General features: G+C 37.0%; 1 protein-coding gene and 1 long non-coding RNA gene across 5 annotated transcripts; both read left to right on the top strand.

Annotated features, from left to right (window-relative positions):
• Nucleotides 1–547: 547 nt before the first annotated feature.
• Nucleotides 548–5,720, top strand: myca (MYC proto-oncogene, bHLH transcription factor a). 3 transcript variants are annotated; one of them, XM_048175017.1, is made up of 4 exons: nucleotides 661–677; nucleotides 1,627–1,709; nucleotides 3,679–4,304; nucleotides 4,705–5,720. In XM_048175017.1, exons 3-4 carry the CDS (start codon nucleotides 3,686–3,688, stop codon nucleotides 5,301–5,303), a joined length of 1,218 nt encoding a protein of 405 aa, XP_048030974.1. In that variant the 5' UTR covers nucleotides 661–677; nucleotides 1,627–1,709; nucleotides 3,679–3,685; the 3' UTR covers nucleotides 5,304–5,720. The 3 variants fall into 3 exon arrangements, with proteins under 3 accessions (XP_048030973.1, XP_048030974.1, XP_048030975.1); XM_048175016.1 differs by lacking the exon at nucleotides 1,627–1,709 and having other exon boundaries at nucleotides 548–677; XM_048175018.1 differs by lacking the exons at nucleotides 661–677; nucleotides 1,627–1,709 and adding an exon at nucleotides 3,084–3,329.
• A 4,597-nt stretch (nucleotides 5,721–10,317) lies between these two features.
• On the top strand, nucleotides 10,318–54,161 carry LOC125258181. 2 transcript variants are annotated; one of them, XR_007182545.1, is made up of 3 exons: nucleotides 10,318–10,617; nucleotides 51,349–51,580; nucleotides 52,251–54,161. It is a non-coding gene; the product is annotated as an uncharacterized LOC125258181 (long non-coding RNA). The 2 variants fall into 2 exon arrangements; XR_007182544.1 differs by having other exon boundaries at nucleotides 10,326–10,617; nucleotides 52,266–54,161.
• The last annotated feature ends 6,787 nt before the right edge of the window (nucleotides 54,162–60,948 follow it).

The raw sequence follows: 60,948 nt of genomic DNA, 5'->3' as shown, positions 1-60,948 counted from the left end.
CATTGTTTATGTAAAATATCTTATTCAGGACAGTACTAAATAAAAAATGACATGCATTTTGTATGATCTCTCTTATTTTGTTAAAATTATTCACATTTTCACAGATTCTGCAAGTGGTTCACAAACTTTCAAGTAGCAATGTACATTATATATATATATGGGTATTTCCCAGAATTCGGGCCTATTTCTGTCCACAGGGTGTAATTTTATTAAAAACTAATTAAATCTAATACATTTTAGCACCACTAATTAAAACAAGCCTAGACTTTTTTTATGGCTGCTCTTACTAATGATTTTAACACATTTTATTGGTGTTTTGTGGTACATTATCTGTGTTTTGGTGTTGTCCGCCACCAGAGTTTTCACATGTCATGCCATATGTCAAACATTATTTATCACAAATTAATAAATAAAAAATATGCATATGAATTAAATGTTACCTGAACTAATAAACTACATGCACAGATTAAGCATATATATGCATTTTGTACTTTATTTTGCTTTTGCTTTATTTCTACCTGTCCCATGGTTTAGCCGTCATTACCAACACGCTCTGCATAAAGGCACTTTCCTACTTTTTTTTCATCAAAAGTTTATTTGGTAGCCATGGTAACCTAATTTCTCAGTGGAGCACATGGATTTCAAGCTGCAAGACTGATGCCTTGATGTCCAGAAAAGTAAGTAAATCTACTCTTTATTCTTTGTGTTGGGCATGTACACTTATTATGCGTCATTACCATATGTGTTGTATTTCTGTATTTTTAAACATTTTTGGATTATTTTTAGCACTTTAATAGTTAAAATGGTGTACATTACATGTAGAAAGCTAGCTACACTTGCTAAGTCATCATCTTTGCTAGTAAGGCTAGTTTTTTTACAAAAGTGTCATTACCAGCACACTCATTACCAGCACATTACAGCTTGTGCTGTAATGTGAAAGTTAATCAACAAAGGAAGAGAGCTAAGGACAGAGAAAAAAGAGAAATAGAAAATTATCTTTCAATGAGTAGTCCTCCCGAATCTCTTGATATCCATACACAAGAGAATCAGAATAGGGATGTGCCAAATGCAAGGAATGAAAGAGTTGGTATGGCAGATTCCGTCCAAACCCCAGCAAAGAGGACGCAAAAAAGTCAGTAGAAACAGAAGAAAGGTCTACTATGTCTGTTTTGTGGAAGATTTGATATCAATGACATGTTTGTGGTGTTTCATTTTTTAAGCAATTGTTGAACAAAAAGTTTAAGACACAATTCGTCCGTGTGTCAGATTAGATTGTAGTTGTTTGGGGTACGTAATATGACTGTGTTATTTCAGCGTTTTACCTGTTCTTAACTGCCCTCCTGTTTCATGTTTTTTTTTTTTTTTTTTTATTCAACGTGGCTATGAAATGATTAAATAGTCTGTTTAGACTATAATTATACTGAACCAATCCTGTTCACAAGGAACACAGTTCATGTTTGGTCTTCCATAATCAGATTAAACTATGTTTTGATGTTTAAACAGATTACTAGTCTTTTTTGTTGTATATATATATGTATATATATATATATATATATATATATATATATATATATATATATATATATATATATATATTTTTTTTTTTTTTTTTTTTTCTCTCAATAGGAAGGCAGTTGATCACCGTCACTATAGTGGTTAACAGCAGAGGGCGCCACATACCAACGTATTATAAACAATCCTGTTGTGGGGTTAGTGAAATCTGTAAAGTACCTTCAGTAGTCTGATCATCACTTTGGAGTAATAGTCTTCTGTTAATTCTATTCAAAGATCCTTGAATATACAACACAGGAAAGCCAGGTGATATTTAGAATATGACATTAATTTTATTTAAAAACAAATCTGGGCACAATAAGCCTATACTTTTTTTCCACATTCCTCTCTCAGACCATGAAACATGTGTCTAACCTAATATATAACACCAAGGATAAACTAAGTAAGCATTTAAATAATCAATAAACACTGTAATGCTGAACTATAAGTTGGTATATTGTATTGGTTTCACTTGTGTTAGAAGTTGAACCATCTGTCATGACATTTTTTTGAAAAAGCACTATTAAAAAAACTCCTAGGCTACTTTATCATTTATGTAGGCTATACAATGCAATTTCACCATGCATATGTATGTCTTCAGTTGTTTAATTTATTCAAAACAAATTTTCATACACAAACTTGCTGTTTTTAGTGCAATAGTTTTGAACTTTTTGTCTCCAAGACCACACATTGACAAAGTCAATACTGGATTTTTATTATATCATTATAATATAACCTACTAATTTAAGGCATCCTGCAACATCCCTGGACATTTACTGAGACCCTACTATGGACCCCGGGCCCCTGGTTCAGAACCACTGCTCTAGATGATTTTATGCATTTTTCACCTGCTAATTGTATTAAAGTGTTTATTGAAAATGGTTACATTTCTTTATTATGTTGCAGCAACATAAACTATAATCCATATGCTTTGTCACAGTCATAGAAAAAAAAAACACGAAATAAAGAAGAAATAATAATAATAATAATAATAATAATAAAAACAGGAGTATAAGAAGATTTAGCCTATATATTCACATCAAGACACTAGATCTTTGCTTTTTTCAGACTGATAACAAAAAATAACATAAAATAATGGGTTTTCTTTCAACCCATTTAGCCTCTCTGTGTGGTATTCAAACATAATAAGACAGGAATCTATAAGAAAGATCTGATTTTGTTGTATCCTTGTCTACTAAAGTAAAAAAAAAAAAAATCAAATGAGCTCAAGTGAGCTGTCACTGCTTGACTATATAAACGCTCCGCGTTTCAATGACGTCAGACCCCATCCACCACCTTCTGCTAAGATGTCCTTCCGCAAAAAAATAGTCCCACATTTATCGAATTCAACGATAAATGCAATGTCGGCTAAGCCAATAAAGGCTAACTACGGTTTCAAATATATTTTACATTTGATGTGTGAGCCAAATGAGGCGATTTAATTCGCAAACAACCGTGTTTTCGTTTGGCGGGAAATTTTACTAGCGTAGTCATACGTCAGTGGGCGCTGCTTCAGCTCGCGGGAGCTACAGAACTTATTCATCTAGCCACTGTCACACAGGCGATCACTCTGTCCTGATTCTGAGAGGTACACAATCGCACAGCGTAGATTGCATTTTCCATCACTTTCCATTTGACTGCAGCTCTGATTCCACATATGCTGCAAGAGACCGGAGTAAACTGTTGGATTTTACTTTTTGCTCCTTATTTTTTGTTGTCTTTTCATTGCATTGCGTCTCGAAAGAAGCCATTCTGAAACTGCATTTGTTAAATACACGGTAAGGATTTGATGTTGCATGCATCTTTTAGACTTTAACGACAGCATGCGTTTGTGATGATGTGTCTGCAAATATATTTTCTGTTGTGCAAATATCTTTTCTTTTGGAAGTTTGCATGTTGCACGCTCAAAGAAAACACTAGAAGCAGGGATGCTTTTAAATGTTTTGGTAGTAACCCCGCTTTGGGATTCATTCGCTCCTTTTTTTTTTTTTACACATGCTGTCGTTTAGGTGCATTATTTAGCTTTTTTTCCCACCCCATGCATGTTATGCGTAGTCTAAATATGTGCACTTTAGGTAAACGTTGCATATGACCTATTATAATTTCAATTTTTATTTTTTCCACAAGTGTCAAAATGCCGGTGAGTGCGAGTTTGGTGTATAAAAACTACGATTACGACTACGACTCCATCCAGCCATATTTCTACTTCGACAACGACGATGAGGATTTCTATCACCATCAGCAAGGACAGACTCAACCTCCAGCTCCGAGCGAGGACATTTGGAAGAAATTTGAACTGCTGCCCACACCGCCCCTCTCGCCCAGCCGGAGACAGTCGCTCTCCACCGCCGAACAGCTGGAGATGGTCAGCGAGTTCCTGGGTGACGACGTGGTCAACCAGAGCTTCATCTGCGATGCGGACTACTCCCAGTCCTTCATCAAGTCAATCATCATCCAGGACTGCATGTGGAGCGGCTTTTCCGCCGCTGCCAAGTTGGAGAAAGTGGTTTCTGAGAGACTGGCGTCCCTGCATGCTGCGAGGAAGGAACTGATGTCTGACAGCAGCTCAAATCGACTCAATGCAAGTTATTTGCAGGATCTGAGCACCTCTGCATCAGAATGCATCGATCCCTCTGTGGTCTTCCCTTATCCCCTCACCGAGTCCTGCAAAACCAGCAAGGTTGCACCATCGCAGCCCATGCTGGTCCTGGACACTCCACCTAACAGCTCCAGCAGCAGTGGCAGCGATTCAGGTATGTTATGCGTTATGTCATTTAGACCTAATTTATGATCTTTATCTAGCTGGTTACCGTATGCGCAAGTGCTTGCATTTTTGAAGTGACCTTGTCACCGGTGAGGTGGTGTGCCGGTCACGGGACTTTATCCTCGTATCCTTGATATAAGTGGTAGTTGCATAAGATCTCTCCGCCTCCCCCATACTCAACTAGAGTCAGATCTGTAGGAAAGGCTCTGCAATGTTCAAATATCAGCTGACGAGAAAAGTGGGAAGGGACTGGAATGCAGAGCCCCCCCCCCCAGCCCCACCCTTTGTGGAAAGCCAAATTCCATTATATTCCCACTATGCTGTAGTATAGGGATTTAAATGAACTGATGTTTAAGGTTAATAATTCTCTTGTTTTTCTGCAATTGCAGAAGATGATGAAGAAGAAGAGGAGGAGGAAGAAGAAGAGGAAGAGGAGGAGGAGGAAGAAGAAGAGGAAGAAATTGATGTGGTGACAGTGGAGAAGCGACAGAAAAGAAGCGAGACGGAGGTGTCGGATTCGAGGCACCCCAGTCCCCTTGTGTTGAAGCGCTGTCACGTCTCCACCCACCAGCACAACTACGCCGCCCACCCGTCCACGCGGCATGACCAGCCGGCTGTCAAGAGGCTACGATTGGAAGCCAGCAGCAGCAACAACAACAGCAGCAGCAGCAACAGGCACGGGAAGCAACGCAAGTGCGCGAGTCCTCGGACGTCGGATTCTGAGGACAATGACAAACGCAGGACTCACAATGTGCTGGAGCGCCAGCGCAGAAACGAACTCAAACTCAGCTTTTTTGCACTACGGGATGAGATTCCTGAGGTTGCAAATAACGAGAAAGCCGCTAAAGTGGTTATCCTAAAGAAGGCGACAGAGTGCATCCACAGCATGCACTTGGATGAGCAGAGGCTGCTGTCCATCAAAGAACAGCTGAGGCGAAAGAGCGAACAGTTAAAACATAGGCTGCAACAGCTGCGGAGTTCAAATTAATGAATCTGTGTCACAAGAGTCAAAGCGAAAAGACTTTTTAAGAGCCCCTCCCCCACTGCTTTTTTTATGCAAGTTGAAGACTGTTGCTGTGTATAGTTGTGATGCTGCATGTTCAATGCATTCTTTTTCTTTTGGATATTGTCAATTCTTTCTTTGTTTGAAACTACCGCAGTTTAAAATTTAAGGTGGTCAAAATAATTTGTATTTAAGTCATTTATTTTTATTAAGAAAATACGAAAAAATAGGGTGGCTCGACCCTAAAATAAAATTCTTTTGTATGTTTTTGTATATAATGAATTATTTCCTAAGAAAAATATTTTTGAACTTGTATCAGTTAGATGTTCTCATAAACCATATTCTGTTTCACTATATGGTTTTTCCATGTTATCACTTAATCATAAATGATTTCTTTCCGAACTTGACTCTTTTGGTCTCTTTGCACTGATCTCCTCACTGTTGAAAGTGGTTGGGGAGAATTAATTTCAGAGAAATTTGATCTTTGATTGTTAGATCACCAAGTATGATACTGTAACTTTGTTTTACATCCCAAATTGTTAATCATTTTAGGGATTTTCCAAGTTATAAAGTTCAGTTTAGTTTTCACCTGTCTAAAATTAAGTGTTATTGCACTTGCATGAAATCAACATAGAAAAGCTTAGACAAAACAAAAATATTCAATTTCATCTCCACCCATCTAGATAAGGGTTGAGTTCTTTAATATTTGGCATTGAATTAAGCTCCAGTGCCCAAAAATGAAAGGCAATGTGAAGTTGTGAGGGCAGCTGCCTGGAAACCCAGCAAAAGGGAATTTTGCTACTTTCAGATGATTCACCATAGTTAAGATTTTAGAGGTGATGAGTCGCATGCCATGGTCCTCAATCTAGTCTAGAAGCAGGGCTCATGACATAGAGCATCTGTCATTGATGTGGCAAAGCTCTGCTAATGCAGTCTGAGCTGTTTACCAAGCTGCAGAAATCAGTGCAGCAACACTGCAGGTATAATTGTGCACAGTGTGAATTAAGCTTTTAGATTGACTGAGAAGTGAGTTTCAAAAGGACATTTTAAGGTCACAACATGTTGAAGTTTAATATTTGTAAAATTTAACCTTAATATTTTTGCCCACAATAACATTTTTGTAATATATAAATTAATAAAGTGTTAAATAATGACAATGTTTATGTTAATGTTCTGTATGATTCTGTATCAGGACCACTATCATCAAAGATGATTGACAATTAGCATACAGTTTGGATTGGCGGTATGGTTCTGTTCTGGGTAAGAACTCCCTGCCCATCCATGCAGCCTAGCATTGATAAGAGCAGGAGGAGCAGCGATAACCCCCCCTTAGGGAAAACAAAACAGAACCAACAAAAGGTATGCAGATATCATTCTTATATCATTCTTAATGGCAATAACTTAATGTAACAACATAAAGTTATGGAAAAATTTGTCTGATTCAAAGAGATATATCAGAGGACTGGACGAGAGGAGAAGCTGGGGATGGAGGAGGGTGATTAGCTCCTGAGCAATGCAATAAAGAGGCTGATAATACTGAATGGACCTGGGGATGCTGTGATAGGCCTCATATTACCATAGGTAGACGTGGATCAACTGAGAGTCAGCTAGATGATGTGAGCTTGACTAACGTGAGACTAACTGCCAGAGTAACTAACTCTACGCTTGATTTTTATTCGCAAACGTCTATTTTCAGTCACGTGACTGGTGCGGAGGCAAAACATGTATATAGCTGCAGCACATGCTTGTCAGTTTTCCATCTGTTTAAACCAATATTTAGATCACCACTCAAAAGAAAAAGAAAAAAAATATGTGAACAAAATGCAAGTTTTGGGCACTAGTGATTCATATGCAGCCCCTGCTGCAGTATTTCAATCAATAAAAACAGAGGGACATACTAAAAAGCTTAACGTGAAAAAAACAACTTCCATAGGAATTAAAGAAAACACTGACTCTGCTCCGTGCCAGTGCTAAAACAGCTATATTAAAGGTGCAGTGTTTAAACTTTAGTGGCATCTAGTGGTGAGGTTACGAATTGCAATATAGAGAAGCTACGGTGGCCAACAAAGGACAAATATGTCGTCTGAAACAGCAGAGAGTAGCTTGTCAAGCAAACATGCTCTGTAGAGCAGTTTGTCTGTTTAGGGCTACTATAGAAACATACAGAAATGGTGACAACATGTAAGGGGACCCGCGGTGTATCTAGATAGAAATGGCCCATTCTAAGGTAATAAAAACATAATGGTTCATTATGTAAGATCTTTATACACTACTGAAAACATAGTTATTTATATTATATTGCATTTCTATCAATAAATCCTCCTAAAATTTACTCATTGCACCTTTTAAAAGATCAATTTCAGTAAACACCTTACTGATGCTGCAAACTTTATATATGCGAGCAAATGAGCCCAGAATATGAATGCAACATACTGAATTGGTTGTTGTGTTTATACTGGCCCTGTCCCAAGTGGTACCCTAAACTCACAGTCTTCCTACCAGTAACCAACGTAACACCGCTTTGACTGTCGGGAAAAAAAGACGGCTGCGGAGCTCACTTCAGTGCGGGCTTGTCAAAAGTGTGCATTGAGGGCGCATATCGACCACGAAGGGGGCACTCTGGTCTCATCTGCTTGCCTGTACATAGTAGCCTATGCACCATCAATGTGTATAGACCTTACGTGGCCCCGCCCCTTTTCAACGCTGTGCTCATTGTGTTCTGTCTTCGGGTTTATATTCCCACAACAAATTTAAGGTAAGATCTTATGGATTTATGAATGAACTGCTCATTTTAAAAACTTCCCAGTCTCCTGACATTTGTTATAACATCCGCTTCAAATACTATTACAGTGCTCATGATAGTTAACTCTACAATAAGTAAATCCACTTCACCAGCTATATAGAAATATACATAGCTTGGCTACTGTAAAAATGGAAGTTCATACACAAAATTCTAAAGATGGCAGCGCGTTTGTTTCTCTGACATATAAGGTCTATACTGAATTTATCTTACCACATCGTTCAACCCTGGTAAAAAAAACAAAAACTGGCAGACAAGCCTTGCTGAGACGTTTGCCCTCCAAGGTGGGCTTCCTAAGGGTGTGACGTCATGCAAAAACTATGAATAGCTTTTCGTAAAACTCAATTTCATTCATAATCTCTAACCGTTTCTCCTCCATATTTCTTTTAAAGGAACACTCCACTTTTTTTGAAAATAGGCTCATTTTCCAACTCCCCTAGAGTTAAACAGTTGAGTTTTACCATTTTCTAATCCATTCAGCCGATCTCCGGGTCTGGTGGTAGCACTTTTAGCATAGCTTAGCATAGTTCATTGAATCTGATTAGACCAATAGCATCTCGCTCAAAAAAATGACCAAAGAGTTTCAATATTTTTCCTATTTAAAACTTGACTCTTCTGTAGTTACATTGTGTACTAAGACTGACGAAAAAAGAAAAGTTGCGATTTTCTAGGCCGATATGGCTAGGAACTATACTTTCATTCCGGCGTAATAATCAAAGATCTTTGCTGCCATGCCATGGGTGCAGCAGGCGTTCATATTCATATTCACAAATGTCTCCATGGTTGCATGGCACGCTTCCTGTGCAAACAGGGTGTCACAGCCGGTGTGTAATATCATTGCACCTGCTGCACCCATAATACGGCAGCAAAGTTCCTTGATTATTATACCAGAATGAGAGTATAGTTCCTAGCCATATCGGCCTAGAAATAGGAAAAATATCGAAACATTTTGGTCATTTTTTTGAGCGAGATGCTATTGGTCTCATCAGATTCAATGAACTATGCTAAGCTATGCTAAAAGTGGTACCGCCAGACCCGGAGATCAGCTGAATGGATTCAAAAATGGTAAAACTCATCTGTTTAACTCTAGGGGAGTTGGAAAATGAGCCTATTTTCAAAAAAAGTGGACTGTTCCTTTAAATATAGCATTGTTTGTAGAATTCAAAATGACTCCCACATATGATCAGCTTTGTGTTTCGGGACCCGAGCAGACTGTGCTCACACTGCAGCGGTTCACATGATACTAACACTGCATTCACAAGGGTGTTGGCATTAACGTTTCTCATTTACTTTGAATGGGTGACGTCATGCGTTGCCAAACTGAATTTTGTTTTCTGTCGCTTCACTTGTTTTGCTCGCTGCAGAAGTTGAAGATTTCTCAACTTTTAAAGCATCAACGCAGGCGTCAGCCAATCAGATCATCTTATGCAAATTCCCTAGTGTAGACGCTAGCCAATTGCGTTCATGCAACACTGGAAAGTAATGTGATTGGCTGTTTTCACTATAATGGTCGCATCAGCACAAGCTTCAGACACGCCCTGCCAAGCGTTGATGCTGACGCCCAGTGTGAATGCAGCATAACTCGAAAACAGACTTCATTCACGTCAATTTAAAGCATATTTACGCTGTCTGAATTGTTCACTCTCCTCTATATAGTGCAATATGTGCCACTCACCATATAAAAACTAGAAAATGTGTTAACAAATGACCGATTTCAGATGTAGCTTCAGCATCTGTTTAATGAAGGAGGGGGCAGGACTTCAGATTCTAGAGAGCATTTGATTGGACAGAAGATTTGATGAGAAGCTGAAATCCGAAAATCCGTAATCCATTTTAGCGAACGTGAGAGACTGTAAGTTTTGAATGCTTATATCTCCTAAATGCAAATTTTGTCACTGTTTTTGTACACACCAGCTTATTCATAACCTTAAGGCTAACATTCATACTAAAAGCTAAAACACTTCAATTTTGATTTCAGGGGGACTTTAAAGGAGTTTCAAAAGGATTTATCCAAAAACACATTAAGGTGGCACCCTATTTGGAAACATTTAATGTGTAGACATTAGATGGATATACTACAAAGCGTTTCTCATAGCAAATTCCTGCCCTATGTTGAAATAAACGCCTATAATTATTAAGCATTATATATGGTGATGATGATATGATTAGCCAGACAATTCCAAGGAGCATGCTTGTCACAGCAATTCTTTGCACGCTTTCTCCGTTGTCAAAATGCTCAGTCCAGAGCTCTAATTAAATGCAATAATTGTCTTTTGCACGAATCAATGTCCTGCCGATTAAACAAAGCTGTGATTTTTCCCGACGCCTCTGTATTAGGGCAATGTGACGTCATGGACTGTATGTGACTGTACGCAGCGCGTGCTGCGGAGCGCGTGCTCTGAGCACATGGAAAAGGGCTCGAGACAAAGTGCCCAAAGAATAACTCAGCACCTGAAATGGAATATCAGTAACAACTTAATCAATTCTGGAGCAAAAAGGGTAGGTGTTGCATTATTTTCCATTGCACTGCGATATCATTTTTTTTAGAAGGACACACGTGTTCATCTTATTATTGATGCATAAAATTGATTCTTTGACAATAGGCTATATGTGCACGGGATTAGAAATATTCTGGTTTAACGGTTTTATAATACCTATTCACATCATGCAACTAGGAATACATCGTTTATGAGCTAATTAGTCTAATGTATGACAGTCTCCTTGTATAGAAATAAAGAGCAATTTTATATTCCCACCTGCCAAATGTAAAAGAAAGGCTATTATTCTTGTATCAAAATGTTTTTTTTTTTCAATCCAGTGTTCATATTCTTTTACATTTTAAGTTATCTTATACCCTGTGTTTATCTGAGATTTTATCTATTCTATTTGATTTATCAGTTTGATCATGAGTTAAATTTATAGTCCATTACCTGTCATCTTCTCTGTATTATAGATAGCTAAAACTTAAAAGATATTAGAGTACTTCTGACTACTACAATTCACACATGCACCCATTGTCTAATACGTGATGAATCAATCTGAGCATTTGTTCTTAAGAAAACATCTGCAATTTGTTTGATCAGTTCCCTTTGTCTATATCTCATTTGATGAAGAGGATGTGTGCAGACACACATTGCACTGCTATGCCTTCATTGTTTTATATAAAAGAATTCACCTTGCATTAAAATAATCTTCTGCTGATTAACCTATTTTAATCATCCTAACATAAACCTTATTTTACCATATAAAATATTCAGAGAAATGCTTGAAAGCATTCTGCATTGATAAACAGATTTCAGGTTTCATATAAGGTATGACCAAATCATGTTTCATCTCTAGCACAATGCATAATAGTTTTGTAGATCATATAGAATGCAATTATCATTTACATTTGAGTTTTAGCATGCACAGTCTGTGCATTTGAGGTGCTTCAAATCTTTGCATAGACCAGAATAGTCAATCTTTTTTCGGTATCTGTATTGTCAGCTGACACATGTAGACATTGCAGAGTTGACTAACAGGTGTATGTTGTTAAGGTGTACAGCAAAGGTTGGCACAGATTTGTATGAACAGCTTAGACTAGTTCTGTACATTTTAGTCTGCAATATTAAACACCCAGTGTGTACATAAAAACAGTTGCATGCTAAGAGAAACACCATGTCTACTTTAGGATCCTTTATATAAGTATTCTATTACAGCAAAAGTCTGCAGTTGCTTGTAAGCAGAAAAGAAATGGGTTCTCCTGGCCCATCCCTCTCCAGGCTCACATGGTTCCTCTTGGCAATGGCAGCACACGTCTGACTGAGGGAGGTAGACCACACACTAACACAGTCAAGGTCTGTCCCGGCCTCAGGGTTAGTCTGAGACAGAGGAATATCACACTGGAGTGAAGACTACATTTAACAGTGTCAATTGTTTTTGTCTAGGAATATAAATGTAAATATAGGGAGCCTCAGATAGGGTAATAAGCTATTGATCGCGACCCACACATGCAACCAATAAGTGCTAATAGACATTTTAAGCAGATAATGCACTTTGTCCTCTTGACAGACACTTTTTTATCAGTGTTAGTTCACCCAAAAATGAAAACAATGTAATTTATTACTCACCCTATGTCGTTCTACACCCGTAACCCGACATGAGGGTGAGTGATAAATTACATCATTTTCATTTTTGGGTGAACTAACCCTTCAAGTGACCTGCTGCACATGGCACATTAAGAACACATTGTCATTTGAATACCTTCTTGTCTTGTTGGACTCCCTTAGTTTAAGCATGCAGATTAAATGACGAAGAGTGGTGCGTACACTATTACTATTGCCCTAGCTCTGAACATCCCCTAACTTGAAGTATTAAACTTTGGTGCATTGTGCTATGTGTGTGAATGATGACGTGAATCCTGCAGCTTGTTGAGGAAAGGTGTACTATTACTATTCTATTTGACCAGACTTATGGTTTTCATTCAGTGGACCATAAAATGGGTGAAAGACTTAAGGCCCAGATACATTTCAGGCAAAGTCAAAGAATGAACTAGTGTGGCGTTATTCCGAACAAAATCAGACCTAAACAAAGTTTGTTTGGAGTGAACAGCTTGCAGAAGCGAACTTTCTGCAAAAGTAAAGTAGGCTACCTTTGGTTTGTGGCAATTACGTAATAGGTAGGTATGCTCTGGGGCTCCACCTTCTTTGATGTGAAAATCTTACAACACTCTATCATTGTGGCCATTTAGTTTACATGGGGAACTGGTCACATTTAACTTTGTACTGCACCCTTTTTAAAAACCTTCATCTGATCTTTATTAGTGCATCTGTTTTAGGGAACAAAGTCTATTAAACGTAAAACTTTTGCTATGTGACTTCTGAAAGTAGACTACAAGAACTCTGTTGAACTGCAGTGTAGATAAATTGGACCCATCAGCTGTGTTATAGGCTGTGAGAGAGGGTGGAACAGGCTCAACACAGAGGCTGGCCTGTTTTCGTTCTTTGGATGATTTTCCATGTGTTATGTAATCCCCCCCCCACCCCCCACCCCGTGGACGTCTCCACTGCGGCAAGATCTGAGCACACTGCAGGACTGTGTCTTTGTCTTAGCTGTCTCTTTCTTTAACCTCTTCCCCCCTAACTGTGGCCCCTGTAAACAATGACATCACTTCCTGCTGACATCACTGTTCTCTCTGTCTATAACCATATCACCACACATTCTATCTGCTGTTTGTTATCTTCCGTTCACTAAGTCTCATGCTTAAAAAGACTGCATTCATTTGATCAAAAACAGTAATATTATGAAATATTATTTAAATTTTAAAAACCTGTTTTATATCTGAATATATTTTAAAATATATAATTTATTCCTGTGATGGCAAAGCTGAATTTTCAGCAACCATTACTCTTCAGTGTCACATGATCCTTCAGAAATCATGTCTAATATGCTGATTTGGTGCTCAAGAAATAATTCCTATTATTAATATTTTTTAGAATTCTTTAAATAGAAAGCTTAAAAGAACTGTCACATTCAATCAGTTAAATGTGTCCTTACTGCAAAAAGTATACACTACCATTCAAAAGTTTGGAAACATTACTATTTTTAATGTTTTCGAAAGAAGTCTCTTCTACTCATCAAACCTAATATTGTAATATTGTAAAATATTATTACAATTTAAAATAATGGTTTTCTATTATAATATACTTTAAAATATAATTTATGTCTGTGATGCAAAGCTGAATTTTCAGCATCATTAAATCCAGTCTTCAGTGTCACATGATCCTTCAGAAATCATTCTAATATGCTGATTTATTTCAAATGTTGTGTTGCTATATTTTTTTTTATAACGTGATACTTTTTTCAGGATTCTTTGATGAATAAAAAGTTTAAAGAGCAGCATTTATTTAAATTAAATCTTTTGTAACAATATACACTACTGTTCAAAAGTTTGGGAGCAGTATTTTTTCTTTCTTTCCTTTTTTTTGGAAGAAATTAATTCTTTTTTTTTCAGCATGTGATAAAAAGTGATAGTAAAGATTTATATTGTTAGAAAATATTTCTATTATGAATAAATGCTGTTCTTTTTGACTATTTATTCATCAATGAATCCTGAAAAGTATCACAGTTTCCAAAAATATTAAGCAACACAACTGTTTCCAACTTTGATAATAACTAAGTATCAAATCAACATATTAGAATGATTTCTGAAGGATTATGTGACACAAAAGACTGTGGAGTAATGGCTGATGAAAATTCAGCTTTGCATTACAGAAAGAAATTATATTTTAAAGTATATTAAAATAGAATACCATTATTTTAAATTGTAAAATTATTTCACAATATTACTGTTTTTTTCTGTATTTTTGTTAAAATAAATGCAGGCTTGATGAGCATAAGAGACTTCTTTCAGAAACATTAAAAATAATAATGTTTCCAAACTTTTGAATGGTAGTGTATATCAGAGTAAATACACAAATATTAACACACACACACACACACACACACACACACACACACACACAGGTTTGTTTTATCAAAGTGAGGACATTCCATAGGCGTAATGGTTTTTATACTGTGCAAACTGTACATTCTATCCCCCTACACTACCCCTACCCCTAAACCTACCCATCAGAGGAAACATTTTGCACTTTTACATTTTTAATAAAACATTTAGTATGTTTTTAAAGCTGTTTTAAATATGACGACTCGTGAAATGTCCTTATATTTCATGCTTACGTCGTAATACCAGTGTAATTCCCATGTCATTATACAAATTTTTCCTCAAAATCACAAAAATGCACACACACACACACACGTGCATGTGTGTGTGTAATATTTGTGTTTACACTAAAATATCTTAAAAGCCTCAAAGTTATTGTCATTAACCCATTTAGATTCAAGATGTGTGATATAAAACTTTTATTTTATTTTTTTTTATTATTTTACTTATTAGCTATTTTCAAGATTTTTCATACTGGTTTTCATTAAATTAACCCAAAGGATTTTGTGTTTCATTTATTTTCACCAATATAGAAATAAATAGTAATAATAAATATCAAACTTTACCTAGATATGTTTTAACCCCTTAACAAGTGAGAATTTCAGTGAGAAGTGGAGACTTTTTGAGCATGTGAAAATGCAATATCCAAATTTAAATTCTTTTGCCCCATCATTAAAAAAATGTCCTGTGTAGTATTAAAATGTACAGTTTTGAATGATGGTGCAAAAGAATCATTGAAATGGACAGACTTTGAAGTGACTCACAGAAATGAACTGAACTTTTTCAGCTTAAAGGGTTAGTTCACCCAAAACTGAAAATTCTGTCATTATTTACTCACCCTCATGTCAAGATGAAGACTTTTGTTCATCTTCGAAACATAAATGAAGATATTTTAATGAATTCTGAGAGATTTCTGTCCCTCCATTGACAGTCCACGCAACTACCACTTCACAAAGTTCATAAAGAGATTGTAAAACTAATCCATATGAATTGAGCAATTTAGTCTAAATCTTCTAAAGAGACACGATCACTTTATGTGATGAACAGATTGAACATATAAACATTCATCAACGCACACATCAGATAGGGTAAACGGAAGCTCAAGCATGCTTGCTTGACACGCGAAAACCAACGAGTTTCATTCTCATGTGTTATGCAGAGATTTTGAGCTTCCACAAGAACCAGTGAGGTTTGTTTTCACGTGTCAAGCAAGTACAGTTGAGCTTCTGATTATGTTCGCTGATCAATGTTTAAATGTGAATAGAAGCCTAAATTTAATCTGTTCATCATATAAAGCGATCCAGTCTCTTCAGAAAATTTGGACTAAACTGCTCGATTCATATGGATTTGTTTTCCGATCTCTTCATGAAGTTTTTGAAGCGACAAAGTAGTTGCATAGCTGTCTATGGAGGGACAGAAAACACTAAGATTTAATTTAAAATATCTTCATTTGTGTTTTCAAAGATAAACAAAAGTCGACATGAGGGTGAGTAATTTAATGACAAATTTTTCATTTTTGGATGAACTAACTCTTTAAAGGTGCTCTCGAATGAAAAATTTAATTTATCTTAGCATTGTTAAATAACAAGAGTTTAGTACATGGAAATGACATACAGTGAGTCTCAAACTCCATTGTTTCCTCCTTTTTATATAAATCTCATTTGTTTAAACGACCTCCGAAGAACAGGCGAATCTCAACATAACACCGACTGTTACGTAACAGTCGGGGTGAACGCCCCCAATATTTGCATATGCCGGCCCACGTTTCAAACATTATAAAAGGCATTAGACAAGGGCAGCCAGTATTAACGTCTGGATGTGCACAACCAAATCATCAGACTAGGTAAGCAAGCAAGAACAATAGCGAAAAATGGCAGATGGAGCAATAATAACTGACATGATCCATGATAACATGATATTTTTAGTGATATTTGTAAACTGTCTTTCTAAATATTTCGTTAGCATGTTGCTAATGTACTGTTAAATGTGGTTAAAGTTACCATCGGTTATTACTGTATTCACGGAGACAAGAGAGCCATCGCTATTTTCATTTTTAAACACTTGCAGTCTGTATAATGCATAAACACAACTTCATTCTTTATAAATCTCTCCAACAGAGTAGCATTAGCCGTTAGCCACGGAGCACTATCAAACTCATTCAAAATCAGAAGTAAACAATATAACAGTATACAATACTCACATAATCCGACGCATGCATGCCGCATACATGACAAACACTTTGTAAAGATCCATTTTGAGGGTTATATTAGCTGTGTAAACTTTGTTAAGGCACTGTTCAAGGCAAGCGCGAGCTCTGTGGGCATGGACCACGGGATTTAAAGGGGCCGCAGCATAAAATCGGCGCGTTTATAATGATGCCCCAAAATAGGCAGTTAAAAAAATTAATTAAAAAAAATCTATGGGGTATTTTGATCTGAAACTTCACAGACACATTCAGGGGACACCTTAGACTTATATTACATCTTTTAAAAACATAATCTAGGGCACCTTTAAATGCAGTTTTAGGCACAGTGCAGTTAGGCACAGTGGCAATGCTAAAACGTGAGATCCAAGTAAAAGGAATGACTGTGAAACTATAGTTACAAATTTCTTTAGGAAAACTTCATGTGAATTAAAATCAATACACTATTCATGATTGCATAATTTATATCACCAGCAAATCATTTTTAATATATCATGATGCAAGCATGCTCTCCTTCTCTGTCTTTTATTTTAATGGCTCTCTCACTCTTTCCTTCAGACAGCAGTGACGGTGGTGGCGGAGTCTGTGTTTTGCCTGGCCCTGCTGACCCCGTCAACCTGCCAAACAGCTTTCTGCTTTTTCTCGGTCATGTTAGCTATGTGAGAGCTGGCATTCACAGAGTGCATTCTAAAACTAAACGGTCCAGATTTACACACTTAAAGAGACATGTTTGGACCACCAAAGTTCAGGACTCCCGCTGTAAGCCTGCTCATTTACAGTCTGGGAGTGCAAGGCACCTCTGTGAATATTTAAGCAGACCTCCCCAAGACAAACACGCAGACGCATACATGCGCGAAAGCACACGCCTGTCTTCTCGAACAGATGTTGAGGAAAGAGTCTGTGATGTCAGACTCTACTCCAAAAACAAGCTTGTTTTCAGAATTACAGACTGAATATGATTATATACTCATGGCTGAACACTAAGGATTTTTTCTACTGCCAAAATTTTCACTGGCTGCACCCTAAAAAAAACAACATATATATATATATATATATATATATATATATATATATATATATATATATATATATATATATATATATATAAATATAAAATATATATATGCTATTGTTGTTTTTTACCCATTTAACCATGTATTTTAATAAGTGTATGACACAAACATTTTTGATACCAGTGAAATTTCACAATTATTGATTCCAAAAACTACTAGCCTAAATAATATAAAGTGTAAACATTATTTAAAAAGTAACCAGTAATAAATTAATGAAAAAATAAACTAATTACAAGTAATAGCACAAATGAAAACAATAGAATAAAGATATGTGTATATATATATATATATATATAAAACACTGCATAGTCTTTTATATAAAATAAATATATATTAGTCCTTATTAATGTTACAAAAGTTATTTAGTCAAGAGCAGTGAGTGATTTTCTCTTTTTCTTTCCTTAATTTAACATTAAGGAAGGAGACACAAACAGGTATATTAGACTGCATGCACAGTGTGCTCACATGCACAGGTCCAATATGCTGGTACAAAGTGTTTATGTTCATTTAAGACATAACTGATGTGTTTACGAGGATACTTGCCAAGACAGGCATTTTGACAGTTGTTGTCCGTTCAAGTGCCAGATGCGAAAGAGAAGTAAATTCGGTATTTGCATGCAGCTTTCTGTGCATCCATTTTGTCGAGCCCTGCCCTGTCTATTGTGTTCTGTGATGTGTCAGTACTCTGCAGTAGAGACTATTTATGTCTGTCTCAGGCTTAAATGAAAGGGTATTTGTATATGCAATAGGTACCTCAGTGTAAGGGATGACTGTTGAATGTAAGCTGCTAAAGACTAGAGTATAGACTAGTGCTTGTGACAGTATGTTAGCAGCTCAAACAGACTCAAACACATACACACCCAGCAATCCAAGCAGTATGGAAATATCTAAGAACTATTTGTGCTTTAACTTAAGTTAATGATTAAATTTACTTTCAGTTTTTTTTAATTAAATTAAAACACATTGAGGACAATATCAAAGAAGATTTTCTACTGCTATATACAGTATGTGAAACCAGGTCAAGAAATAACCAGCCTAGTGATTGGACAAATCATTTCTGATTGCATATGAATTTGTGTAAACAAAAGATTCTTTTTAAATATATTGGCACTATACCGGTTATTTTCAATATGAAAAACAGCAGCTGGTGTTTGAGGAATAGGCAGGCATCTGATGCTGTAGTGTACCTGACCTGGGACGACCTGACCTGACCATGAGCACTGTGGGATTAGTTTACAGCTAAGAGAGTTGAGCTTAAGCATACACGTTCTGACTGTCTTAACACTGCAAGCATAAGCAGCGTGTAAGTCAGTGGTCTCAAACTGCCAGCCCGCCCTCCCCCTCCACCGGCCCGCAACTGATCTCAAAAGTAAAACATAATCCGGCCCGCTAAATTATTATTTTTATTATTATTGTCTAGTTGTCTCATATAATATTCCACATGCAAAGAAAAAGTCGCTTTTCTAAGGGGCCATTACGGAAGCCCTAAACGGCCATGGATTATTATTTTATTTCTATCTTGTTTTCTCGTGATCACAACAATTTAGTTCAAACTTTGACCTGTCTACACTGCTGGAATTCTAATAGAGAAGAAGAAGCGTCTATGGTTAAAACGTATATAATTTTTTTTTTTTTTTTTTTTTTTTTTAAATGACCATTGGACTATATGCACGGAGCGTTCTTTAGAACTTCCGCATTAATATAATAAGCCAGCTCGATAACTTCCGGTGAGATGTCATTTGCTGGTGTGTTGAGCATCAGTAGTGTAATACTTAGTTTATAATCAGAATATAGTCACTTAAATAGTCAGGCATAGCATTAATTTAGTTATTCAAACGTAAAACAGCTTAGAAAATAAATAAATAAAGACGTACCTCAATGTTCCTCCTCGGCTAAATTCAATTCGACCATTAGTTTTCACACTTTTATGTGAAAAAAAGCTTCAAAAATTAAATATTTATTGTGCATTTTAGTTAGATTAATTGAATAAAATGTGTGTTTTCACAAGTGTGCTGAAATCATTGATCTTGCGCTGCACAAAGGGAGAGCGCGGTGCTCGCTTTCTGTGTAATTAATTCACAATAAAAGTTATTGTTTTTCATAAGATTTTGTGAGTATTTCATACTTCACATTGACAAAATGTATTTTCAAACCTAGTTATTTAATAATGTTTAACATTTAGTCAAAAACGAAGTGAAAAACGTTTAGAGGAAATGGCTGATATGTGCGCAAATAAATGCTACTTTGCCGCCACCTGCTGGTTAAAGTGCTAATTACTGTCTTTTTTATTTTTAAACAAGTGTTTTTTATCAAATGTTAAATTTCCTTCATTTTTAAACGTTCGGTTTTACAATGGGGACAATCTCAGAAGGATGAACAAATTATGTTTGTGGTCATCGCATTAAAAATAACATTTAAAGTGCTGGGGAAAAAATGTGTGTGTGTGTCTAATTACAGACACGGCATTTTTAAACAGTCCCAATAGCTTCGTCTTTATTGCAATCAATAAAACTGGTTTATTGGCAAATTAGGTAAATGTAATAACTGCATTAAAATATAAACACAACATTAAAAAGTCAACCATAGATGGTTTTGTGTCGATGTACAACGACTACAGAATGAACAGCTAACAGTTCACCGGAAGTGCCCGAGCTGGCTTAACGACAACCAGGAAGTAACACGTGCATATAGTCCAAACGAAAACGAACACAACTTTGACGCGCTCGACGGATAAATCATGCGCTCTTATATCTTGTGGATATTTCAGCTAAATGTTTACTTCACTTAATAATAAAGTTTACAATAAATAAATACATATAGGCTAATCAATCACTGTTCAATAAATGTATGCTTAACATATTGTTTGTGTAATTAACATAATATTCAACAGAGCATCTCAAGCGCAGGCAGAGTGCCTTCAGAAAGATGCCAGATTATTCTATAATTCTAAAACCTTTTAGATTAAACCAACTTTATTTTTCGTACTCATTTAATATATATATATATATATATATATATTCCAAAAAACAAAACAAAAAAACTTGGGATGCTGTTTGAGAAGCGTGTTTATGTGTATGTGTTGTCTACAAAGAAATGTAGAAAATACAATAGGTTACACGCTATCACTGAATTAAATGACATGGGCTATAAATCATATTTCTTATCAATATACATTAAATGACATATTTAGGTAAACGAACACTGAAACTGTGATGATTAAAATAGCGTCTTAAAGATACACAATAAGGTTCAAACAGAATACTAATAAAAACATTTTTTAGTATCACACCGAACTATTGCGGTCGTGAAACTGGTGAGTCATGCAACTAGTCAGAACTATAACCAAGCGGCAACCTCCCCCTTTCTCTCGTGAAGCCAATACGGAAGTAACTTAAACTGCGATTCATTGACTGGCCGCTAGGGACAGGCTCCAAAAGCGAGCAGAATCTCATAGAGTCCCATGTTAAATTGGCCAAGTTTATAGCAGAAAAAAACATGTTTACAAGTTGGTTCAAATTGTGGTTTTGGTCTATACTGCTATTTTTGCCTTTCATGACAACTCTGAGGGGGGTGAATTTTTTTTATAACTTATCCGTTTAAATTATATTAAGCCTTAAAGTTCTGCATAATTAAGGGCGTGGTCACTTGAGTGACAGGTAGATTGCGCTGCTGTCTGAGCCGTCATGTTACCTCAGCTGCCGCTGAATTTGGCATCTCAGCCGTATTTGTGCTCGATTATTTTATACAATTATAAAATATGGCTTGCTGCATAATATTCGAGACTGATGTGTGTCTGTGTAGATGTGCATGCATGGGGAAGAGACACAGAACACACGTTGTTGGATCGTGGCATTGGCTGAAAGTTTTGGTTGTGAGATTTACTACAATGACAATAGCGGGAGGATATCAAAATCTGACAGCACTGCTTGGATATTATAACTAAAACTGCTGCACTATTTTGAAAAAAAAAATACTTTGGACATAGGCTCATTTGTTTGTTAGATACGATCGTATACAGTTTTACAACATAAACGCTGCTCAGATTGCATCCTTTCTTGAAGAACGATGACAGAGAGCAGATCATTCAGAAGAAATGTGACGTTTTTTTGTTTTGCAATGGACACTCATATTTTACCCAAGTGCCACGGATTGGATTCATCTCGCGATCTCTATTTCATTATAAAGGTATGAAGTCCCATTTGATTTTCCATGTTGTTATTTGCACAACCAACACTAACTGGTGTTGGAAGATCTATATCTTAAAAAACACCGTAGATTGACAGTAAACCTTTAGAACGTTCTGATGATAAAACTTATCTTCATTAATATTTTAGATCGTATCTAAGATAGATAGATAGCTCCTTTGCTGCTAACATGGTCGCGTCGAGCTAGGCGGGCGTGGTTTCAGCAACCAGTCATATCAGCTCAAACCACCTCCCCGCCTCTTTGCCCATTTTCAGTTATCCGGGAGTGACATGCGGTGACGCGCAGCTAAGATGGCCGCGGCCTCATTTACGCATCAAAACTGCTGTTCAGAACTCTATGGGTGACGTCACAGACGCTACGTCCATATTTTTTTACAGTCTATGACTATAACAGATAGGCCTACACTTTCAAGCAAAATAATTATAATCAATCATTTAACAGTAGAGTTAATCGCTTAAGGCAATCTTGGCCAATATGAACTAATACAGTAAAGTGGATATTTACAGCACATCACCAGTTATATTTGGTAATATACTGCCACCTCTTGGCACATTTGTGTAATGTAGAGCAGAGATTAAGTCGTAATCACGAGAAAACAACTTTTGTTATCTCGAGATCACGAGAAAACAAGATAGAAAAAAATAATAATCCATGGCCGTTTAGGGCTTCCATAGGCCATTCACAGATGTCGCGTCACATAAGCGGCCACGCCACTTAATTTCCCCTTCTTTCCAAAGCGCTTATATGCTCCCGTGGCGTCTGTCGTTGCTATGGAACCATGAACTGCGCTCTCCACGATAACGAAGTTTCAAAAAAAAGAAAAAATGATGTCTAGTCCTTGCATTAGCTCTACTGCTAAATATATTTATGGAGATGAAAATAAAAACCCGCCCTACAGCTATGATCAGCTGTTCGGCTGAGCTTTCGATGTTGTTAAGCAAAGGCCGAAGCTGATCTGTTGTTCCTTGCCTCATGAAAAGTTGAGATGTTTTCATCTCGCCGCGGCATATGCGCGCCTGGAAAAACGAGCGCGCCGCACCACATGCGCGTCGCGACCGCGTCGCTTCTATTATGAGCGTGTTTGCTTAAATTACAGTAAAAGCAGTCGCGAGCGCGATTTAAACCACCGAAACGCGTCCGATGCGCGTCAAACGGCATCTTGGGCAAACGTGGCTCAGCTGTGTGAGCAGAAGCGTTGCCAGATGTCTGGCAAGAAATAGAATAGTGTACAAATGTATGCAGGGATTGTATTTGTTCAGTTCAATTTTGATGCTATTTAAGCTAAAATAAAGTAAGGGAAAATATTTGCACTAACTGTTAAAAATTAATACTGATGATAACAATGATAGAGACACCTATGTTTCATTTTTTTAAGTATGAGCAAAAATAGGCAAGGCAATTTTATTTGTATAGCACATTTCATACACATTCATACACATTTCATACACAATGAAACGCATAAGAAATAGAAATAACAGTTAAAACAGAGAATTCCACTATATCTGGATGGAAGAGTTAGGAAGTTTCAGGGAGTTTTTTGTTGTCCGTCAGAGTGGATCTAAGCGGATCTATCTATTAGAGCGGATCTAAATTTTAGAAATGAAATTTGAAGTAAATGAGAAATAATGCGAAGGAAAGTAAATTTTCAGAAATTTTGCGCTTTCTTGTGCTTGAATATTAAAATGGCCCTCCTATAAGGTGTCAATCACAGAAACGGCCCCCAGCCAATTTGAGTTTGAGACCCCTGGTGTAAGTGAAGCAGCAGCATAACGTAAACAGCAGGCTCCTGTCAGCCTGGTCTCATGGTTAATATGTAGGTATCAATATGTAACTTTTTCAGGTGCAAAAAGTACATTTTTGCACGTTTAGATAGATGATGAAACATAAAATCTGGATGTATTGACAACATTTAAACGTAAACATTATTATGTATTTACAGCTAAAGAAATATAAAATATCTTTTATTTATCTTTTATATCATAAAGATTTTTGTATAATTGCACTGTTAAAATTTTACAGATAAATTCTAGATCCCTTAACCATACCCCCACACCCAAACAAAACCATTTTATAAAGAATATAAAATAAATATATAAAACGCAATAGACAGAAATGTGCAGGGAAATGACACTTTTAGTAACAATATAGCATTAAAAATATGTTGAGTTATTAATTACTGCTCAAATGCACATTATTTTGCAATCTGTGATGAAGCACATGAGAGCCAATGAGCATTTGATCACTGCCGTAAATTGTGTTGTAAGCTTTAAGCTTCCTGTGGCAGCAATTTTTAAATTTGTAACAAGCACAGGATTTTACGTTTGCAGTCACTGCTGAGAATGGAGATGAAGATCGCCGAATAAAGTTTTGAATCTGGGTCTGTTCTTTGCAAACATATGGATTCTAAAGATGTGGATTATAGCGCACAAATAAAATTGATTACTTTTGTGAATTTATGTTGCATTTTTGGTGTATTCTATTGTCAGTCACATTATAGGACTATACTAAGAAAACGCCTTAATATTTTAAAAACTAATAAATATATTGTAATTGTCACCACTGTGTTCTGTTTAGTTCTGTTCATTAACTTCTAGTTTGTTTTCATTCAGTACATGTATTTCTGTCTTTGTTTTCCCCCCACTGATCAGTCACTATGGACACTAACATTAATCATCACAGCTGTTCGTCTTTTAGTTAATCATCACTGTGTATTTAAGTTCCTCCCAGTGTCGGTTTTTATCTGTTCATTAGCACAATGTCACGCATGTTAATCGTAAGATTATCTTAAGTTATCTTTATAATCATCTTCGTCTTCCTTGGACCTTCGCATTTCAGTAATACTGTTGAACGGTAAAAAAAATTGAGGATTTAATATAATAATATATTTTTTATTTTATAGTACAACTACTATAAAACGTTAGACTGGGTAAACCCAGCCTGATCTGTCGGCGCAACTTTCGCCCGGCAACAGTCTGGAAACCCGTACATTAATTTCTACTGCTTCTGTTACACTTTTGCGGGAACCAATCACAGACTGGCTTATCCACCTTGCTCGCTATTGGCGGGTATAACGCGATGACGATAGAGAAGCGACGGCAAGAACGACTGTCAATCCAATTCCTTTTAACCTCTCGACGATGCTGAATGACTTCTTTAGTTTAGCAAACAAATCGCTCGAGTGGGTGTAAATACCACTCACTTTCATGTTTTTTTTGCACAACCTGCAAAAATCGCTTGATGCCATTGCTGCTTCTGCAAACCGCTGATCAATGCTACAAACCAATACAAACTAAACCTGTCTGGAGTTTTCGCGTCGCTCTGCAAAGTACGTCACCTGGATCGTTGATCTGATTGGTTGAGGGACTATCCAATTGCGTGAATAATGCTCGTTGATCACGCCTCTTGTGCAGTAGAAAATACATAGCAGACTCCCCAGACCAATGTTCAATTTTAAATTGAGCTTGGTCTGGTGATAGCCAGACAAATAAAATGTAAAACTACTATTACAATACTAATGTTTGTCCTAATTTCTTAATTTTCAAACAAACCAACAAACAACTCATGAACCAACGTTTCAGCTTCTCAATCTGAAACTCGCATTTCAGATTTACTGAATAGAATCTACTGGTTATGCGCTTGTCACTGTATGTAGAGCTTACATCAAACCAAACAGGACATATTTTTGTTAATAAATGGATTAGTTCACAATGTAATATTATGATGCTTCATATAAGCCTATTTTACAAAAAGAACAAAAAATTGATAAATGGACTTAACACAGTCATGGCAATTTGAAACTATTTTATTTTTGTTGAATTGGTGGCAAATTCATCAATTTGTTTGATTTCTTTTAATATATTTTCATACGATTTGTTTACCCACCACTGAGGCTTAGATTTAAAGGGTTAGTTCACCCTAAAATGAAAATTATGTCATTTATTACCCACCCTCATGTCATTCTACACCCATAAGACCTTCATTCATCTTCAGAACACAAATTAAGATATTTTTTATGTAATCCGATGGCTCAGTGAGGCCTGCATTGCCAGCAATGTCACAGAAATTCTCAAGATCCAGAAAGGTACTCAAAACAATAAATTTAAACAGTTCATGTGAGTACAGTGGTTCTAACTTAATATTATAAAGCAACGAGAATACTTTTTGTGCACCAAAAAAACAAAATAACGACTATTCTCTCTAGATATCACCTATTTGCTTTGAAAATATAATACCTTTCCAAGGCTGCACAATCATTCATGTCCAATTAAATTATCATAAGTTTGATGCTTAATGTCAATTAAATGCATGAGCAATATTAGTAGTAATAGTTTATAGGCCATGAGAAAAGTACACAAAGCATCTGCTACTGTTCCGTATTACATAACAATGAAAGAATATTCTTTTAAAAACTCATTTATTGGCAGTGCTGATAGCCTTGTGGGCAGCACGCCAACATATAGAGCTGTTGCGCTTCAGGGGACCCGAGTTCGTGTCCTGGCTCGCGAACCTTTACCGATCCCGCCCCCCTTCTCTCCCACACTTTGCTTCCTGTCTATACTGTCCTATCATAGAAAAGGCAAAAACATATTACTAAAAAACACTTGTTTACTATCTAATCTTCCCAAATAAATAAATGCTCTGGTGTCCTGTTAAACAGCCCTTCCTCTTTAGTGCACGTCAGTCGTACAGTTTGGATTTGAATAACTCCTTAGTTTAATATTACATGTCAGTGTGTAGTTCTTTGTCCATCACTGTCTGTTGCCCTGGCATGCAATGTGTTGGCAGGGAAACAAACATACTGTTTGTAGTAGCAATGACTCAGAATTAACAGAAGCTGGAAAATGGGCCAGTGAGACCAGCCCATCATCGTTCTATGGTTTTTCAATCCATCTCTTTTCAACCTCTGCAGCTGCTGACTTTCAATTGGTTTGACTCACACTCTCAATCTGAGTCTTAAAGATGTAAGCAGTGTGCCAGTGTGTGCTGAAGTCTACCTGAATAGAACAGACTATTCATCGCCAATGAATTCACACCACATCTAACCAATATGTCTCTGCATCGCTCTCTTCTTCTCTTTCATTAGGTCTTTTCTAATGCACACTCAAAAAAATAACTTGTTGGTCTAACTTAATTCAATTATGACACCTATTTCCACACAGTTGAACTGATTTATTTGAACTTAAGATAGGTTAATTGTACTGATGAGTAAAATTCATGGTAATTGAATGAGATCACACCAGTTTCATTTGACATATTCTGTGAATGTTTCCTGAACATAATTCATTCTTGTTGATCCAACCAGTGCTATTGCAATTCAGACTGGTGCCCTCGTGCAGTGTTGCTCAAGTTTTCTGCACTTTTAAGGAAATGGAAAGACCTGTTAGTGTTTAAGTGTTTAATGTTTAGTTATTTTGAACATTTAAAAGAGTTTGTAGCGTATATATATAAAAAAATATTTTGTTACCATCATGGTGAAGATGTGCGCTTGTGCTTAGGTTGTGAATAGCTGTTGTACACAGACATACATGTTTCATGACCATTGAGAGGAATAAAGCTGATGACCATATGTAGACTGTGTAAATTATGTGCTGGCCCTCAAACTAATTTATTTATATTTCTATAAAAACTAAACTAAAATATCACTTTTTCATATGCTAAGTAACATTTATAGCATGCAAGTAATGATCAGGTAAAGAACTTCTTATCACTGGCTTTAGCACAGTTAAAGCTTGTTGAGAACAACATAGATTTATTTCATGCAGCCACCCATAACCTAACCACAAGGTCTACACTTCAGCATAATGGTAACCTCAAAAAAATCGACATAACAAACTCTTTTAAATGTCAAATATAACTGAACATCAAACTTTAAAAGGTATTTCCCTTTACTAAAAACACATTAAACAGCACTTAAGTTCAACATTTACTGTCCTGATCTTTCCCTACGCAAAGCATGCTGGGAACTAGAAATCCACTGCCCAGTTTCAATCAATGCAACATAAATGATTCATGTCATCCCAACACAAATGGTTTAGGTTAACCTAACATTTTGCAAATTTAATTTCATTTAACGTAATACAATTGAGTGCAAATGCCAATTAAGTAAAAAACTAAAGATTTGTGTTGGTTCAGCTTATTTTATTTAAATAAACTGAACAAGCAGCTAGAATCATTTTTTTGAGTGCACCTATTTAATGAAATGTTGTGGTTCAGAGTCCCATTTTACCCACAATGACTATTCTTTGTTGTCATCAGAGGATTGCCAGTAGTAACTTTCATTATCATTGCAAATTACATCACTATGACACACCCCATATGGGAACTGACCGGTCGATGAGAACTAACCTTAGGCTAAATTCTGTTAACATGCAGGTGAGTGAATGGAGAGGAGTTTTGGAGATTGGGAGATGAGTTAGAACTTGATTTTTTTGTGTCAAAGGGTGTGAGAAAGGGCGGGTGCCTGCTTGTGGCAATGTTTAGGATCAAATTTGAAGCGAAATTTAGTCCACATTCAGAGGGTGCCAAAAAATGTGGCTCTTGTGAACAAATAAATGTCGATTTGACTCCTAAACTTGAAAAGTACAGAGGAACCCATTTCACACCACAAAGCAATGCGTATTTATTTCTGTGCCCATATTAACATGTTTCTCTCTGTGTGCATAGTATAGCGTTTCTGAGCCTATCAGAGTTTTGCTGAGCCTTATTTTACCATGTACAGTGTGGTAAACCTGTAAGAAAACATTGTAAATTCACTATAAGCCCAACCTGATCTCATGATTTCGTATGAATTCATATGATTTGAACAAAAAAAAAAAAAGCATGAAGGTCAGCCCATAACTACCCTTAAAGTAGTTCACCCAAAAATGAAAATAATGTCATTTATTACTCACCCTCATGTTGTTCTACACCCATAAGATTTTTGTTCATCTTCGGAACACAAATTAAGATATTTTTGATGAAATCCGATAGCTCAGTGAGTCCTCTATTGCCAGCAATGTCACCGAACCTCTCAAGATCCAGAAAGGTAAACATATTTAAAACAGTTCATGTGAGTACAGTGGTTCTAACTTAATATTATAAAGCAACGAGAATACTTTTTGTGCTCCAAAAAAACAAATTAATTACTTTTCAAGTGATGACTTTTCAAGTCATCTAGTGATGGCCGATTTCGAAACACTGCTGTCGTGTCGTGTTATACTTCCATCTTCCGTCATATCACTTTCTAACAATGCTTTACGAATCTTTTGTTTCGAATCAGTGATTCGAATCGCGTGAAATCACGTGAATTATGAACAACTGATTCGAAACTAAAGATTCGTGAAGCTTTGAAGCAGTGTTTGGAAATCGGCCATCGCTAAATACTGTTGAAAAGTACACAAAATGTAGTTTGAAGTTGTAATGTAATGGAAGTATGGACAGATGTTTTTTTTTTTTTTTTTCCCATACTGTGATATACATACAAGTAAAACAGATTATTGAAAAAGAAAAAAAATTTGGGTGCAGACCTGCAACTTACTGGTTGTTGATTGGATGGAGGAAGATCTGAATGCTATCTTGCTGTTGAATGTAAGAAAGTGCGAGTTTATGAGGACAAAATTATTGGAGAAGTCTGGCATATATCACCAGAAAGAAGTCACCGGAAGATCAAGTTATGACATTTTAAAGGAGACCTATTATGTTTTGTTTTATTTTACCTTTCCCTGTGTTCTCCCTTAGGGTACGTTTACATGACAATGATATGTTTAAAATGGAGAAGTTTTTCCCTTTCGTTTTTTCCGCGTACAGACTACACCATTGTCAAAACGATCCCCATTCATACAAATCAGTGAAAATGACTAAAAATGCTGTATTCTGCTGGCAGGCCATTAGATGGCGATGAAACACTAAAGACTGAATGTGTAATGTGTATGTGCATGACGTCATTGTTTTCACAGTTTCGCGTTTTTGTTGTTTACACAGAGACCGTTTTCAAAAACGTGCACTTTGAAACTTTCAAAAGTTTGCCTTTTCAGACCACCAAAATGCCGTTGCCGTGTAAATGAATGTAAAAAGTTTTCCGTTTTAAGTTGAAAACGATGTCGTGTAAACAGACCTTTAGTCTTCGTCAGTGTTAATGTGTATTTCAGTTGCGTTATTCCTGTTTCTTGAGTATTTGTTATTAAAGCCTGTCTCCTTTATTCCTGTCATGAGAAATTCTATTGACCACATTACGTGACACAGAGTCAGTGCTGCCAATTTAGCGATTTTGTCGCTAGATTTAGTGACTTTTGAGAGTTTTTTCAAAAGCCTAGCAACAAATCTAGCAACTTCTTGGACAAACATTATCTAGATTCCATGACTTGTCCACTGATCTATATTTTACTTCATTCAGCGACATTTAGCGACAAGTTTTAGCTACTTTCAGCTGAAAGAGTCCCAACTGTGAACACAGGAAATCTCGCAAAATCTCTCGCAGTCAAACATGACTCTAAAGTAATCAAGCATGGTGGACGATGGGCAATAAGAAATGGTGGGCGATAAAATTCGCAAGGAAAAAAAGAAAAAGGTTTGGACAAAGTCGTGTTATACTTCCATCTTCCGTCATATCACTTTCTAATTGTGTATTGTTTCATTTCACGTGACAATCTACAGAGTGCGTGTGCATTTGTCCTCGGGGTTCCCCCCACACAACAGGATTTTTCATTGTAATATTCAACAAGTTGGATATTTACGATTTGAGATCAGTGCGGCCCCAACGTTCTTCCGAGCAGATTCGATCACTCTTAACACACACCACAGGAAAATCTGATAAGATAATCTGTTGAACCATCAAGTTTATCAGGACTTTACCTAGGATTGTCAGAAGGGGAGAATTGTGCCGAAAATAATCTTGTAGTGTGTGGGTGCCTTTATTTGTAGTCCTGCCATTTTTTCCATGATGTACCTTTGTAACCATGTAGCAAATTTGCATAATGCCCACCTGGTGGCTACTTTAGCTTGTCCTTAAACAAAGGTAGTTATAAGACCAGGAAGAATTTATCACTTTTTTCATTGTGAGGGCAAAACATCATTACTTGTACTTGGACTAAATCAGAGGAACTGAAGAATCGGTGATTAAAATGTATTTATTCCTATTTCCTTTTTCTAACCATTGCTTTCTGAATTATGCAGTTCAATGCAGGTTAGTGTATTAACAGAGAAATAATACAGTTATAATATCACATCTGAAAAATTGTCCACAGAAAAGTTAATTGAAACAAACTGTATCTCGCAAGGAGATCATCATATTTGTGGGTCTATGGCATTAGAAAGCTTGAAACCCCAAAGTTTAAACTCTCATGATGAAAATCTCTGCAAGCTTTATTATTGATTATGCGTGACTGAATGTAAGCCATGTTAACCAACCTGCTAATTGATGTCAAGATTTTGACCTAACACTATTCAGGTAGTTTTCCACGGTTAGACTGTTATATTCACCTTTATTAATTCCCTTAACTTGTTGAACATCATGGGAAATTAAACCAACAGCCCTAGGCACCATGTAGCTCATTGTGTTAATTAAGTGACTCAATTTAATTTGTTTGTTTGGGTGTGAAGGAGAAATCTTTCACACTGGAGCAGATGCATACTTGCAGGAGCAGGACTTGCCTGGTCACCATAATGAACCAGACAACAGCATGAATTCCTTTTTAACAGTGCTGTCTCAGTGTGCCATAGAGGAATATGTCTTGACATGACATTGAAGGTGACAAAAAGATCTAGCAGCAGTACTATCAAATGTTAGTTTGTTATTTGTTCAGGGTTGTTATCTGATAACAGCTGTTTAGGACGTTTGACTCTGAAACTTGATCTGGATGACAGTTACAAAACCTGAATAAGGAAATGTCTGATTTCTTTCTTCTTCAATGACAGTCATAAGGATCTCTCAAAAGGAAGTGGAGTTCATAAGACCAGTGCGGTCAGGTTTGCGAACCATTGACTTCTATGAGTTTGTTTTAATGAATTGAAAAAAACTCCTTGACTGAATAGGTCAAAAACATTAATTGAACCACAAGTTAATTTAAATTGAATGTAATTGCTTTCGATATTGTCTCCATTACTGTGTTGAAAATGTTTTTTTTTTTTTTTTGTACAAATAACAAGATACTGCTTTTTAGAAACATTTAATTTATTAAATTTTCCCTGGTATGTCGGCACCAATAGCCTCGTAGGCAGGACGCTGACATAGAGCGCAGTTGCGCTTCGGCCGTCCAGAATTCGAGTCCCGGCTCGTGGACCTTTCCCAAATCACTGAAGACCTTATGATTTCTTACGATTCCTTAGTTTTCTAGTTCACACTGACCATTTTTTTGACCTTCATGGTGAGGTGAACATGATTTCACCAAGTGCAACATGTTCCTGGACCAACATCTTTGTTGATTCAACCAATCAGATTTCAGGGACAGGTTTACAGTTAATGTCTAGTTTAGGTTTAGCTGCTTCTACATCGCCCTGCAACCAATTTCATTAGCTCAGGTTACAGTGACGGGTAGGTTTAGGGTTCAGGGTTGGGTGTATGCAATCGTTATTTTGATTGAAATAACCTCCAAAAAAAAAAAAAACAACCCTATAGGTTGTTTTTCAAGCACCTTATTATGACCTATATTTATGTTTTAAAGTCATGCGCCCTCTAGCTGGCGTAATATTATAGTGCATATACACTTTATGAGCACATGTGTTCCCTGCGATCGAACCCACGATCACATGATCACATGATCACATGATTGCATATTGTTATACATTGCAGTACTCTACCATTTGAGCTACGCGAAACCGAAATATGACGCAGATAAAAGGGAACAATGCATTAAAACTAAAGTTTCCTGTTGTCGATAGCGGCGCAACTTTAGCAAACGCTCCTATGGGTCGTACTGTACTTCAGGGAAGTGACAAACGACCTATATAGGCGTAATAGTAAAGCCAGTTGTGATGGTGTAAAGATGCTGATGCAGTTACTTTTGATGTTTAAAGCTGATAAACTACTTGTAGGATGTGCACGTTTGTTTGTGACAATTCAGTTTTTCAAATCAGAAATATGGGCTGGTTTTGTGAGGTACGCAGATCCTGCCATCTGCGCACCAGCACTAATTTTGGTGTATCTCCAAAGCTGAAAGAATACCTTGGCTTTACTGAAACTTCAATGTGATTATGCTCTAATCTCTCAGGGCCATATTGACTTCAGTGCTTTCTATCTTTCTGAGGCCGACATCTGAAGAGGAGATACGTATTCTGATGTGCCCCGTCTGAGGGCTTCTTTCAGTGCTCCCCTCTCCTCTCTATTCCACAGAGGGATTTATTACCCCTTTCATTAGTCCCACTGAGGAAAACGGCCACCATATGGAGGAAGTGACGGTCTTTGCTGAATCATAGTGTTGTCTTTCTCCTTCTAACTGTGTCTTATTCTCTCTGTCCCTTTGTCTCTGTATAGAAGAGCTGTTTGTCTTATCTCCACTCCTCTGAGAGAGGAATCTGGTTAATTCTTTTCACAGAAACTCTCTCTGTCCCCCAATATATGTCAGAGAAAACCTGCTGGTATTGAGTTCACAGAGAGCAGACTGAATCCTTACATGACCGCCACATCTGCGCTCTCAATGTAAACAGATCAAGTGTTCGCCTGTGCTGCCTATAGAATATGTATGACGGCAATACATCGACTAGATGTTATACAATACCTTGTCGATGTAAAGCTGCAGATTATCTGATGATTCATTGATCAGTGTTGATGTGAAACATTCAATGAAATGTAAGCTGTTCTGTATACAGAATTTGTTTTGACTACTTGATCTCCTATAAGGACCTCACAATGGCAACTTTAAAACTTTAAACTTGCCATTGTGAATATTTTTGTCTCAAATGACAGCTTGCCACTGGGGCTGTACCCTTGTACACTTTAGATACTAATATACTAGAGGTTCTGGGCTTTATTTGTCTGCACTTATCAGGAAAGCTTTCTTATATGACAAAGACAAGAGAACAACTAAAGGGGTTTCATGGTAAAATAATTTTTTTTTTAAACTGAGTAAAACTGTCCTTTGACTGACGAGTTTTACTCAAATCAAGCATAGCGTTAGTTCTGGCAGGTCACGTTAATCAAGTTCGCATCAGCTGATTCTCAGCTGATTCACATCTACCAATAGGAATACGAAACCGATTACAGCATTCTTATATATAAGGTCCATTCAATATTATCAGCAGCTTTATCATGTTGCGCAGAAGCTAATTACCCTCCTCCATCCCCAGCTCCTCCTCTTATCCAGTCAGGACTTGACCTTCTGATATTCCTCTTTGAATTAGACTTATTTTTCTTGAATTATGTTGTTACATTAAATTACTGTCATTAAGAACATCAATGATATCTGCATGCTTTATGTTGGTTCTTAGCCAGAACAGAACTATTCTGCCAATCCAAACTGTATGCTAATTGCTAATCATCTTTGACGATAGTGGTTCTGACAGAACTATAATAGATAAAGAATAAAAGAACGAAAGAAAATTAAGTGTGAAAACATCTAAAATCTAAACAAATTCAACCATAAATCACTTTTTTTTTTTTTTTCAGTTCAATTGCTGCTGTTGATTTGCTTTTAGACAGAATATCAATGAATATCTAAGAAGCTGCTTGTTTTATTTCTTATGGCTCAGTGAAATGTTTTGGAGACTGAACATGGTTTCACAGATGTCTTGGGTTTTTGGCTTTCAAGCTTTGGCTTTAGGCTTTCTTATCTAGTACTAGTATGTTCTCAATCAGTATGTTCAGCTTTTTCTTTTTTTTAACTTTATTTTAGCATTTGAACTTGAACAAATTACTAATTTACATTTAAATAATGTTTTTTGCATTATATAAAGAAAAACTAAATCAAATAACCAAGACAGACAATGAAATACTCTTTAAATAAATAAGAAAGAGTGATACTGGTAGCATGTACTGGTAGTACAGATATATCATAAAGCATATCATACACTCTAAAAAAAATGGTGCTATATAGTATTAAAAGTGGTTCTTTGGCTCGTAATCATATAGGAACCACTTTAAGTGCTGCATAGCACCAAATCTTGGTGCTTCAGTGGTTCTTCACCGGTTCTTTGGGATGACTGAGGTGCTAGCATCTCTATCATATACAGAACCTTTTAAGCACCTGTATGGTTCTTCAGCGGTTCTTTAGTGGTTCTTTGGGGTGGTTAAGGTGCAATATAGCACCACTGCAGTACAAAGAACCTGTTAAGCTCCTTTAAAAGGTTCTTTACGAGCCAAAGAAACACTGTTGGTTTTTTTTTTAGAGTGCTCAGTGCTACTGGTATAACAGTGTCTTATTTCAAGTATAACACAATATTTTTTGGCAATCTGTACAAAAATTTCATTTAGCCAAAAGATTGAATGACATATCAGATCAACGATCTGCTAAAGTATTTCTTTCAATTTTTGTGCTGTTTTCAGTTAATAAAGTGCTGCTGGGATGACATATTTTTTCCCTCAACAAAATGCAAAATTTCTATTGACTTTTGGATCATTTCAGAAAATTAGATCTGACCAGCAAAATTTTATGATTCTCACATGTTTTATTCTCACATGCTTTTGCGACGATGGAACCATAAGTGCAAAAAAGCTCATGTGTTATAGTATTCATTCCTGCAACATTCTAATGTTGAAAGCAGAAAGTAAATAAATAAATAAATATTTCATTCATTATTTGTGGGGTGATCCTTCCAAAGCCCATTTTTCAACCTCAATGACAGGAAAGAACAGGTGGGAGGTCAGAAGTCACTCAGCGGGGGCTCGGCAGGGTCAGAGGAGAAAAAGACTGATGGGACATACACATTTGGAGTATCTCAGCATGACAGTGTGTGAGAGATTATACACAAGGACGAAAGTGTGAGGAACAATAAAGAAATCGAGCCGTGTGCTTTTGTGTTACGGTACAAGCGAACAGGAGGTGAGTGGGAGGACAGAAAAAAAAGAGAGAGGGACCGGGAACTGTATGGCTTTCATATCTGAATTTTTGTCTTGTTAAGGCTTGTCAACATCAATTGTTCTATTCATTTGCACAAAATACAGATGGAGCCTTGACAGCTTAGTTTAGGAATAACTTCATGTCAGCTGCTCTGAGGAGACTTGCCACAAAGCAAAGTCAGTCCCATTGAAGTCATTGTCAGTAAGTAATTCTCAGTTCTTTAGGCCAAATACTGTAATGCATTAAGTCAGTACATTCCTTAATAATGGCTCTACAAATTGAATTAACTGCTGATCCATGAAACAACATGTTCACAGACACTGTAATAGCAATTATCTCTACAGAGGAGCCTTTTTATCATGTGTTTTTAATTTTTCCACTGTTCCAATGTAACAGTTAATGTGAATTTTTTCTGCATGCAGTTCTCACTAATGAAGACAATAAAGAAAATACTTAAAAGTACTTATTACCACATTGTTTAAATATTATATCATGGTTATACCATGTTGTTGTTGTCTTTTATGCTTGTGTATCATGCATTTTTTGTAAATGTTGTCATTCAGTGCCATGGTATAATACATGCATGTCAGTACATTCCTCAATAATGGCTATTTACATTACCAGGCCCTTATACACATTACAGTGATGTATCAGATGGCAATACCGTGGTATTACCATCTGATACATCACTGTAACATGATACATAAGGGCCTGGTAATGTAAATAGCACTATGTGTATTACTGTAACAGTAGTGAAACAGTTGAGTAAAGCATCTTGTTCTCTCGTTTGTCAGATTGTTGTTGTCTGTTAAATATTTGATTAGCACACTTAAATATTTGAGAACAGTGAGGGATGGACCAGTTTTCCGTTGATGCTGAATCACTATATGCGTCGGCCTCTGATTAACTGTCCCACTGTGGTGATCTCAGCAGTAACTGGTATGAGGTCTGAGAGTCTAGATAAAAGCAGGCAGAAAACATTGACACATGGACTTGGAACATGATTGTCATGAACCATGAGGCTGTATTAGACACACTTTGTTCTGGAAGTTACTCTGTAGATGCTTAGCACAGATATATACCAGGCTTAAGTACGCTACCATTCAAAAAATTGTGGTCACTTGGATTTTTTTTAAATGTTTTTGAAACAAGTCTCTTATGCTCAAGAATACAGACCAAGAATACAGTAAAAACAATAATGTTGTGAAAAAGTCTTCAGTGTCACACAATCCTTCAGAAATCATTCTAATATTCTCATTTGGTGCTCAAGAAACATTTCTTATTGTTATCAATGTTGAAAACAGTTGTGCTGCTTAATATAGGATTATTTCATGAATAGAATCCTGAATTTGAAGTTCAAAAGAACCACATTTAAGTCTTTACCGTGACTTATGATCAATTTAATGAGTTTTTGCTGAATAAAAGTATTTCAATCATGACAACTCTCGGAGTGAATTAAATTCAACCAGCATTTATTGGCATGGGGTATGAAGTATACATGGCTTGATTTTGGCATACGAGATCTGCTACGCTGCTGCTGTTGCTGCTGCTGCTACTGCTGCTGCAGTTACTGCTGCTGCTGCTGCTGTTGCTGCTGAGCAAATACAAATTGTTTAGCTTAGTCAAATAAAACAACAAGGAAAAAGCTGCTGCAAGAATGGTAGAACCCCCGTAGCAGATCTCTACAGGTGGCGCTGGGGAGGAGGAGGGATAACAACGCTTCACATTGCGCAGCTTGTCGATCGCAGGCTAGGGTACGATATATATGGTTGCGTGGATATGGAATTACTTCCGATTGGCTGATGCCATGGCGTAGAAAGAACCAATCAGCGCTCGGTTAGAGTTTCATGACTGAACTTTGTATTAATTTCTTTAAAAAAATAAGTCTTAAGCTGAGGTCGACCAGACGTTGAACATAATAAAATCCAAAAAGTAAGCCCGTTAAGCCCTTTTTATGTTGACATTAAAGTGTATAACTTGCAAACATTATTGTTATATTTTTTTTTGTTGGTAATGCTGAACTTCTGTAATCTGACATATTTCTTAGTGAAATAGAGGAATTGATTTTATCCATATACCAGAGTGGAGCCAGGAAGTTGGAGGAAATGAGAAAGTTTGGTGATTCCAAAAAATTGTTTCTGTGGAATAACATGCACCGTTGAATCATGTGCAATAGACTTTAGTCGATGTAAAGCGACAAAGTCTTTTTTGGAAAGACTTTTCATCAGCTGAACAATTGGCATGTAGTAAAACAACAGTACAATCCATTGAACACACTGCACTTATATCCCTCACAGTCTTGTTTTCATTCCTGCCAAAAAAATAAATATGTCACTCCCCAAAGAGATAAGACCAGGAATATGTATTAAGAAAGTAACTGAAATCAGCTGTGTTGATTGTTGACTAATGAATTAGATTTAGTTTAAAAGTGTTAGCTTAAAGGTAGGGAAGGCAATTTTTTCATAAACACTTTTTGTTACTCTGGTTGAAGCTCTCTTCACACCCTGATAGCAATCAATAATAGAAGTGGTCTAAATATTAAAAAATGTACATAAATCATCTGTGGAAGTCTCAGGACCAAAACATGTTAGTCAAAACATTGCATTCAGTCCGAATGCAATGATACAATGTCCTACCTGTATGCTTAATCTATCGCTAAACTTCACAGAGACTCTCCATTCGTTTCGTTGAAATCACAAAACAAAATGCACACAGATGTGTCCCTGCTCTTGATATACAATCACTGATGAACATCTTTGGTTTTAATGAGAAAAAAATAAGTAAACTATACAAGGGATTGGTACCAAGAACATCTGGCACGATTGACAAAAGTTCTACCGCCAGACCATTAGAACTCAAGAACACTAATAGCAGATCTATGTATTTATTCACTCACGTGAAGAATCGGGACTAACAGCATATTGTATTATAGTAGATGTAAGGATGAAACTATCACATTAAACACAAGTTCAATAAATATGTCGATAAATTAAAACTCAATGTATTGAAATTGATTTCTGGAAATCGTAATGTTCATAACACACACACCTCTCCCACCCACTTTTTAAAACAAAGTTACTCCAACGGGTACAAGTAAGAACTCTGTAAGTTGTTTACATTCAGAATTATTGTTATTATTATGTGCTTTGAGACATGAGGTAATTTAACACCGTCACACTTTGCAGACTCTGCTCTGGCTGTGCGCATTAATGTGTTTTAGATGAGGTGTGGCTTTGGAGAGTGCTCTGAAGGGAGGCAGGGATCTAATGCTTTCAAAGATAGCTTGCTATTGCTAGCCACTCCAAAATTGCCTACCCTTGCTTTAATTCCAATTAGTTCCTTATTTTTTCCAAAGCACTTGATGTCCTGATTTTTTTGAACAGACTCTTATTTAATTGCCTTGGGAAATAATCCATGATCTTGGCATTGCAAGCAGCATGTTCTACTCTTTGAGCTACAGGAATGTTTTAAATATCTCTGTATCTAAAAGAAGTACTTTAAGAGAATACTGAATGTACAGTATGACTAACATAATTGGATGGTACTGTATGCAATATTTATTCTTCATTTCTTGTGGAATCCATACCGTGATTGTGAAATGTATAATCTTACCAGTCTGACCAGTCTGATTCCCTCAAAACAGAGAGATGTGTTAATGCAGGCCTATGGTCTAAACTTCCTCATGCCCTCAAAAGGATGCAAAGAGGTGAAGGCCCTCAAAGGGAAGACAGGCGAGACCAACCTGGTGGTCTGGCAGTCATCACAACCAACGAGGTGTTTTGTCTCAAGTTCCTCCCCAATTGGCCCCTTCAGCTTCTCTGGTGTGTCTCCCAACTTTAAACAAACAGAGGCACCTCGAGTAAATATTTAGTGCTCTTGTGGGAACGTTCAAAGGCTACTAAAGAAATGAATGAAGGATTTTCTCTGCACTCACCTCTAAACAGGACAGTTAGACAAAAGCTCAGAGAAGAGAAGTGCTGGATGAATGACTGTAGGGAAAACTTGCGCAAACAAGAGAGAACCAGATGCTTGAATTTCTTTGATCATTTCATCCAGTCAACATTATATTTGATCAAATTATCATTAAATATTGAATTAAACATATCTTTGATGTGCAAACATATCTATGTTCATGTTTTCCCTCTGTCTGGCTTGATCAAAACAATCTGACAACCCTCAATGACCCTGTTGACCTCTCTTTTTGTTTCCGACACACCCTCACAGGAAGACACCTAGATCTCCCTGTGAGATTGTGAAAAAAAGAGGAAGTGATCAGTTTGATCAAATCTGAAAGAGAAAGTAAAGCAAAATTAGGGCAATTTCAGATAGCTGTAGGAATTAGACATTAGACAAATCATCTGACAGCAATCAAATATGTTTGGTTAAAAAAAAAAAGACTTTGATCTGATGTAATTCTGCACAGCGCTTTCAAACTAGGTTCTGAGGTCAGGACAAACTTAAAATAGACTGCTGAGACCCAGCCCATCCCAAAACTACAGTGAAGCATAGCATCTGTGGTCTCGTAGTGTCATCATCTCTGAATTCCATATCCTCCCCACTGCTCTGAAAATGAAATGTATCTGTGCTCAAGTGTGTATATGTCTGTGTTGTTAAAGCAGTTGGCGTCACATCACAGCTCTCTATCTATTAAGTTTGACATTTTTTTTCTACTCATATCCTGTCTATATATTTTGATGTTCTGTTTTCAGTGGCATGTTAAATGTTTTTTTTTTTTTTTTTTTGTACTTATGTACCATATACTATGGTACTGTATGATTACCATAGTTATATATCTTGGGATTTACATGGTATTCCAAGTTAATTCAAAGAAAACAGTCATATTGCTTAACATTATTACAATTTAAAATAACTGTTTTCTGTGTCACAGATTCTCTGTTTCTGTTCAAGGACTCTTATTTTGAGTATTTTCAGTTCCCTGCGTTTCCTTTGTCATAGTTACTATACAGGTGCTGGTCATATAATTAGAATATCATCAAAAAGTTGATTTATTTCACTAATTCCATTAAAAAAAAGTGAAAGTTGTATATTATATTCATTCATTACACACCGACTGATATATTTCAAATGTTTATTTCTTTTAATTATGATGATTATAACTGACAACTAAGGAAAATCACAAATTCAGTATCTCAGAAAATTAGAATATTACTTAAGACCAATACAAAGAAAGGATTTTTAGAAATTTTTAGAAAATCCTTTTGCCTGAATTACTGAAGCTATGCGGTGTGGCATGGAGTCGATCAGTCTGTGGCACTGCTCAGGTGTTATGAGAGCCCAGGTTGCTCTGATAGCGGCCTTCAGCTCTTCTGCATTGTTGGGTCTGGCATATCGCATCTTCCTCTTCACAATACTCCATAGATTTTCTATGGGGTTAAGGTCAGGCGAGTTTGCTGGCCAATTAAGAACAGGGAAACCATGGTCCTTAAACCAGGTACTGGTAGCTTTGGCACTGTGTGCAGGTGCCAAGTCCTGTTGGAAAATTAAATCTGCATCTCCATAGTTGGTCAGCAGAAGGAAGCATGAAGTGCTCTAAAACTTCCTGGTATACGGCTGCATTGACCTTGGACCTCAGAAAACACAGTGGACCAACACCAGCAGATGACATGGCACCCCAAACCATCACTGACTGTGAAAACTTTACACTGGACCTCAAGCAACATGGATTGTATGCCTCTCCTCTCTTCCTCCAGACTCTGGGACCCTGATTTCCAAAGGAAATGCAAAATTTACTTTCATCAGAGAACATGGCTTTGGACCACTCAGCAGCAGTCCAGTCCTTTTTGTCTTTAGCCCAGGCGAGACTCTTCTGACGCTGTCTGTTGTTCAAGATTGGCTTGACACAAGGAATGCAACAGCTGAAACCCATGTCTTGCATACGTCTGTGTGTAGTGGTTCTTGAAGCACTGACTCCAGCTGCAGTCCACTCTTTGTGAATCTCCCCCACATTTTTGAATGGGTTTTGTTTCACAATCCTCTCCAGGGTGCGGTTATCCCTATTGCTTGTACACTTTTTTCTACCACATCTTTTCCTTCTCTTCGCCTCTCTATTAATGTGCTTGGACACAGAGCTCTGTGAACAGCCAGCCTCTTTTGCAATGACCTTTTGTGTCTTGCCCTCATTGTGCAAGGTGTCAATGGTCGTCTTTTGGACAACTGTCAAGTCAGCAGTCTTCCCCATGATTGTGTAGCATACAGAACTAGACTGAGAGACCATTTAAAGGCCTTTGCAGGTGGTTTGAATTAATTAGCTGATTCGAGTGTGGCACCAGGTGTCTTCAATATTGAACCTTTTCACAATATTCTAATTTTCTGAGATACTGAATTTGTGTTTTTCCTTAGTTGTCAGTTATAATCATCAAAATTAAAAGAAATAAACATTTGAAATATATCAGTCTGTGTGTAATGAATAAATATAATATACACTTTTTGAATGGAATTAGTGAAATAAATCAACTTTTTGATGATATTCTAATTATATGACCAGCACCTGTAGGTGTGTTTGACTTCGGCTGTAGCTGGATGTAACCGACAGTTGAGATTTGCCGTTTGCAGGAGTTGAAAACTGAGACATGAAGTCCCGTAGTGACGCCTTCGCTGTGTTTGTATACTTTATCACAGATGAAGTGGATTAGATAGAATATTTATCAAATACACAGACATTCCAGGCATTTTCATGAAGCAACAGAAACACTTTTCATTCGATACTTTATGTACTGCTTAATACAGTGCCTGTTTTTACAGTACAAGAATAAAGTTCAAAATAAGACCACTTCCCTCTGATTTTAGTGGTAACTTATGGGTTTAGAGGTAGGGAGATGTTTAGGACTAAATTTTCAGACCATAATGTTGTTCCAGGATCAAGAAAATATGTTGACCCAGGAACGTGTTTAACTCTGCAAAATTAACTCTGCATCGGTGAATCTGCCAATCGTGAAACGTGTCGTCATCAGAGCTCGTGAAGCCACTCTGTAGAAGCTGTGCAGAATGAGCCAGCCGACTACTCTCGAAAATTTGCAGTACTTTGATGGCATAAATCAGTCACGTGGTGTCAGCGCCATCTCAGGTCAGATCAAATTTCTAACCGACATGCAGTGCATCAAGTCAGACGCCGATTGGTCTGCATAGCACCGCATTAAGTCAAACACACCTACTGATTTGGTTTCCTTGTTTCCTAGTTTGTTTCTATGGTTTCTGATTTGATAATTGATTATGTTCACCTGTGGGTTGTTTGGTTCCTTATTCAAATTTGTTTGCATATATAGCCCTCGGTTTTGGTGTTCTGTCTGTTCAGGCCGTGTTAATGTGTGATTTGTGTTTGTCCAGTGTTTCTCTGTTATCCTGAGTTATCCTGTTTCTTTTCTACTGCTGCAACGACATACTGTATCCTCATCTCCTTGAGTTAATCTTCAGAAACCATTCTAATATGCTGATTTGGTATTCAAGAAATATTTCTTATCATTATCAATGTTGAAAACAGTTGTGCTCTTTTTTCAGGATTCTTTGATTAATAGAAAGTTTAAAAGAACAGTTTTTATTTATTTGAAATATAAATATTTTGTATTCATGGATGCTTTTGATCAATTTAGAGTAATCCTTGCTGAATAAAAGTAATTTCCTTCAAAATAACTTTGAACAGTAGTGAATTTTGTCAGCCATTGCTACTAATTCTTCTCTTAATATCTTTGGCTTGACTGAGACCTGGATTCGTCCAGAGGACTCCGCAACCCCTGCTGCTCTCTCTAACAACTTCACTTTTTCTCATACCCCTCGCCAGTCTGAGAGGGGTGGGGGCACAGGTCTTCTCATTTCTGACAACTGGAAATACTCGACTCATTCCTCTCTTTGCAACTACAATTCATTTGAGTTTCATGCTATTACATTCTCAATTCCTGTCAAAATTCATATCGTAGTAATTTATCGCCCCCCAGGCCAACTGGGTACCTTTGTAGAGGAACTGGACATGCTGCTGTCCTCATTCCCAGAGGATGGTTGCCCACTTGTAGTTTTTGTCGATTTCAACATTCATCTAGAGAAGCCTTATGCTTCAGACTTCCACTCTCTTCTAGCCTCATTCGATCTCAGTCGGCTCATCACCACAAGTACACACAAATCTGGCAACCAACTTGATCTCATTTACACACGCAACTGCATCACTGACAACATTTTGGTAAAATCTCTGCACATTTCCGATGATTTCTTCGTTACTTTTTAGTCTACAGCTCCCAATTTGTCCACCACCAACCCCTTTACCAGTTACCTTCAGACAAAACCTGCACTCTCTTTCTTCTTATCATCTTTCTTCTACTGTATCATCCTCCCTTCCCTCACCCTCACAATTCTCATCTCCGGATGTGAATACAGCAACAGACACTTTATGTTCCACCTTAACTTCATCTCTAGATAGTATCTGTCCTCTGTCATCCAGGCCTGCATGTGCCACTCCCTATAAACCCTGGTTATCTGATGTTCTCCGTGAACATCGGACCAAACTCAGGGCTGCAGAGAGGAAGTGGCACAAATCAAAAGACCAATCTGACCTAAGTAGCTATCAATCTCTGCTCTCATCCTTTTTTGCTGAAATTCATGCTAAATCTTCCTATTTCCACAACAAAATAACAGTGCTTCAAACACACGCACACTTTTCAAAACATTCAACTCTCTCCTCTGTCCCCCTCCACCACCACCCACCTCATCTCTAATTTTGCTAAGTTTTTCACTGACAAAACATCTACCATCAGTCAGTTGCTGCCACACACAGTCAACCACACACACAGTCACACACCTCCTCTCTTCATTCTCCTCCCTCACTGAGACAGAAGTATCCAAAGTTCTTCTCTCCAGTCATCCCACCACCTGTCCTCTAGATCCCATCCCCTCACACCTTCTACAAGCCATCCCTCCTACACTTTTACCAGCACTGACACACATTATCAACACATCTCTCCACACTGGCACTTTCCCTAACACATTCAAGCAGGCTTGGGTAACCCCACTGCTTAAAAAACCCACATTAAACATGTCTCTTGCTACAGCTACAGACCTGTTTCTCTCCTACCATTCATAGCAAAAACACTTGAACGAGTTGTTTTCAACCAGGTGTCATCTTTCCTCTCACAGAGCAACCAATTGGATATCAATCAATCTGGTTTCAAGAGTGGCCACTCGACTGAGACTGCACTGCTGTCGGTCACTGAATCCTTGCGGATTGCAAAGGCTGATTCCAAATCATCAGTTCTCATTCTGCTTGATCTATCTGCTGCCTTTGACACGGTAAATAATCAGATCCTTCTGTCCACCCTCTCATCACTGGGCATCACAGGTACTCCACTTCTCTGGTTTGAATCCTATCTCACGGGAAGGTCTTTCAGGGTTGCCTGGAGAGGGGAGGTATCCAAAGCTCATCAACTGACCACAGGGGTTCCTCAGGGTTCAGTGCTTGGACCCCTCCTCTTCTCCATTTACAGTACATCACTTGGTCCCATCATACAGGCACATGGTTTCTCCTACCATTGCTATGCTGATGACACATAACTCTTCCTTTCATTCCAACTAGATGATCCCACAGTAGCTACTCAAATCTCAAGCTGTCTGGCGGACATCTCGGCATGGATGAAAGAACATCATCTACAGCTCAACCTGGCTAAGACAGAGCTTCTCGTCTTCCCTGCCAATCCGACTCTAAATCACGATTTCAGCATCCAGCTAGGCACATCCTCAATTACCCCATCAAATTCAGCCAGAAATCTTGGAGTAATCCTTGATGACCAACTGACCTTCAAAGACCACATTGCAAAGACAGCTTTGTCATGCAGATTTGCACTATACAACATCAGGAAAATCAGGCCCTTTCTAACAGAACATGCAACACAACTTCTGGTCCAGGCCCTGGTCATTTCTAGACTTGATTACTGGAATGCTTTTCTGGCTGGACTGCCATCATGCACAATCAAGCCTCTACAAATGATTCAGAACGCTGCAGCATGTCTCGTCTTTAACAAGCCCAAAAGAGCCCACGTCACGCCTCTCTTCATCTCTCTGCACTGGCTACCACTTGCTGCTCGCATCAAATTCAAGGCGTTGACGCTTGCTTACAGATCTACCACAGGCTCAGCACACTCCTACTTCCACTCACTCTTACGAGTCTACACTCCTACCAGAAGCCTACGCTCATTAAAGGAGCGAAGGCTTGTGGTACCATCACAGAGAGGCACGAAATCACTCTCCAGAACATTCTCATTCACTGTCCCTTGCTGGTGGAATGATCTTCCTGCTTTCATCCGGAATGCCGAATCCCTGGCAATATTCAAAAGATATACCTATCCTATACCTTATACCTATCCTTTCACTTCCTCTAATCCCTCTCTATTGTAGCTTATGATACTCTGAACACTGCCTGTAACTTGTATTGTGAGCACTTCTTGTCTATTTGCCTCGTCATGACGACTCGCTTGTTGTATTCCTCACTTGTAAGTCGCTTTGGATAAAAGCGTCCGCCAAATGAATAAATGTAAATGTAAATGGATCTAAATCCATGCATATTTTATCATATGCCATAGAAACTTATGTATCACTTGGATCCCTGTTAGATATGCAGAAGTAGTACAAAGTTCACTGCATTTTGTACCAATTATAAAAAAAACAGCTAATACAGGGTTGGCAGAAAGAAAACATTCACTTTGGAATGCGAATTTATTAAAAAAATGGTTGTCTTCACGGTTTGGAGTAAGTTCGCTGGAAGAAGCATTATTAGTTAAAATAGCATCATGAATAGAGCTTTGTATGAGAGAATACCTGCACACGGTGCATATAATATTCCACAGAGGAAATCAGAGAGCGATCTGTTGCTGTTTTCCCATCAACTGATCAAATGATGAATAAACATTTAACCAGAACTTGGGATTTTCCTGGCACCATCAGATTCTCATTTTCTCTGAAACACTGTGGTCAATAGGAAACATTAATGACATAGTACCTACCATTATTCCCTCATTCCTGATCACAGCTCATAGTTTGGCTATATTTCAAGTGTGAAGTTGTCATTGTTCTACAGAACACTTGTAAAAATCATTTTTCTTTGCCATTTTTTTCTTAAGTTGGAGTGTCATTTATTTACTTAGGTTCAAGCTGTACAGAATTTTTTTTTTAGTATACATTATCATATCATCATAACTCACTCTTTTGCTAACACTCACAATTGATCCCGCTATGATTTGAAGAAGATTAAATTAAGAAAGCCAGAGAATTTAATCAAGAAGTTTTATCATTTATGGCAGAGGGCTTGTGTCCTCGGAACATCCTGACAGGAAGCAGTAGTGTGAGAAATTACCTGGCATTTTATCTCCTGCTCTCACTGAAACACTGATCAACTCAACTCTCAGTCGCAGGGGAGGATGTCTGGAACGTCACATTGGCTCATCACTGGCACTGGCATGTGCTCTAGAGGATAAAGTGAAGTTTTCAAACACTGTGCCAACAGTGGTGAAATTTTTCATTGAGATGGATAAATTGTAATTCATTTTGAAGTGTCCTTATTATGATTTTTCAAATATTACCCCTCATGCAGTGTAAAATATAGCTGTTTGTGAATCTAAAAGGTCTGTATTTTTTTTTTTAAAGATCAAAGACCAGGACAAATAACGTTGTCTCCTAAAAGAAAGAATCAATTCTGAACTTCCGAAACGAGTTGTCAGCAATTCCAGTCTCACTTCCTGTTACATACCTACATCACGTGCTGAGGAAGCCTCTGGAGCTGAAATTCAGAAATAAGCTGTGTCTCATTTCGGAGTCTGCGTCCTCCGGAGGTTGCATTTGAAGGCTGCATATGTCATCAAGGATGTCTTATTTAAGAAAAGTAACCATAATAAAATTGATAGTTATTCCTCATGAGGTGTAAAATACTGTATTTTCTTTCTTACTTTGCAATCCAGCGGTTATTTTTCTTAAATGAGACCATCTCAATAATGTATGGAGCCTTCAAATGCGACCTCTGGAGGATGCAGCCTTAGAAATGAGATGCAGCTATGGTAATGCGATTGGTCTACCATGTTGGAAACAGTAGACCAATCACATTACCATAGCTGTGTCTCATTTTTAAGACTGGGCTGTCTGACCAATCAGAGCAGAGCATGCTCTCGGAAAGCAGGGTTATAGAGAGACAGAATCCTTTATCAACCTTTTGAGACACTGTGAGAAAAGAGGTGATGCTGTAATGTATATTATGGGAAAATTAAAGTGTTTTTTCCAAACACTAGACCTCCAAAACAAAATTAGGAAACTTTATAACAGAATAATAGGGGTTTTAAGTTGTCATGGCTCATGACTGGCAATAAATAAACGCATGTAAATCTCTGTTTTTCTTCTTTTTGTCAGGTATACATCACATTACCAGGGAACCACAAGGTCTTTATTTTATAATTCTTTATAATATCTTAGTTTCTTTTGACTCTAGTGCAATTAATAATTTAATAAGATAACACTTTATTTTAGGGTCTTTTAACTAGTTGCTTATTAGCATGCATATTAGTAGAATATTGGCTGTTTATTAGTACTTATTAAGCACATATTAATGCCTTATTCTGCATGACCTTATTCTACATTCTTAATCCTACCCAATACCTAAGCTTAACAACTAACTTACTAACTATTAATAAGAAGTAAATTGGAAGATTATTGAGGGAAAAGTCATAGTTAATAGTGAATATGTGTTCCCTATACTAAAGTGTTACCTTTAATAATACAGTTATTTGATTTTTGTTGCCTTGAGACATGTAATGAAAATGTAATTTCACACTTCCTCATCCAGTGTATCTTCATGCAACTCATTAATATTGTTTTGAAATTAAATACTCAGCATGCACACATGGTATTTGAGTGTTCACATACTTTTGCCATATAGTGTACAGATGACAACCTGTTTAAAGTCTCTTTTTTTCATTTGGTTTGCATCAGACATAAATGACAGGAAGAGTTGTAATGAATGGAAGAGACAATTAATTAGAGGACAGATGGATGGGGGCGTGGCCTGTGGATTCTGAATCACCTCTCAGAGATTCTTGCTTAGACAACAGGGTTATTCTATGATGTCATTCCTCCAGGCTACATCGCAAGCCCTTGTGTCATAACATCCACATTATATTCATTAAAGAGATGATGTGGATGTCTCTGTCCAAACCATTTCTGAATGCTGTCCTTCATGTTCTCCAAGCAGCTCTTGCTATTAGTGTCAGACCGACTTCCTGTGTCATTACTATAAAGCTATATAGATTTTAAGCATGTTTCTTGTAGAGAAAGAAAAGGTAAGGAAAGCACTGCACACTTTAACTGCAGATACTATGCTTTACATTTTAGTACAGTAGACCATGCTACACTTTCCATACTGTTGTCAGTACCACCGTACATTTCACTTTAAGTGTTGTAGACATACACTTTTACACTAGTGTCTAAACTGCTGATGTTAGTCAGTGTTACACCTTCACCCAAAAGTATTAACTTGAACTGAGACTCAACAGGAAGTAGTAAGTCTGGTCCTAGATAATGTTGTGACTGTAATGGTGCAGACTCAGCAGAGTTGACACCTAAATTTTCTAGAGGAAAGGTTTTGACTTTTTTGACTTGGAACAGTCACCAACCAACCAACTGTCCCTCCATCCATCCATCCATCCATCCAACTCTCTCTCTCTCTCTCTCTCTCTCTCACTCACTCACTCACTCACTTATTCTATACAGTAATTTTGTAAACCACAAATGCCTGTACAGCATAACAGTTACTGTGTAATCTCAGATAATCATCAGAGTTTATAATCAGATACAGATGAAGAATTCACACTCTGCTGCTGCTGAAGAAAAAAAACCCTCCCCTGAAACATCTCAGTACTACTCAGAGCAGCATAGCTCTATTCAGGCAATGCACCTGTTGTGTGACATGCCTGTCCAAGTTTAACTCCACTAATTTATAGGCTGCAGCTGCATATATGACTCCCAATCTTTTGAAAGAGCAGTCTTTGCAGTTGTAGTGCCAGTAGTTGCACACAGCTCAGAGCAGCACACCTAGAACTAGGACACTCATTTTCTCTTGAGTTATTATAATGAAACTGTTCTCACAGTGATTCATTTTACACTGCACAGGCCTAGTTTACAGATTTCCACCTTAATTATGTTGGTTCAGAGAATTGTTTTGTCTGTCATAGCATGTGACTAAGCATTAATATATACCTAACCTTGTAACTCTTCTCAAACTCTTTGTTGTATACAATCTGAGTGAATGAAGCTGAGCGCAATAACAGCATGTGTTGACCTGTTTTGAAATTCCAGGGTGAGGATGACAGTCTGAATCACTGAACATTTAACTGAAGTTTAAATTACTCTTAAAAGCTCTCATGGAAAATTACACACTGTTTCCCAAGAATATACTCTCTTTTCTTGTCATAAGTAATCTGGAGCTTAGTGAGTCAATGTGTCTCCTTGGCCTTGTTCACATGCGTTTCTTGACATCTAAAACAAGTTAAATACATGATAATGTGGTGTTAATGCACTTTGAGTGCATCAATAGGTCCTGACAAACCTGTTCAAGCTTTAGTGCAGTCGAATCAAGGAAATGCTTCAGGTCACATTGACTTCTTACAGGAAAACAGATCAAAGATGAAATGAAACCTCACATTAGCACTGCCTCACTAAATAGAGCTGGAGCAAACACAGCATAATTTAGCTGATAACTATTGAAGAAAGTTTGAAATGCTAGAAGGGAGAAATAAAAAGCAACATACGCTGTTAAAAATAAAAGTTCCAAAGGTGGTTTTTGCTGTAATACAATAGAAGAACCAATCTGAGTTCCCCAGAGAATTTCAATGAATAGTTCTTAAATTTTATATTCTAAAGAACCTTTTTTCCCAATACCCTTTTGTGCATTGAAAAGCTTTCATGGAAATTTCTTCATTGAACCATATAGATACCAATAAACAACCTGTATTTTCAAGAATGCAAGTGTCTGGGAATAACCTCCAGTGATGAATAAAACTGCTAGGATGATGCATGGCTGAAACAGTTGTGGGGTAATTTTAGAAACAAAACCTTTCAATACCTCAGTTTGCATCATGAACAGTATAGGTTTCTCCAGCCTAAGCGAGAGTGATCTGTACAAAAGACGCTATTAGTAGTTCCTCCTCCTAATGCACAGTAGAAATTCTAGAAACCTAATTAGTGGACATGCTCAGTTTTAGTATCACTTAGTCATGCCCATTCATCCCCATAAACTGATGACTTGCCTCCCTCATTTCCTCACAGACCTTCAGAACAGCTGCTAGTCAGCCTGTCGTTCTCTTGTTGGAAGCCTGAAACCGGAGCCACGAGTGAATGCCAAACTTTTCAGGAAAAGACCTACGCATTCTACCCCCCGTGAGCTGACAGCTCCTTGCCATCAAAGTCAACGATGCCGCTTTGCTGTGAAGAGATGAAGATCTGCTGTTGCCTGCGGACAGCTGGGTTTTACACAATAGGCGTAAAGATGTGGAAAAGGGTAAGAAATGCTCTGGCAATTGGAGTTAACATGAAATCAGTATCATGGCACAATACTATTTCTCACAAATATGTAATAATGTATTTCTACATGTATCTACATACAAGATTCAGTTGGACAGATGTAGTGTAACTAATTAAATTCAAATAACTCATTGCAACAACATGCAACTATTATTCTCAAGCAAATTTTCACTCTGCCAAAGACAGCACTTTTATATTAATTGTAATTATTAATTATTTATAAATTATGACATGATGATTGCAATTTGAGAGATTAGTATTGGATGCTTTTTTTGTGTGATTATTTACATGCATTTTGCCATTACAAACATATTTATAGTTTGAATCGATACATAGACTAAGCCAGTTTTGTTATAACTTAAATAAACTTTTTCTTTTTTCAAATATTGTTTTGTCATTTTTAATAATTAAATTGTAGATTAAATGTGATTAAATTAAAGTAGTTATTTATTATTAGTTTATTATTTATAAATTATTAGTAGTCCATTCATATATTCTAATAAATGTAGGTGTGGGTTTTTTTTTTAGATTTCTATTTTAAATAATTGCTTTTGAACTTTCTAGACTTCTTTAAAAAAAAAAAGAAAGAAAAAAAGCACAGACTATAATATAGATATTAACATACTTTTCTGTCATTAATTAATCAGGTTAAATGCTTTCAGATGATCTTTGCCGGTGTCACTTTTTGGGAAGTTGGACCATCATTTCTGTAACTCTGTGCAAGGTCCATTTGACTCAGGGGTGAATGAGCAGAGAGCCGATGAATGAGACCTTCCTCATCATTGACGGTGCTCTATTACGTTTGCCTATCTGTGATTGGATGGGACTGACTGGCGCGCATTCCTGTCCTATCACATTTCACCGGGAGTCATTTGATGAAAGATGAGTGGATGAACAGCCTGCTGCGAATGGCTGACTCTTCTGTTTCACTGAACGGCCGCCTCACATGCATGCATGCACACATACGTCACCTAGTCCTTTGATTGTCTTTCACAAAACCCCCTGCTATAAGGCTTCATGGGATGGGGAATGTTAAAAAAAATTGTAAAAAAAAAAAAAAAAAAAAAAAATCTCAACTCCCTTATACAGCCTGTTCCAGAAATAGTAGGGTTTATACAGCCAGCTCCGTTGCTGACCTAACAGAACTGGTCTTTGCCTGCGGACACACAGAGAGCAGAAAAGATCATTACACTGCAGTTCTGCTCTAGAACTGTAGTCCTAAGTCAACATATCTTCATGGAAACCATTTCCAGGTATGCAAATGGGTCCCAGAGGCTTGAGTTCAGGTTTGCTGGAATATATGAAAATTCGCTATGGTGATCTTGAGAATATTTCAAAAGTTGATATACAGAAATGACATGTTCCTAACAAAACACACTTGCCTTGATAAAATATGCATGCCATTAAGATAAAAAGTCTAGCCTACAGTCTAAAATGCCTTTGGAGAATCACAAGATCTTTTATTTTGTGGTTAAGTTGACTTGGAATGTAGACCAAGTCGAGACCAAGACCAATGCGTTTTGAGACCAAGACTTTTGGGGGTTTATGTCAGTCAAGTCAAGTCACCTTTATTTATATAGCGCTTTTTACAATGCAGATTGTGTCAAAGCAGCTTTACGGTGGTAACTGGCACATCATTTTGGCTGCACAGCAGCTCTAGAAGAAAATTGTCCAGCTTAAGTAAATTCAGTATATCATTCCTTTTTGATTTCATTCAGCTTATAATATGTTGCATGTTCTTGTTAGCGTTGCTTTTATTTCAGCCCATAGGTCCAAATGATATCTCTTTAATATTTTAGTTCTTTCATCAATGGACAGCAAATGTAGGTGCTTGGTAAGTGTCCTGCTGCTTTCCTGAGGAAACCCCCCAACATTTTCAGATGTAATTCTGCTGCAGTGAAGTGAGAGAGTGTCTATCTTTCCTGTGAGTCATACATATTTGAATGGCACCGACAACTTCTGTAGGTTTATTGTCAATCAGCAGTCCTCATATATCAGGGCAGAGGCAAGAGATATTGAATGCGTCCGTGTGTGCGTGTGAACATGTCAGGCTGGTCCTTTTTTATACAGCCTCTCCCCTTCATTCACATTCCTGACAAAACCTCATCACCATCCCAGGAATACTGCACAGCAAGCATGTCTTTGCAACACTATCTCTCCAATGCTTTCACACCCTTCAGCCCCTCACATGCTCATATTGTTGACATATATCACTTGTGAATATGCAATGTGGCTTTTACACATGTCAGGGGATAACAAATACATTTAAAGAGTGGTAAAGTACAGTTTGTAAACTCCTGTGTATAAATGAATGTGCTATATTTGTAAGGAAATTCAGATGTGAAGTGCAATATATCATCAGGACACCATGCAGAGTGACCTGTCCAAGTAAAATACACACTTTGTAGACTTATGGGGCCAAATTTCCATATATTTCATATTTTGGCAGATTTTTGCACTAAGGATAGGTTAAACCTTTATCAGGTGCATACATGAAAGAGATGAAAAGCCTTATTGTATTCTGTTGGTTGTAAAGTAATAAAACAATATGAACACCATTTCCTTCTCTCTTATATTGAACAGTTTGAAGTTTTATGGTTCTGTGGTTTTATTGTTGAATAGCGGTTCTATTTGATCAGGTGAAGATAGATTTCATCGGGCTCTTTGTGACACTGTAGCAGCCTTGCATCTCTAAAATATTAAAGGAATAGTTCACTGAAGAAAAAATAAATAATATATATATATATATATATATATATATATATATATATATATATATATACACCACGGGGCTGTCGAATGCTCGAATCTGATTGGTTGAGCAACATTCTAAGGTATTGATTGACCAGCATTCTAAGGTATGCAATTATTTTCAGGGAAACAGACTGCTAAAGTAGTTCTAGCAGGTCTTAAACGCATTGCAGTTCCATATGTTTTCAGTTATCTCAAAAGGTCCTTACAGCCTACAACCACAAAAGAAACAAAACCCCCAACGTCACCGACCAAGCAAATAAATATAGTAAACAATAGGATGAAAACGACAAATTTTTGTCATGATTTTTGCCACAAAATACGTTTTATTCATTCGTCCTGAAGGCGCATACTCTCTTGCGCTCTCTCTCTCTTTCAAACGTACACACGTACGGACACACACTTGCACAGAAAAGTTTTGTCAGCGCTGCTCTGACGAATTAATCAGTAAAATAGTTTAGCAACTTGAAAGATACATGACTCAACAACGAGGTAATAACTGTGCGGTTCTTGAGGTAGATAAACTTATAGTTTCGCTATTAGTAGAGACACTGCTGCCGTTAGAGATGCACAGACTCGGGTAGGCTAATTCACATATGCTACTTATTCTCTCTCTCTCTCTCTCTCTCTCTCTCAACTGCATTAATAATTGTATCAATGGTATTATTCTGCTATCAAGGCTTAAGCCTTCGTTAGTTCATGCTTGAAAACTTGTTCGGAGTTTTACATCATCAACCCACACACATTCACTGACAGTGAGCTGCGTTACACGCGGGACTGAAATGGTGGCTAACAAAGAAATCTCTAGCGTTCATTTTGATCACGGCTTATCTTCAAAAACGAAGACAATTTAACGTTTGTCGTAGGAGATCACACTGCAGGACTGTGCGGCAAATCTTCTGACACTGCCAGGTAAAATTTTATGTGTTTATCTGTCGGTGAACATGTTAAACTAGTGATCAAAGACTACAGATTTTTGCCTAGGATTCTCAAAGTTTGTGGTCAAAATCGCACAGTGTGCACCAGCCTTTAGTTGTGGTGTCAGGACTGCTAGTCTCCTCTTCAGCTGGTGAAATACTTGTTCAGATTTAAATCTGGAGATTGATTTGACCAATCTCAGACCCACAATTTCTTTACCATGATAATCTTGATTGAGTTGGCAGTACTAGTGTTTTGGGTCATTGTCTTGTTGCCATATGAAGCACTTCCCATTGTGTCTGGTGGCATTTTCTTGAAGACTGGTAGGCAAGATTCTTTTGTACACTTCTGAATTCATTCTTCTGTTGCCATCATTAAATAAGTCATCAATAAAGATGAGTGAGCCTGTTCCAGAGGCAGACATGCATGCCCATGACATGACACAACCTCCGCCATGTGTTCCAGGTGAGGTTGTATGCCTTGGATCATTTGCAATTTCTTTTTTTCTCCACACTTTTTGCTTTCCCACTTTGATAAAGGATAATCTTTGTCTCATCTGTCCATAAAACTCTAAAATTCTGTTTCCTATTTTTGGTACTGATCAGATGTTTGATCTTGCTGTGTAGCCTCTGTAATTCTGTTGGTGAAGTCTCCTGTGAACAGTAGATTGTGAGACCATCACCCCAGCTTTCTGGAGGTTGCTGGTGATTTCACTGACAGTTATTAGAGTTTTTTTCATAGCCCTTGTCATTTGTCTATCATCAACTGCTGTTGATTTTCTCAGCTGACCTGGTCGTTGTCGGATGCTGAAGCTTGTCAGTGGTATCTTTTTCAGGACATTCCAAACTGGACATTCCAAGTCAGTCTCCAGATTTAAATCATATTAAACATGCATTTCACCAGCTGATGAAGAGACTAAAGGCAGAAACTCCCCAAAACAAGCAACCGTTGAAAATGGCTGCAGTAAAGGCCTGGAAAAGCATTTCAAAGTATGAAACCAAGAGTCTGGTGATGTGTATGGGTTACAGACTCACTCCTGTGATTGCTTAAGGGATTTACAATTAAATATTAGCTTTTACACATTTATATTTGCTTTAAGTTAAACCGTCACAATATTTATGCTCACGTTAGGCAGAGGGATGAAACTCTAAAAGTGCTGTTCCTCTTAGTTGGTAAAACATTTTGTGTTGAAACAGCCAATAATAAAATGTGACACTTCTGCCTCATATTCATCTTTTAATCATATTTAGATGTCTTGACACTACAGCTAACAGAGCAATATTGTCTTTACTGTACCAATACTTATAGAGAGAACTGTATATATTCACACATGGGGGTGAAAACTTTTGAATAGGATGAAGAAGTCCACATTTTTCTTATTTTGTTTAAATATCAATTTTTTTTCATTTAGTACTGGCATTCGGAAGCAACAGAAGATACTTGAATGTTTCTCAGAAGACAATTTACCTTGATCTTCAAATTCAAAAATGTTCACCCCCGGCTCTTAATGCACTGTGTTTCCTTCTGGAGCATCAGTGAATGTTTGAAACTTTTTTAATAGTTGTGTTTGAGTCCCTCAGTTATCCTCAGTGTGAAAAGATGGATCTCAAAATCATACAGTCACTGTTGTAAAGGGTTCAAATATGCAAAAAATGATTGAAAACTGAAGAATCTGCAGGACCTGGAGGATTTTTCTGAAGAACGCTGGGCAGTTTAACTGTTCAGGACAAACAAGGGACTCAAGAACAACCATCAAAAAAAAAAAAAAGAAAGAAAGAAAAAAGTTGTGGATCATCCAGGTAACCACACACAGCATTAAGAATCACAAACTTTTTTTTTTTTTTTTTTTTTTTTTGTCTTGTGGACTTTATGTTAACATCTTTTATGTAAAATATCTTATTTAGGAAAGTGCTAAATACAAAAAACAATACATGTTTTGTATGATCTCTCTTATTAAACTTTCAAGTGGCACTATATATACAGTATATATATATATATATATATATATATATATATATATATATATGTATATATATATATATATATATATATATAAACAAAAATTAGCCCAGTTTGAATATTCCTAAGCCTATAATGACTTAAATTTTGTCTTTTCTCACACAATGCATGTGACTCCAACTTCATGGACTACTTCAGTGTTTGTTCTTTTTAGAGTCTGACAGCAGTTGGTCACTATATACTTTCATGGTTTGAAAAAGAGCAGTATGAACATTCTTCAAAATATCTTCTATACTGTTCCACGGATGAAAGAAAGTCATAATTTAGAATGAAATGATGACAGAAATTTAATTTTGAGTGAAAATTCCCTTTACAGCTATTAGTAAGTTAGTTGTTAGTAGGTAACTCTTTCTCTCAGTCCCTCTGTAGTTTCATTGTTTGAGCAATCTCTCACAGGTTTTATACCACACAGCGTTACAGAAGCAAGTTATTTAACAACCTGTTAAAGCGGTTTGAAGTGCTTTCATGACAGAACTTGTTTAAGTGAGCAGTAATTTCTGATATAAACTTTCCCTGAGTCTCTCTCTCTCCCTCTCTGCAATTAGACATGTGAGTGGTTGATGACAGGCTGATGTTGAAAGACGGTAGCAGCTGATTCCCAAGAGCTGAATGGCATCACCTGTGTTTAGACAAAACAGATGATGTAGGTAGACATTTAGTATCCAGCACAATAGTTGAAGAATGATGCTTTGATTGAAATTTCTTTTCATTGACTATCATAAAGAATGCTTAGGGGGTTATTTTAAAGTGCCCCTATTATGGATTTTTGAATATTACCTTTCATGTAGTGTGTAACATAGCTCTAAGTGAATGAAAATATCCTGCAAAGTTTTAAATCTGAAAGTGCACCGTATATAAAGTTATTGTCTCTCAAATGTAAGAGTCGACTCTGAGTCAATTAAACGAGTCGTTTGTAAAACGAATCCCAAGCCGTTTCATTGTGACATCACAACGAAACAGTAGCTTACTGCCCGCCCACTTATTGCACGTGCAAACTGCAGGAAAAAATACCACAGCAGTACAATCTTTTGTTGTGTTCCCATCATTTTACTGACATCTGCTTCTCAAACCTCTGGGAGTTTAAAGCAGGATTCACGAAACGCTTGGTCTTAAAATATGGATCAATGCCCAGTTTATTTGGACCAGCTTGCTCCTCTGAATCTCAACCTGTAAGTATGATTAATAATTGATGATTATGTTTTCTAGTGATCGTTCAAAATTCGTAGTTTTGTAAGTTATGTTGTGTAACATACACCCTAGTCTGTATGCTAACCGGCTAACTCAAGTTTCTGTAGATATGCTATTCATATGTGGGTCCAATATTTTCTAAAAATGTGTCGATTAATGCAGCTTGTCTGTCTTATTACTTGGAGTAATAATCAAGGATGGCACTCAACTTTTGTTTACAAAGTCTAATGCATTATTAGCTATTCACATATGTGCTCGGCTAACGTGGGAGGTTACAACGTACAAAACAAACTATTTTTTTCCTCTGCATTTTTATTATTACAGTAGAGTGGAGTGAATCTGTATTGTAATAGGATGTTAAGATGCTAATCCATTGAAGTAAACACCCATTGTAATGTCAAACAATGATATAGCCATTTTTTTCTTTGTTAATAATTATGACGAAAAAGTCTGTACACATCTGGCCTAAATGTTTATCTTATGTTAGAGGTTTTCAGCTTTGCTTGGCATTCTGATACAGTTCCTACAGGTGCACTTACATAAAGTATACATCCTACTCCAGTCGTGATTGCGAATCAGTTTCTGGTTGATCGACTACTTCAGATGTTTCGTCGTCGGATTCAGGCTCGAATTAATACAGTAAAATCGATGCTATCTTTTCTGTCCATACATTGTATACAATGTCTTGTGAATTGATAGCTGTCATTCAGTTATGGCAATGGGCACGTGTTGCGGGCAGTAGACCAATCACAAAGGATTGGGCCATCTGACCAATCAGAGCAGTGTAGGCTTACGGAAAGGAGGGGTTTAGAGAGACTGATTCTTTGAACTGCTTCTAACGAATCATTTACCAATCATTGAGACCTTAGGTGAAATTAAATGAGAAAACAAAAGTGTTTTTTGACCTTGCATGCATGTAAACCTGTTGTAGGAGACTCCCAAAACAATATCAGGAACATTTAAAAAGGCATAATAGGGGCACTTTAATAGATTTCAAGCAAAATCTTATTTTGTGTTTCATATGTGATATGTGATTGAATGAGATCTTTAGGTCCTTATGTACCATTCTGTTCACATAAACAGCTTTCAATAGCTCTTAGCACAAGACGAAACAAGGAAATCTTAAGAATGTTCCAAGACAAGGACATTACACATGTGTATTTCAGGTCAGAGTTTAGTTTCACATCCTCTTTGATTGTTTTTTTCTGTCCTTACTGTCCTGCTGATGTGGATATGACTAACCACTCCCTTTCTCCCTTGAGAACACTGAGATCTGTGGTTTCAAAATATGTAGCATTGCAAATGTCAACAAAATGCTCATTTTGTCTCTGAAATGTTGGAGTATAAACTATAATGAAAGCATGATTAGTAATTTGTGATTGCAGAAAGCCAATCCTTAGATATTTTCATTACATTTTAAGAGCCTTTGATTGGAGGATATTCTGTAAAAGCTTCTTTTTTTTTTTTAACAGAAAGACTGTATTTAAAAATAAGATGGAATGTGGATTTTTGCATAACAGTTTTACCCTCAAGCACTGAGATGTTTGAGATACTCTCTCACCTGTTATAATTCAATTGAAATCTTTGTGTAAGGCAAACACACTCCACCCATACGCATTCTGTAGCCTACTGAAGAAATAACTGCTTTGAATATTGAATATTGCGGTTGATAAACCTTTCCCAAGGAGTGTCCCATTCCTGAAAGACTTACAGTCTGATGTGTAACGTTGCAGAAACACTATATTGCAATTTCAACACATGTTCTCCTGACTTTCGTACTCATCTTTGATCTTTATCACAGGTAAGATTTAATCTGAACTTTCTCATGATCCTGGTTACGGATATGGAAATCTCAGAACATGCAAGTCATTGTGAAAATGTTATGAAAAAATATTGTGCATACGCTTGTTACATGTTCATGAAGTCTTGCCACAGTGTTTCAGAAGTGATTGTTTTTAATTAATATGTACTAACATTTAAAATAATCAGCTGATTCAAAGCACTTGTTGTACTTATATTTAAAAAAATAACTGCATGTAATTAGAGATGTAATTCATTTCTGTAATTACGTTAATAATTACACTTCCTTTAACCCACCATTAAACTTAATCACGAAATCTACACCTTAACTGCAGCAAAAGAATTCTGCAATAATGCACAATAAGTATGTTGTACCTAACAATTTTTTATTTATTTATTTATTTTTTATGTAAGTACATTGTTGTTAAAGACACCTATTATAAAGTGTGACCCTTGTTTCTACTAAGCATAATCACAATATAAGAAACTATTATTTAACCCGACATTTTGGATATGGTTAATCACATTACTTATGAGAACACTTTCAAGTTGAGAAATAGATTCATGTTTTCCAGTTAATGCTAAAAAGCCGCATATTACTAGTGAAACACACGGATGTAAAAAGAGGATATGAGTTGCATAATCAGGTTTACTGGAAGTTTATGTGAG

Source organism: Megalobrama amblycephala, linkage group LG22, assembly GCF_018812025.1.
Source record: "Megalobrama amblycephala isolate DHTTF-2021 linkage group LG22, ASM1881202v1, whole genome shotgun sequence".
Classification (NCBI taxonomy): Eukaryota; Metazoa; Chordata; class Actinopteri; order Cypriniformes; family Xenocyprididae; genus Megalobrama; species Megalobrama amblycephala.
Note: the sequence above shows the minus strand (reverse complement) of the source record. Positions and strands in the feature narration are given on the sequence as shown.

Bases quoted from the DNA above. Each gene is read 5' to 3' on its own strand.
- myca (XM_048175016.1), top strand. From the start codon at position 3,686: ATGCCGGTGAGTGCGAGTTTGGTGTATAAAAACTACGATTACGACTAC. The intron at 4,305-4,704 runs GTATGTTATGCG...CTGCAATTGCAG, and splicing joins CAGCAGTGGCAGCGATTCAG to AAGATGATGAAGAAGAAGAG.